At 38.8% G+C, this 65,672-nt stretch overlaps 1 protein-coding gene across 2 annotated transcripts; it reads left to right on the top strand.

Moving 5' to 3' along the window:
* The first annotated feature begins 12,158 nt into the window (after nt 1-12,158).
* On the top strand, nt 12,159-31,926 carry htr5ab (5-hydroxytryptamine (serotonin) receptor 5A, genome duplicate b). Of its 2 annotated transcripts, none has more exons than XM_035413144.1 (3): nt 12,159-12,276; nt 23,655-24,430; nt 30,099-31,926. In XM_035413144.1, the coding sequence occupies exons 2-3, from the start codon at nt 23,732-23,734 to the stop codon at nt 30,429-30,431; spliced, it is 1,032 nt and encodes a 343-aa protein (XP_035269035.1). In that variant the 5' UTR covers nt 12,159-12,276; nt 23,655-23,731; the 3' UTR covers nt 30,432-31,926. The 2 variants fall into 2 exon arrangements, with proteins under 2 accessions (XP_035269035.1, XP_035269036.1); XM_035413145.1 differs by lacking the exon at nt 12,159-12,276 and adding an exon at nt 23,079-23,317.
* The last annotated feature ends 33,746 nt before the right edge of the window (nt 31,927-65,672 follow it).

The following is a 65,672-nucleotide window of genomic DNA, read 5'->3' as shown; positions in this document are numbered from 1 at the left end:
TAAATTTGCCATAATCATTTGTTTCTAAAAGTTGTTTTAGCTGAGTTGTTTCCTCCATAGAAATAATTAAACTACCTACCTATGGAACCAACATCTGGGGTTTCCAAGGGAACTCCCACATAATCAACCTCTATGAGACCAGAGGGGAAGTGAATGCCCTGAAACCTCAAATAACCCTGTGAAATTTAAAATAAGCATGGCAGCCGATGCAATGTCAAGATGTGACTATGCAAAAAACATTTTACAGGTTTTCTTCCCTTTGCTCTCGTTTTCACATTTCAGTGAACATAAACAGCCAATAACCACATTCAGGAAATGCGGTCTTAGCTTGCACCAAGAGCACGACTGTGGATGTGCCACTAATGTACTGTGCTTGTGTAACAATTGGCTCTTTTCCAGGATGTCAATCTCAATTTGAAAATGAAATTAACATTTAAATAAGGCCGTCTGACAATCTGGTAGGTTGTTTACCATATGTGGGAGGCAGTTATGAGGGAGTGTGTGCTTTGTACTAGATAGGGTAGTTAGGGACACAAAGCCAGCAATTTTTTATTTGTCTGTTTGTTTGTTTGTTTGTTTTGTTTTTTGTTTTTTTGTTTTTTTTAAGGACGTGTTTAGGTGTTGCAGGTTCTCTTGTCTAGAATGACTTTATATATGAGTGAGTTTAAAAAGAGGTTATATACAGAAAAGAATAAGTGTGTAAGTGTCCATGCCTCTTGTTCAAAATGATGTTGGCTGTAACACAGTTACATTGTTCTAAAGCTGTATGTCAAAGAACCCTTAAGAAAAATAACTCCTTTTTACCAGTGCACAGAAAAAAAGAATGGCCTCTCATTTCACATGGAGTCTATGTGGCCTTTTTGAATTTGATCGCAAGCATTTTGATTACGGAGCTGGCGAAATGGTTATACATAGCAACTGCTGCACAAACAACGCTTCGTGCCGAAGGCTAGACGCAGTAAGCTTAGCTGAAGGCGCTGTTTGGCTGTGCTTCTCACATAGATGTTGGCTTTGATGTATAACTAGAGCACATAGATAAAAATACAATAGGCTACACAATAAAATTGTTCGTTCAACTCCAACAGCATACATATGAGTCCAGTTAGAGTTGATTTAACACTGATTGTGTTATTGTGTAATACTGCAACCCAATCCATATATAATCTGTTTCCCTTTTCACTTTCATGAACATACTTCATGTCTTAAAAGGGTAATAAACATTTTAATATTCTGATGTCAAGTATCTTGTCTCCATTTGATACATTTTCGTGTCACATAAAATGAAATGTATTCAGATGGAAGCAACAACTTAATGTGTCATAACTGTACTTAAGCCCGTCTAAGCACAATAGTAAAGTGAGATTGCTGGATGGCATAAGTATTTTTTGGGTTTTAATAAGAACTTTTAGGCAGCAGTGAACAACATTAAGTTCATTTTAATGGACTAATCATGAAATGTAATGAGGTCACAGAACAGGTCCGTCGTTGCCCTACATGATAATCTTAAATTGAGACCATCAGGCTTCCACCCGGATCTTAATGTGTTTTCCAGCTCAAAATTGAGTATGTTATTTAAGTCTTGGTAGCAGATTTTGACAGCCAGCTCAGCTTTAGCCACTGGTATCACTGCTGAAATCACACTAGGCAATAGCACCCCTAGCCACACTTAGGTGACAGCTGGGCCAGAGAAACTGTTGATTGTGGATGGATGCACTACGGAGATGTTTCCCCTGATACCACATGTTGAAGCTTAGCCGGCTGTATAAATAAACCTTTTAAGAGCTGAGCCAATCAGAGAGCTAGTGGGGAGCAGCAACATCTTAAACAGGAATAAAACATCATGGCAGAAGAGGTGACTGCATCTACTTTACCTCTCGCTATCCGAAAGCCAGCATTAACTATTTCAAAAGTTCATACTTGATTACATGCGCAAACAGAAATGCAAAAATATGGTTGGACAATTTTTATGAATATTTTTGTTATTTTTAACCATATATTTATCCCAAAAAAACTGGTCTGTTTCTCTCTGTTTGGAGAACAGTTGCGACAACATCTGTTAATTTAAGAGTGTGCTGATTAACACATGTAGCATGTGTGCTAATTTAGGAGTGCACCGATTAGCACATGTAGCATGTGTGCTAATTTAGGAGTGCACCGATTAGCACATGTAGCATGTGTGCTAATTTAGGCGTGTGCTGATCATGCAGTCAGTGTTGTTGGAGCTGTACACTTCACACGCAGCTGGTACAGGCAGGCTAGACTATTGCATTATCTGAAAAGGGAAACCATGCCAACTTACAACTTACTGCCTTACCTCTCTGAGCTATAGTATGGCCAGTGATCAACAATAGAATTGACAGCTAGTCTTTTTATATCATACTATAATAGACAATTGTAATGATTTTGTCACTTATTTTTTTCATCACAGTAATGCCGTTCTCTTAATCAGCCTGTTATGCAAGTAAGCCCCAGATCTTCTAATGAGTGGCATTATTTTACTATTTGGTGTAAATATTGACTTAAATTGATTACTAATAACCCTTGTGGACTGATAGATCAACCAAACAACAAAGACATATACTACTGCTATATGAGAACAGGGTATGAACCTAAAAGTGGCATTAGCAATTTCCAAGCTCCTTATTATGCAATACGTAAAATATCATTATTCCTATCACTGATGTAGAAAGTGAGCAATAAATATAAATATGGAATACTTTCCATTTATTAAAAATATATATACCTGTCCTTCTAGAGTGTGTGCGGGGTTGGGAGCAAGTTTCACAAGGCACAGCACAATGAAAGGAAAGCAATGGCAGCCTAGCCTGCCTTCCTGTGTACGGTTTTGTTTAGTTTTGGAGAAAGCAAGAGGGTTAGCATTTATTGCTAGAAGTTATCAATTAGTCAGTTAAATTAGATTATGTTGTCACTTTCAGCAAGCGATGTTTGAACAAATTATGTTCTGGCAATACCCAGCTTTTAGATTTTGCATTCTAGGTTATTCATTGTAGTTAATTATGTATAGCAACAAAATGAGTTTGTTTAAAAGATTAACACTATAATAACCAATAACCATTCCAAGATATTATTCCAATTAAAACTTTTGCATTTTGACAACTTTCAAAGCTACAAACATTTCAGACTTCCAAAATATCCCCATTCCAAAAAGTTTTTTTCTCTCTCTGAGGTTCTACTAAATTATAATTTTTTATCCTATTTGATAACAGTATTATGATAAGTAGTACAAGTTGAATTACATTGTACTTGAATTACTTGACTAGCACGTGTCACATGCATTTTAATACTGTAATTATGAAAAAAATGATAAAAGTGATTACCTGTTATTTGTCTGAGAAATATATATATATATATACACTCACCGGCCACTTCATTAGGTGACAGGAGTGGCACCCGGTGTGGTCTTCTGTTGCTGTAACCCATCTGCTTCAAGGTTTGACGTGGTGTGCGTTCAGAGATGCTCTTCTGCATACCTCGGTTGTAACAAGTAGTTATTTGAGTTACTGCTGCCTTTCTATCAGCTCGAACCAGTCTGGCCATTCTCCTCTGACCTCTGCCATCAACAAGGCATTTTCGCCCAGAGAACTGCTGCTCGTTGGATATTTTCTCTTTTTTGGACCATTCTCTGTAAACCCTAGAGCTGGTTGTGTGTGAAAATCCCAGTAGATCAGCAGTTTCTGAAATAGTCAAACCAGCCCATCTGGCACCAACAACCATGCCACATTCAAAGTCACTTAAATCACCTTTCTTCCCCATTCTGATGCTTGGTTTGAACTTCAGCAGATCGTCTTGACCATGTCTACATGCGTAAATGCATTGAGTTGCTGCCACGTGATTGGCTGATTAGATATTTGCGTTAGCGGGTGCAGTTTGCAGTTGAACAGGTAGACCTAATGAAGTGGCCGGTGAGTGTATATATAAATTGAACAATTGAACCAGTGCTCCATAGGAGAACTGATTGTGACCTTACTGTCTTATTTCTGGAAATAGACCCCTACCTGTGCAGACAGGAAGCACGAAGACTACGTACGATTAATACAGAACATTTTTCAACACAGCTCTATGGGTTTTTGTGGTGTTTGTCTGCCCCCTGGCAACTCTGTCACCATGAACAACATCAGCGGTCCTCATTGTCAGAGCCTTTTCCTTTAGGAGATGAGATTCAAATGCTTTTCAGATTTCACCATCCTTCGGAGCTTAGAATAACAAAAAAAAAAGAAAGCAGATTCACTGCATGTATTCTGCTGCTTGTCGTGATACAATAGTAACCTCTCACCATATGTATTTTAATCCCAGGCATCCATCACATATATTTGTGGCATTGCGAAGTCTTTCATTTACTCTTATACCAGTACTATAAGCCACAGCAAATACAGAGGTTTTCAGATAATGTAATATGGTTTGCTCCATTAAATGATAATTCGGCAGCTGTGTGAAGAATGTCCTATTGCTATTTAATGTGAGGAAGTCTCAGAGGCAAAGTAACCCCCCCCCCCCCCTTCAAAAATAGGGACATCTTTAGGCGGCACGGTTGTGCAGTAGTCCTTATGTTACTGTATGCTCAGCTTTGTTGACTCTGTAATTGTACTCAAATTCAAACTTATTTATTTATTTATGTATTTATTTATTGTTTTGTGTATTGCTTTGAACAGTGTTGACATTGCACCCCAGAATACTGGCATGCTTTGGTTGAGACTTTGTGAGGATATACACAGTTGGCGCATTTTGGTGGAAGGTAGTTTTTGATGAAACTGTGCACAGCAAGGTCTGATGTTCATGGGTAACTGATATTATATTTGGAAAGGTACGTTGCTGTTGAGTTTTTCAAATGCCACAATCATTGTCCCTGTTGAGGTCTGTTGCATCAGGGTGACCTGCAGTGGATATCTAGAAAACATGTAAAATCTTGGCAAAGCAATCTGAATGGACATATAGCGCTTCATGTGAGTGGAAAGAGAACTTTATTTAATTTGCAATTTAAACTGCACCCATATAAATATCAATTTGATGTTGCAATTTTGGGATGCCCTGGCAAATGCAAATGGGGATTATAAATTGTGAAAAAAGTGTTGCAAGTGACTGCAAGTGTTCAGTCAATATGCACTTATTGTACATCGCTTTGGACATGTCCAATTGGTTGTGCGCTTCAGGCAACCTTTTCAAAACTGAATTTTAAGGACATACTTCTAGAATAGTACCAGACTCTACCCTGTCATTATGCCTGAATTCTCAGAATAATAACTCATTTCTTCAGCTAAACAAAAAGAATCTAATTAGCTTGGGCAAAGTACGTGAGAGAAGAAAATCCGAATGCAATAAGTCAACATTTGTCAATAAATCTGCTCTTTCTTCTTGATAATCATAGATTGGCCTTCACCAATATTAATTTTCCTGACTGTGTTTGTGCAGAACAAAAACATTTGCATTTATTCTTAGTCAAATCTAAGGGCAAATTTTGATTGAATCCAGACATGGATAATTTTCCTTTTCTTTTTTTTTCTTTTTTTTTTTTTTTGCAAATTGATGACTTGTTATGCAAGCAAATGAGTGTCATTTGAAATTAAGAGATCAGGCTGATGAGTACAATGCTGCTGCAATACAACAATCCTGTTTGCCATGGCTTCTCTCCCAGAAATCACAGACTTTAAAGTCATAACAATCAAAGTCTAAATTTGTGCATGAAGTAGAAAATTACACTCAATACCCTTAAAATTGCACAGCAGCGTTCTAAGGTAAAAAGAAAATTTTGAGACTATTATTCAAATAACCAGCATTATCTTGGTCTTTTTCTCATAGAGTACATTTTTCTGCATTATGCTCTTATGCATTATGAATTGAAATCTACATTCCTTTCTCCAACACAAGAGAATAACAATCGATATTCAGCTTTGGGAATAGGCGTTACCACATAAATTTAGTTGAAAGAAGTGTGGTAATATAGCTATGATAACAGAAATGCAACTTATGCCCACTGCCCAGGGAATAAACTTTTGTTGTTTGCCAGAAATACATCTTGAAATTTCACAAAAGCACCTGTACTTTAAAGTGACACAACTGGTAATTTATATGTGAACAAATGGACTTGAGCACAAGAGACTGATAGTAGAAACTGAAAACTAATGGAAACTGTCACTAAAAAAATTCACATACTTTACCTTATGAAAAAACAATTTGCTTGTGAGTGTATTTGCTTTGGCAGACACAGTGTGACAAATGTGTTATGTTAAACATATTCTTTCATTGTTGGGCATTAATGTAGAAATGTATTCTTCTGTGTTTTTGTCAGGTTTGCCATCCAGGAAGTTCCAATTCATCATGGCTCCCTGTGCAAACCTTGACCAATGAGGTTATGTAGTGCTTACGCAGCAATCATCCAAATAAATGTTACTAGAATGGTCATGAGGGATTGTTTCATAAAATGAATGGCAAAACAATATCATTGAATAATAATTCAGAATCAAAATATTTTTATTGTTTTTTTTAAGTAAAAGTTTACAAATATGCATATACTTAAGTTTATATGTTCATATAACATACACAGTTTTGTGTATGTGTGCATGTGTAGGTGTATGTGTGTGTGTGTGCATGCACATGGTTTCTCCCTTAAACTTAATTGGTTGCACCTCCTTTAGTGAGAATAACTACAACCAAACGCTTCCAATAATTTGATATCAGTCTTTCACATCACTGTGGAGGAATTTTGACCCAATCTTTTTTGCAGAACTGTTTTAATCCAGAGAAATTGTTAAATTTTGAGTACAAACTGCTCATTTCACGTCCTTCCACAACATGTATTTGGTTTTAGTCAGGACTTTGACTAGGCCACTCCAAAACTTTAATTTGGATTATTTTCAGCCATTCAGATGTAGACATGCTTTTGTATATTGGATCATTGTCTTGTTGCATAATCCAATTACGTCAGCTTCAGCTCAGGGACAGATGACCAGACATTCTCCTGAAGAATTTTGGTACAGAGCAGAATTCATGGTTCCTTCAACAATGCCAAGTTGTCCAGATCCTGAGGCAGTAAAGCACTCCCGCACCATCACACTGCCACCACAATGTTTGACTGCTGATAGGATGCATATTGTCCACAAAGTACCACTTTTGACTCATCTGTCCATAGAACATTATCCCAGCAGGGTTGGGGATCATCCAAATGTGCAAATGTGAGTTGAGCATTGATGTTTCTCGTGGTTAGCAATAGTTTTCACCTTGCTATGCTCCCATGAATACCATTTTTTCCCTGTCTCTTTTTTGTTGTGGAGTCATGAACACTGACCTTAGCTGAGGATAGAGAGTCCTGCAGTTTTTTGGATGCTCTTCTGAGATTCTTTGTGACTTTCTGGATGAGTTGCCATTGCACCTTTGAAGATATTTTGGCAGAAGATTCACCAGTGTTCTCCATTTGGAGATAATGGCTATCACTGTGGTTTGGTGGAGCCCCAGAGCCTTGGATTGGGTTTGTAACCCTTTCCATACTGATATCGTTCGACAACTTTTTTCTCATCTGTTCTGGAACTTCCTTTGATCGTGACTGTGGCAAACAGGCCTGCCACAGGCCACCGAAGTGGCTTTCCACGGGGCCCTCCAGCACAGAGACACAGGGCGATGATGTTCAAGCAGTCCAGATTTATTTACAAGGGTGGCAAGATGGTACAGCCAAATGAGCACATGTAAAACAGTCATGACCGAGGCTCCCCTTGTGTGGGTGGGGATGGCAGATTTAACCTGTGCGCACTGATTGCCTCACTACGCACAGGTGCAGCCACCCCTGTTCCTGGGTCCAATCAGCCTGGCCAATTATCCAATTCCTAACCAATTAGATAACTAGCCAGGTCTAATTAGCTTGACCCAGGACAGGTGTGGCTGCTTAAACCAGCCATCCCCACACCACAGTGACATAGTGTGCTTTGTGGTGACTACTTTGCTCTGATGGTAAGGTTCAATATGAGTGAGGTTTGGATTTAAAAGGGCTGGCTGTAATCAAGCCTGGCTGTGTTCAATCGGCTGAATCTGATTATCCATTCAATCCAGTTAATTTGTTTGAGTAACTAAGGGAACAATTACTTTTTAAAATGGGTGATGTGGGTGTTTGATAACTTTTTCAATAAATAAATGAAATAATAATTTTAATTTTAAAATGTGTTTTATGTTTACTCAGTTTTTTCTTTGTCTAATATTACATTTTCCCTACAGATCTGAAACCATTCAGTGTGACAAATACGCAATAATAGGGGAAATAAGGAAGGACAATACTTATTCATAGCACTGTACATTGTTGTGAAAGTTAACTGCATGTACAAGTGGAAATTAACCCCCTTGGCTGTTTGAGTTTTGTGTTTGTCGGCGAACTCTCTGATGAAAAGCCAGGCTGCTGCTCCTAGCAGCACTGTGAATTATTTATGGCTGTTCCCTGTACTTTGCTTGTCATTTCTGTATCTAGTTTGTTAATGTCACAAGGAAAAATGATCCCTGCAGGCATAATATTCTGTTGTTCTTTATTGCAACCATTGAAGTTGATAATGAAACTAGAATTTGAACACATGTTAGTACCTGGTAGGGGCATGGAAATGTTTATGGTCGAGCATCAACACCCTGCTCAGAATATTACTGACTATGCTGGAGTCAGTTTGCTGGGTTTTCAAATGATATAAAACTCAAAATGTGGTGGCAGAGCTATATAATTCAGCATATTTGCTGCAATACCGCCTCCTACATCCAAATGATGGAATTACAGTTGCCATTGTCAGGGAGAATAAATACCTTGAGCATTCAAGCTGTTTTGTGAATCACTCAGGCTATTAGCTAAACCATATAGAGGTGGTACTTTGGCCTGGAGTTATAAGAAATATAGTACTGCACTCCTTGCCAGCAAATCATACTCACCCAACACAGCAAAATGTTAAATGTAAAATCAACTCTAGCAGAACACTTCAACAGAGTACATTTAGTCCAGATTAGACTTGTATAAACATTTTTAAAAGTTGATTAAATACTGAGAATTTTTGTGAAACTATGGATGAGATGAGATGAACTAGCCATTCCAAACGAGTTTCCTAATGAGTGCAAGCATTGTGATGACATTTTCTTTGCACTGACTTTGAATAACCTTTTATTTTATTTTACAATATTGATAGCAAAATCCATTCCAATACATAATTAGAATTGCTGTAATTTAAGTACTCTACTATAACATTTGAAATAATTATGCTTCATTTGTCAAAAATAATATTTCAGACAATTATATGTTTCTGCTTGTTGTTGTTACTCAAAGGAATTCATTTAGCTCTTTTTACAGGGATTTTATATCTGTGGTGAATTTTGTGCATTGGAATGGTGAAAAATGGGTCTAAACAATAAGAAGTGTACAAGTTTGGTACTTTTGGAAAAATGTGTCTGTTGTAAAAAAAAAAAAACGAGAGAACAGACAGTCTCAGGTGAGCCCTAGCTCTATGACATCATTGCTCAATATACTTTTATTCTTTCTTTTTTTTTATACAGTCATTTGATTTTGCATTACAATACCTGTATAGTGGCACAGTGCAGCATAATGGTTAAGAAACTGTGCTTGCAACTTCAAGGTTATAAGTTGGTTTCCTTTTGGGCAGTGCCATTGTACCCTTGAGCAAGGCACTTAACCTGAATTGCTTCACTAAATGTCAAGCTGTTTAAATGGATTGTATGAAAAGAATGTAAGTCACTGTGGATGAGAGGGTCTGCTAAATGACTATATATATATACATATATGAATGTGTAGCCTAAGAAATGAAGCAAAAACACAAATGCTATGGTTTATTGTTTCTAATTTCTGATAATTTTGTTTCTTCAGATCAAAGTGTGATTTCCTGTGTAGAGACCTCAGGGTAATCCTCCATGAGCCTCTGACAGGATCAATACACTCTACATTATTGATCTGTAGAATATACTGTATTATTCATAACTGTCTTTATTATTCATTTTTAATGAATGTAGTTTCAATTACGGGAGGCTAAATTAGCCCCAAAAGAAAATATCCTCCAAAATGCAGTGTTAGAGGAACCATTTTCCATGGTTGCCGATCAAGTGATTCTTCTCAGTGATTTTGAAGACTTATGTAGATGTGGAGAGTGGTGAGTGGCAGTAATGGTCTCGCCTTGTGTTAGACAAAGTGCCATTGATGTCAGTGTGAGCAATGTGAGAGGAGAAAAAATTAATGAGAGAAAGAGCCGTCAGTAGCCCCACTATGAATCAATACTACATCACCTATAAAATCCAGAGAACATGTCTGGCATCAAGGCCTTGCGCATGTACATTTTTAAGAAATTAGTCCAAACTCCAAATGCATTGGTTGCTTTCTTTTATTACAAAGCGCTGCGTTCACCCGCACTCAAAGTTCTGACATAGTGGGGAAGCTGTGAATCACTAAAGAGTCCACAGACACTAAAGAATGACTGACCTTGAGACAGCGGCAAGGGATGCCATTGCCCTTGCGCTCCTCTGCCCAGCATGCCTAGTACTGCTGACCAGACACATAAGATATGGCTCTGTTGATTCCCATTCGAGAAATGTATTCTCAGTGTGCATTAATCATGTCAAAGTGCATGAACTTTATCCATTTGGCAGTAATTACATGATGAAACATTGTAAATTATGCTCATCAAGCTGTCGCAAGCTGCATCATTCCTGGACCTGATCCACTTACTTTGTTCCATTCACTTTATATACTGAAAATGAATTATAGATTTGTAATTTTACACATTTTTGTTAATTTCATTCATACATAGGGGATAATTTTTTTAATTAAGGCCAATGCACATTGTCATTTGACTGAACCTGATTATGTTAAAATATTTTGTTTATATTACATTCCAATCATTTGGCAAACATGCTTATCCAGACATCACATCAGTGTTATTATCAGGGATATAAAAGTGGCATATCATAAGGAAGGTACAGAGGCCCATTTATAATCACTTGTTGTAATATTAACATAACAAACAAAAAATTGTAGTGTGGCTAAAGAAGGTACGATTAGATAGATAACCTTAGTTAATCATATGCAGCTAAATCCAAGCAATGGAATGGAAAAAAATGAAAAGATACCTAAAAAAGGGGGAGGGAATCCAGAGTTGAGTTCTCGGTCTACATTGGAAGATGGGCAGGGTTTCTGCTGTTCTGACTGCTGTAGGAAGCTCATCCCACTCCTGGGGGTCTAAAACCTCCAGGAGATGTGACCTGGAAGTGTACATTGGTGGGGGGGTTGGGATACAGAGATTTCTGGTAAGTGTGTAGATGTGTATTCTGAAGATATATCATAGCTGTTTCCAAAGGGCTAGCATCAACATTTTGCTTTTGATATAGATTTTTTCAAGTGATATAGGCAACCAGGGCCAGGAGATGAGAGGATGACAATGGTACATTAACCTAATGTAAAGCAACAGCTGTTTTTTTTGTTTTTTTTTTACAGTTTTGATATATCTATTTGACATGATAGATGAATTATGTGTCCACACCTTGAAGATCTTTCCATTAAAGTATGTTCCAGAACTAACCTATTTCCAGGAATTGTATGTGATACATTGAATTTCATTGAGATGAATTTAATAGGAGAGATGGGTAATTTCCTTGATGGTTGCTGGGTTTCCCATGGGGACCCATCCATAGCTGGAATTAACCATAAATTACAACTGGACCTGTGTGATGGAGAAACATTGTGATTTAAGGTTTAAGACAAACAAACAAACAAATAAATAAATACATTGTGGCTACAATAGAGCTGTCCATTGATGCAATGCCTGGATGTACACTTCTAGGCTACTCTTGACACAATTACAAAGGAAAACAATGTAAACCTTTATGCACAGTACCAAACACATTTATTGCTGTTGCAAATGTTCGTTTTGAAGAGAAAATGCCGAGCCGTATCGCAAAAAAAGAATACAGCTTAACTATATGGAAGCAGGCTATTCTCTCATTTTTCATTCATTGCAGAAGACTACATTTAACAGGAGAGAACTCTGTTGATTTTTTCTTCTTTTTTTCCCCAAAATGCGGCACAAGGAAGACAGTAAACAGTGAGCATTTCCCCCTTTTCCTCGTTTTGGTTTGTTCCAAAGTCAGTGTACCTACATTTGCGAATAGATTTTCATGCATTTTACAGTGCCGCCACAGCAGTGACGAATAACGGAAAGCGCACGAACGAAAAGCAAAATAATGGAACGGGATGGGGCGTCACTTTTTTGATTGTTGTGGTGTTTCTTCTATTAATTGTTGAGGGTAAGTTATTGCTAAGCAAACTACTACTGTCATGGTGTATATTGCAAGCAAAAACTACAAGAATTATCTTTCAAAATACGTCAGTACTACTTCTTAGGATTTATTAGATGGACGCTAAACTTGCCGGTACAATCTAAATTGATACAAAATAGAGTTGCTTCATCGCTGGACTCTTTTCGAGGATTCTTCGGTAGGTAAACTAACTGGATAGTGACAGAAGTAGGCAACAAGTCCATTAAAATGGAAAACAGACAGATCAGCTTTCTTATAGGTGGCTATTCCATCTGAAGAATACCGAGATAGATGGAGAACACGTATCTACAATAGTAGGCTCCGTGGGAATCATATACAAATCTTATATTAAGTCGTAATTAAATAAGTCGCGCATATTGCTTTTTTTCTTCTTCTTTTTCTTTTTTTATTTGGAAATGTAGAAATTGTGTTTATTATGGTGTCAATGTGGTGCGGTTCGGTGTGTTCACTTTTCTTCATGGGTAAGAGAATGGCATGTCAGAGCGTGCGTTTTGCTAGCGTTTCTAAGACTTGATGTGGATTCCAGTAAAATAGTTAATTTCGGTGGCACATTGTAGTTTTAATTCATGTTCTAATATTAGGCTACGGCAATTTCATATTGAAATAATATGGCAAAGTTGCCAGTGCAGCCCTCCAACAAATAACGAAGACTTCTCGGAGGCTCTCCCTCCATGCTGTGGACACCAAGATACTGTGTTTACATAATGTAGCCTGTACGCGTCTACTTTATCCTGGAACGGTTTCTTCGTATCCTAAGGCACTTTCTCTTTTCCATCGCTATGGCATTGATTAAATATGAAGCAGACAGAATACGTGTCGTTCGTGAAATGAATGGAAATGAACTGACATTCATGGAAAGCGCGGATGCGTGCAGTAGCCTACACTTGCAACCAGCTACTGTACGGTAAAATGTCCAGCGTTTAATTAAACTCTTACAGTGTTAATTCAGCTCTAACAGATTACATACGTAACATTTGTGTCGGTTTGTTTGGCTTCTGTAGTTTTCATAGATGGGTGATAACGAAACTCGTAGAGCGAAAAGGAATTCTGTTCAGATGCTTAATTCATCAACTTGAATACGCGCTTCGTTTTGATATCCTTGTGGTTGCGTGCAGGGGTAACAGTACCAGTCATATTTAATGTAAATACATGAAAGTTGACTACCTGTGCAAAAATTGTTAAACGAAAGAATGTAAATGTTAACTGTAGCCAGCCATTGTCTACATGGTGTTGGTGTATGCCGGTGTCATTGATTTTTAAACGGGTGTATGCCCGGTTTTGCGAGTTTTAATCACCTCATCATCGGTCTCTGACCTGTAATATCTTACATTTCCTTAGCTGGATACGTTTATTTTCATAGAGATCATTCAATGCATTATTTCATTCAAATACTAAATGAAAACACAAGAAAGCTAGCTGTAGGATTCCATGTACATTTATCCAATGGCCAGTTTATGCTCATGTGCAGTTTTGTTTCCTTTTTTGTATATTTTACAGAAAACCTTTTAAATGTAATGAGATGAGGGGAATAGATGTAGCAGGCTGTCAGAGTACACAAATAATGGTAACAACAGTGTTTCCCCGAAGAGGGTACACTGAGGATCTGTTTACACCTTTAGCACAAGTACTACAAGTTTAACTTCACTTGTTTAATTTAAACTGGGAGCTAAAAGCAAAGGTGATGGGCTTGCTGTCTAATTACAGTTCTTGAATTGAATATTACACTTTGTGTGTCAGGTGCCTCTTTAGTTAGATACCTGTCTTCTCGTTGAATGAAGAAAAAAAATTCCTGTCAGCTTACATTGGGCAGTCTCTTCAGATTTGTAAGTGATTTCGGCAAGGGAATTGGATGTTTTTTTAGTTCGTTGCTCTGATTACGTGTGCAGTCAATTTCATGGTGCTATACATGGTGTTATTACAAGGAAAGAGGAAATGAGGTCGCGTGCGCAGCAGGACTGACAGCAGGTGAGAGGTGCTTGTAGCGGAGAGATCATGAGGATACTTTAGCCTGTGCCAGCTGATGTTCTCTGATAACGCAGGCTAACAATATACTGATGAAGCCTGGGTGCATACGAGCTTCACCCGCTTTTTTTTATTTGTCCTAGCACCTTGGAGAAATGGCCTGGGGGTGGGGGGGGGGGGGGGGGGGGTGAGGGATGACCTCTCTCTTGTGAGAAACAGTGGAGTCTAATGCAATTGCTCTAGTCCAAAGCATGAGGTACTGCAGGTACGTGAGTACACAAAACATGCTGTACAATGCTGCTTGACAAGCAGTCTGACATCTGGCAAAACCACATCTCTGGTCTCTCTACGCTTCAAGCTACTAATTCTCTCCACTTTGAGTTGTTTGTGTGTAAAGCCCAGGCCTAGCAGGCTAGCAGCATGCATTGTGTCATACATCCTGCAGGTCACATTTGTGAGTGACATTATGTGCCTGGCCTTGGTCAATTTGTGGTTTGTTTTCATGTGAACAAGTTGTGTACACTCTTCTGCATCCCTTGATTCCTCGCACAGCGGCCTCTTGTTTTTTTATTAGATGCAGCTGATGAAAAGCTGCTTTATCAACAGTGGAACAAGTGGAGCGTGTGTATACAGCATACACGCTTATTTGTGCTTTTATTTTTTTATAACACTTAATATGGAGCAGAGCTGACCCCCTGGTGTGTAGTGGCATGGGTTTGGGTGAGTCTCGAAATGTGAATGAAAGAAAACATAATGCACTTTCCACTGCACCTGTTTATATGCTGTGTGCTGGCTAGAGTGTACACGCAGTTGCCTTGTCATATATGTTTAAAAAAACATGTTATTCACACATTTGAACATATCAGGTCATGTTTTAAAAGGGGGCTGGTGATAGCAAAGGTACTGACTCATTGAATAGGCCTGGGGCTCAAAAGGGAGCCACTGCTGCGGGGGACCCTGTGTCAGAATGCCCAGTATAGTAGCTGCCATTACCTGTAGTCTTTGACAGGACTTAGGACAGCAGGATCGTGCAGTTGTTCTTTTGAATTAACGCAGCTAATTAACTCAGCTGCGCTGAAGCATCCTCATCACCTTGCCCCCCTGCTGCCATTCACACTGTGAATTGTTTCTGGAAAGACGATTCTCCGCTGGTGTCAGGAAGAGGAGAAGGGAAAATGCCAACACAGAGCTTGGATCTTTTTTGGCTGCTGTCAGACTAGTGAGACCCTATACATCTCTGATGGAATCAGAAAAAAGGAGAAAAAACAGGTGCATACAATCAGTAGAGCATCTACCACAGAATATAGCCAACCTGAAAACAAACCTTCAAAACATCACCATCAGTGTGTAGTGGCAATGGTCAAATGCAGAGATAAAAGAGCATTATCAAAGTTTACTTTCACTGTGAGTCAGTAGAATATATAACTCAGATTAATTTAGGTGTGCAAATCCACTCAATGGATCTTCAGAAGATGTGGTTATTTTTGGCCAGTGGTTCTAGTATATTGTCTTCTTTATATACAGGGGCATTACCAACATCCCTGTCTTACAAAAGCATTCACTGCATTTGGCACGGATGGATGTAAAATAAATACCCAGAATAACTTTCTATCAATGAGACACAAAAATGAAACCTGCTTTAAAAGTACAGAAATTCGATTACATATTGTTCATGGTCCCCATATGTCATTAATTTAATATTATATTCTTTGTGTCATTTTATTTAATTTTTGGTGAATTATAAATTCTAAGCCTTTCTATACTAGCTGCAGGACTGTGTTGTCTGTCATATCCCAGCCACATATCACTGTGTCCAGCAAGTTAAAGCCATTTAAGCAGCATTTTGAAATCCAAAATATGTCCCAGGATCAGTATTTTTAGTGAAAACAGTGGTCTGTCCTTCATCATTTTCACACAGAGTAGTAGATTTTCACAATCTGCTTTATTTATTAAACAATTGTAATGCCAGTTAGCCATATTAAGGCCAATGAAATAGCCATGCACGTTAAAGAACATTCACATCCCAGGATATTCAGTCAGATTTAATAATGCTTTCATTTCCGTATGACCTGCTATATTAGTAAGGATTCCTGAAGAATGAAGTTACAGTTTTAAATGATTCTGTTACACATTGAAATCATTTTGGTGCAAACTGGTGAAAAAGTGGACACCTAGTGACGTAAATTAAACTATTTGTGGAAAGTGAAGGGTTCCGAGACAAAGTAAATGACAAAAACCAGCACAGTGGATCCCCAGGACTGATTTTGGGAGCTACTGATACAACAGATCTCACTTCTGAGTTTTGAAACAAAGAAATCCAACTTATGGTAGTTATATCTACTTTCACATAGTGTAAGCTGTTTATTTTATAGTGCGCTTCATAATGTTTGGGACAAAAATTGTGATACCTTGATTTTTTGTTATTTGTTCTTAAGGATTAAAGGCAGGTGTGTACTACACATTAATTGCCCTTTATATTGCAACATTTCCATCACTGCATATGAGTGTTTTACAAAATGCTTCTTTAAAATATTTCAGCAGCTGATAAAATAGTTCTGCATGTCTTGCATCTCAGTAGGAAAAACTATAAAAAGTAGAACATAAAATCAATTTGGGGAACTTTTGTGTTTATTATTCTTCTGTCGTGTTTGTGCACTTTTCTCAATTGTTGCAATATTACTTTTTAAAATAGAAATAAGAATGCACACAATGAATGTAGACCATACATTTTTCCTGGATCTGTAGAAAGATTTAAATCAGAATCTAATGAAAACAGCAGTAATACTGCAGTATAGAGTGCACTTTGGATCATTTGAGAGGAACAGCAACATTACAATGGTTTAAATTATTTATGTATGATACAATATAATACTATGGGAGCAGTTCAGTGCCCTTGTGATTGGAATGTCCGATTTAACGCATGTGCTCAGTCTCCAGACCATCGCATCACACAATATGAAGTTGGCCCATTATCTGTTTAGCTCTCAGTATGCTAAAAATGCACGTTCCCCACTTCTGAACTAGTGCTAAATGTAAAAGGGTATTTCCCATGTACAGTGAGCTCCATAATAATTGGAACAGCAGCATTTTTTTCCTTAACTTGGCTCAGTACTTCACAATTTGACATTTGTAACCAAACAATGCACATGGGGTTAAAGTGCAGATTCTCAGCTTATTAAACCAAATACACTTTGGTTTTACAAATTATAAATTACTGCACTTTTTATACATAGTCCCCAATTTCAAGGCACCGCAAAGTTTTGGACAAATGGCTTCATAGGTGTTTCTGTTTAGCCAGGTGTGTTCAAGTTGCTTCCTAAGTGCAGGTATAAGAGAGCTTTCGTTATCTGTTCTTGATTCTAGGCTTTTGATTGCCTTTGGAGTCTGTTGAGGACATGAGGACAATGAAAGTCAAGGAAGCCATTATGAGGCTGAGAAATAAGAAAAAAACAGTCAGAGGCATAGTTCAAACCTAAAAGGCTAGTCAACATCAACTGTTTGGAACATCATTAAGAAACATAGTACTGGTGAGCTCAGTAATCACAAAGGTCCTGGTAGAAGACCTCTACAGTTGACGATCAAAGAATTCTCACCATAATGAGGAAAAACCCCAAAATACCTGTCCAACAGATCAGAAACGTTCTTTAGGAGGCACGTGGATGTGGCAGTGACTACTGTCTACAGAAGGCTTCTTGAACAGAACTGTAGATCTTGTATATCACTTGTATCAGAGTGATGGCAAGAGCAAAGTATGGAGGCTAAAGAGAACTGCCCCCCTCATCTGTGAAACATGACTGTGGGGGTGTTATTGTTTGGGCATGTATGGCTGATACAGGTGCTGGCTCACTTGTCTCCATTGATTATATAACTGCTGATAGCAGCAGCAGAATTAATTCTGATCTGAATTAATTCTAAGCATCTTATCTGATCAAGTAGGATGCCTCATTGAACTGAAACCTACAGTAGGGCAGTGATCCCAAACATAGTGCTAAAGTAATAAAGGAGTTTTTTCAAAGCTAAAATCTGGAAAATTATTGACTCGCCAAGTCATTCACCTGATCTGCTGACATAGTGCTAATATGTCCCAAACATTATGGTGTCCTGAAATTGGGGGAAAATTATAAAAGCACAGTAATTTCTACATTGTGAAACAAAAGTGTATGAAATTACCCTTAAATAAAAGATGAGAATGGGCATTTTACAGGTGGTTTTACTATAACTACATGTGAATTGTTTGATTACAAAACAAAAATTGTGGAGCGTTGAGACAAATCATGAAAACGTATGTCTTTGTCCCAAGCATTATAGAGCTCACCGTATATGGGAAAATGCTGTTTTACATTTTGCACTAGTTCAGAAATGGGGAACATGCATGTTTTGCATTATTTAGGTTTTATGGTAAATACAATGGAAACATTCGTTTGATGATTTAGAAAATACTACATGCATTAATCTGCACTTTATGTTGCTTTAGTACATTTGAACAGTATGTCTTGTGTATTATCTTAAAACTAAATTGTTCTTCAAGAATGTTGACCTGGAATCGATACACATTTGTCCCTAACATGAAAGCATGTTTAAATGCAAATATTCATTATTTTTCTTGACAAACACAGACTGGCCTATAGTTTACCATAATTTGCGCATGTGAACACACAGATTCTTGCCAAAGGTTGTGGTAGCAGTCAATTTGATGTGATATTGCAGGCTACTTGATTACATTTTAATGTATTTATAGATATAGGGATGTACCTTTGAGTTTTATGTGACAGAAGACTACTGTAGGTCACAAATGTCCTTATTGCTGGCTGATGAAGCAATATCAAGCTTAGAAAATAATAATTTGTTTATAAGCTCTCCTCCATGATTTATTAGTTTACCTATGTGAATTCAATCTGCAATGATATGTACACTGAATTATGGTTTTATTTTGTAAATGCATGTGAAACAAAACTAAAATGCTTGGATTTGGAAAGTTAAAATGTGTTTAAAAATGTGTATGTGTGTATGTATATGGGAATGGTACTTTAGACATATTAAATGTAGATAAATGTCACTGTACTATATTTCTGTATGGTGGAGTGCCATCAAAGAGTTTTGTATCAGTTTTATTACTGGTTTTGCTTAACTGAGCAAAATGAATGTAATTTGGTTTTTGCCTGATGTTAACAACATATGGTGACAGATATAAATATCTGGGCCTTGTGATTACAGTACTGCCAACTGTTGTTGGAGAAACAGACTCGTTCAGGCTTCAGCAACAACAGAATAAGGATCTGCCATAGAACCGCCTTATTTTGGCATAATGTAATGAATGGATTGTAACCAATTAAGAATCAATAACTGCCCCATGTTTATTCATGCAACTGACTAACCACTAAACTGTTTGTAGCGGATTGAACAAGCCCCCTAGTTCTGTCCATTCATTCATTTCTGTCTGTGATCATTTCTGTACATCTGGGTACTCTCCAGTGGCGAGTGCTCCTTTATTTGTTCAGGAGGCAGGGGGGAGGGTGTCAGTGCTAGTGATAAATGGTCCTCATTAACTCCACGTTTTTTTTTTTTTTTTTGGGAGGCGGGGGGGAGGGGCGGGGTTGGCTGCAATGCCGTTTCGTAATTGTGGGAGGACACATGGAATGTGTTGGACACCACTTACTGTCACTGTCATCCACCGGCTAAAATGCTAAATGCTCTAGGACTACTTACAGTAAGCCATGCAGGGCATGCGAGCAGATTGTGGGCACCCCATTGGTCAGAGAACCTGCTGATTTTAATTAGCTGCAATTTTATTTGCACCCTGCTGCCCAAAATCGTCCTTCCCTGACAAAGGCTTTGTCCAGTTGTGGGAGAGTTTGTCCTGTGAGGCATGCAGTGGCATTGGCCTTGATTGGCTTCAGATGCATGCTCCTCTATGTATCAGTGCTCAAAATTCAAATGTTTCACTTAGAAGAAAAAACATATTCTAGTCCAGGAGGATAATGTTAAGAGAGGTTATCCCCTTAGCACAGATGCCAAATCTGGCCAATTTTCACCCATTTAGACCATGTTCTATTTAAGGCTTTATATTGTAACACCAGATATGAGCATCACAGATACATGGAAAATGGCTTAAATTAAGACACGTGCACCATTTGTAATACTAACCATATACTACAATGCTAACAAATTTATGTTCAAATTAAGTGTCACAAATACAAATAAATCTAGGCAAAAATGCAAAAAAATAAATAAATTTGCGATGAAATACTGAGAGTGTTACATAATACTCAAGTGTAAAACAGGGAAAACTATACATTCCCTGGATCATAAAACCATGACCACAAAAAACTGGGAGCTACTAAAGATCTACAAAGCAAAAGCGGTGTGCCTTAGTGTCTTCAAATCTATCCAAAATGTCTGAATTGTATCACTCAAGTGGGATTTACTGTCTTTTCATCAGTATATGAGTTGGATATCTAGAGGTCTAAAAATCAATCCACAACCTGTCTGAAAATGAATAAAATGTTTTTTGTCCATAGGAAAGCATTTAAATAATTTTTCACCAGAGCGTCGTTATAAATTTTATAATGGGATCAAATGACATAATGCAAAAGCATTATAGCACACTTTGGTACACACAACTAAATATGTAATCATACACTCCTGTACTTCAATAAAACACCACTTTTTTCTGTATTCAACAGTATGTAATCTTTCATTGCATGCCCAGGGATGACATTTCTCTGTCGTGTGTTTCAAAATGTTGCTATTTGTAAACAGTCAACAGGAAATTTTATATTCATCTAGCACATATCTGTCACGGTTGAGGAGGGTGGGACGCAATTGCGGACCAAGGGGATCTAAAAGTTAACCCTGAGGGGTAACCACAAAATCGCCGAGCGATAGAAAGGGAAGGGGAAATACCAAATAATAAAGAGCTAAGTAATCGCTCCCTCCACTCACTGAAACTTCTGTCAGCGGGCTCAGAAAACTAAAAGAAATGAAACACTGCCGTAGCGTAGCTACCCAGAAAGAAAAACCCCACTAGAAAAACAGAGTGGAGTCACTTACAAAAGAAAAAGGATACTCGCAGCCTGGCGGGTAGAAAACAAAAGGAAAACTAAAGAGACGAGGGCAAAATGTCCTCCACAGCGCGAAGAGATAATCAGCTCGAGAAGAAACTAAATGGTGATCAAATCTGGCAGATAGGATCAATACGGTAACTTCTGCCGATTCTTACACCCCTACACACCAAGAGCTTGACAAACAATGAGTCTGCGCTGAACCCCAGAAATCAGGGGCTAGATATAGGCCTCCCACACCTGACCCTCATCAGGGACAAATAGCTCAGAGCAAATGCCTGTGAGGTGCCATCACCTCACCATAGCACTCACACACCTGCCCCTCGTCAGGGTCAATTAACCCACAGAAATTAGAGTGAGAGGTGCCACCACCTCACAATATCAGCATGCAGTAAATTTGAATAAGTACTTTCCATGCTCTTTCAGACACTAATGCTCCATAGTCTGTGCTGTTATTTCACAATCGGATTGTCCAAGACAATAAATGACCACTGGATCTTAAAAAGGACATCTCTATGCATAAAACCAATTGTAGGATTGTGTATTTATTCAATATTTAGTAGCTGATATTGAGAGTAGAATGATGTGGCATAATTTCAACTAGAATTTCACTACTTTATTTTGCTATTTGATGAGCAGTGTTTTTCACCATTGTATTGACATACCTTCAGGGCTATTGTTGGTTTTGACTTGTTGCTTGACAGAATGAAAGTTTTTGGTGGTGAAAGAATATTTCTATGAACTCCCAGATAGACGCTTTTGTTTAGTGTGCCATGCTTGGGGGGTATAGTTGCAGATGAGATAGATGCAGATGAGAGTTGCAGGGAAGGGGTGCTTGTTAGATGGACTACCCAGGCAACAGTGGTGGCACTTAGAAACTTGTGCCACACTTAGAAAACGTATTCGGCATAGTTGTAGTTGTCATCTTCCGTTAAAGCTAGAACACAGAATTTGTTTATTCCACTCATGGTTTGTTTGCAGGAGCACTGAATATCTGAGTTGAAAAATCTCAGGACACTGGTATCCTGGTCACTAGGGGCTTGTGCGAAAGGGTTATCATGAAATAATTATCCCATATTTTCAATTCCTCACACCCAAGGTCACCGTCATGGCTCCCAGGTAAGGTCCTCTGTGTGAAATCCGGGCTGGGGATTGTGTGGTGTTTGCATATCCTCCTTGTGTCTGTGAGAACTTCGGTCCCACAGTCCAAAGGCATGCAGGTTAGATTCATTCGAGGATCTAAGTTGCCCCTAGGTATGTGTGTGAGTGAATGCTGTGTGTGTCCTGCGATGAACTGGCGACCTATCCGGGTTGTATTCCTGCCTCTCGCCCAATGCATGGTGGGATAGGCTCCAGCACCTCCTGTGACCATGACCAGGAAAAAGTGGGTTAGGTAATGGATGGGTTTAAATTTGTATACCTTCATGCAGTATATAAAGGGCCAAATCCAAAATTTTCCATTCCAGCTATTTTGGTTTTTGGCTACAGTGACACAATCTAATCGATTAACCTGGAATTTGGGCCTTCATATATGTCTTTCTGATACAAACATACAGTTGATGGAAATCCTTAAGACTGAATCAGGAATATGAACACTGTGCAAAGTGTAAGTCACTTTCTAAATTGACTCATCGAGGACCTTTATTAGAACGAGGCTTCAGAATGAATGAAATGTCATACCGGATAATGTACTAAAGTGCAATACTGTTTTTAAAGGAAGTAGTTAGTAAACTGTTATCACTCAAGTTAAGCACTGCTACATGAAATTAAACTAAACAATGCCTTTAAGCATTAGAACTCCCCCTACAGCGGACATGCTGAGTTCACCGCCACAGTTTAAAGTAAAAATCTTACATATCCTTTTTTTGCTGCTTTTTCAGTTGGAACATCCAAAAGGTTAGGGACGATTCAGTCAGGAGTAATCCAACTTTTGCAGAAACATGTCTGTTCTTGACAGCACGTAGGAGAAAATTGCATTCACTCAGGTATAATTTCCTACCAGAATTTATTTCACTTTGCTATCCTTTTACTTTGAGGCTCCAGTGATATATTTAAGCCGTTTTCTATTTAAATCAGATGCATTGATACATTTCAAATTGTGTGGAGACTTTAAAAAGATGGACTGATTTCCATGGTGGCATACAGTTACTCCACTGTAATAAGCCAGTCTGTACAATGTTTTTGAGTGGAAGGCTGTTTTTTTCTCTTTTTGGAAGTGGATTTGTCAATTAAATGTATTTGCTACAATTTGCTAAATTGCTATATTCACTGCCATTAGGTGAAACATTTAGCCAAAGTTGACTATTTTATTTTGCATTTTAGGGTACATCCAGCAGACGACGGTTACCTGTGTCATTACCTAGCTCTCTGTGCTTGATAACCAAAGACAGATCGCCAGAATGGCGTATCCAAACTTGACTGTCTCGGCCAATCACAGCTCAGGTTCTGGCAACTTCTACAGGCCCTTCTCGGTGTTCAGTGTGCTGACATTGACTCTGCTTGCCATGCTGGTCATCGCCACATTTGTGTGGAACGTGCTGGTGCTGGTGACTATTCTCAGAGTGAGAACATTCCACCGCGTGCCTCACAACCTGGTGGCATCCATGGCCATCTCAGACGTGATGGTGGCAGCGTTGGTGATGCCCCTCAGCCTGGTGCACGAGCTGAACGGCAGGCGGTGGAAGCTGGGCCGCGTGCTCTGCCAGGTGTGGATCTCCTTCGATGTTCTCTGCTGCACCGCCAGCATCTGGAACGTCACCGCCATTGCCCTGGACCGCTACTGGTCCATCACCAGGCACCTGGAGTACACGCTCAAGACACGAAAGAGGATCTCTAACGTGATGATCGTCCTGACCTGGCTCCTGTCCTCGGTCATCTCCCTGTCCCCGCTCTTCGGCTGGGGTGAGACGTACTCAGAGGAGCACATGGAGTGCCAGGTCAGCCAGGAGCCCTCCTACACCATCTTCTCCACGTTTGGCGCCTTCTATCTGCCTCTGTGCGTCGTGCTGTTTGTCTACTGGAAGATCTACAAGGCTGCCAAGTTCCGTATCGGATCCCGGAAGACAAACACCATCACACCCATGGCTGAAGTTATTGAGGTACTGCATTGTGAATGTTTTGTGAGTGTAACTGATGTTCATAGGAGAACCTTCACATTATGAAATATGTCAAAGGAAAAGGCAACATATTGCAATGTAAGTATACCAGTTTACTGACACAAGTATGTGCAATTGTTTGCCTATATTACTGAATGTAAGTCTGAATGTTACGCATATATGGAACCCCACTCAGTGGCATCATTTTTATGATTAATATTTACATTTCCAGTGTAAGTTTTTTTCAGTAGCATATTTTACCTCATCTTTACTCTTTCTTGAACTAAATTCACCTGCATTTTCTGAGCACCAGGCCATTCTTCTTAGCTAGCATCAGCATCATACAAGTAGATATATTTAATTGTTAATTTTAACATTATATGGATTTTGACTATTTGTGAAGACAAGTATGTTCAGAATTGTACTAATTAATTTCACACATTAGCAGGAATGATGTGGTTATAAATTATACAAGTATTTGTAAAGTTTTCTAAACGGTTTCTAAAGCGGAAGTCATTTTCACCCACCAACAGTAATTGGGTAATTATAATAGCTACTCACATTGATATTTAGTAGTTATTCTCAGGGAAGCTTTGCTGTACACATGCAACAGAAGTTTTCCCTTTCAGGACACTTTCCTCTTGATCTGTGAATCCACTCTAAAATGAAACCCAGCGTGGTGAACCATAGATTGAGTTTCATGCAGAAAAGATTGGAAGATGCAAAACTGAATCTCAGCTTGAGAGGGCAGTAGTTAGTCTGTAAGAAGGTGCTTTAGTGAGTTTGACCTCCCCTAAGCCATTGTAAGACTTGCACACTGATTGGTACAAATGCTACCACATTCTCAATTCATTTTTTGAAGGCCACCAAAGTTAATAACATCATTGAGTCTTGCATCTTGACAGAAAAATTGAAAGGTGCAGAAACATATTGGATCCTTGTCCCATGTGTAGGTTAATCATATGGCCATACCTTGGCTCAATTTCTCTGGAGGGGAACCTGACAACTGGTGCATTACAATTCTAAGCATTATTCTGAATTTCTGCTTTTAGGTTAGCATTGAATTTCTACAGGTCCTTCACTTGAAGAGCTGAATATAAAATACAAGTTTAATTCATACTGAAGATAGCATCTCTCCTGCTTTACAATTAGATCCTTAGCTGTATACCAGCTAAGACCTGGAGTGACACAGTTCTGTGCAGTGGATGCACAAAATGCATTTCTACAGTTTTTCCTCAACTTATGAGGTAAATCATATGCACAGCCATTCACTCCTGGCTTAAAATAATGTTTAAAATGTGTCTTCACAGTTGCTACTATTCTAGTTACATTTTATTTTGTGTATGTGTATATATTCAGCATCAATTTGAACTTACTACAAATCAATCAATCAATCACTCAATCAAATTTTACAAAGGATTTTCAATCACAACAGATTAAATTTCACCCTGAAGCTTGGGTGAAATAATTTGCCTTGTATCGTCTGTGTATTTACACCTGTGTTAGGACTATAGTTACTTGTATGTATATGTATAGAAATCTTAAGTGGCAGTCCTCTACAATGTACAGTATCATGTCTGTGTGTGTGCGTGTGTGTGTGTGTGTGTATTATACACTCATGTATAAGCTTAACCATGATCATTGTCCTTGATATGCATCATTCTTCTGTATTGCGTGTCTTCTGTATCACAGGTTCTGTCATGGAAACAACAAAAGCATCCATGCCATTGGCCATGACTGATTTAGTAAATGTCATCTCCTCGCAGCCCCTCCCCCTGCCCCCTATTGGTAATGAAAAGGTCTAGCTAAATTCATTTTACACATTCCACAGTATTTATGTTTTTCAAACGGTCAGTGGTTTCATATTTCTTGTTTTAGAATTGATACAGAAAAATACCTTCTTTGAGAAAGCACAAAAAAGTATAAATAATAAATGTAACTGTCAAATATAAGATGCATTTAAATAGTGTAGTGTATGATTTTATATTTGGCCAGAGTCTACGCTGGAGTTGCAGCTTATCTGGTATGTCTGAATTGCAGGATGTTCAGGCTTGGGTAGCCTAATTAGGACAGGGGCTGCGGAGCCAGTTTTGGGGCCCCAATGACCCAATTATTTTATAAAACTTGTGACTGGATGATGCGTATCTGTATCTAGATGATGCACTTTGTCACGGAGACCAAGCTCGTATGGCGAGCAAGTACAAGCGCAGCGCAAACAGATAGGCTATCACACAAAAACGGTATACCACATAGTCCTTTAATAGTTGAACGTCCTGTAATACGGAGAACAAAATATAAACAGCTCAGAAGTGGCTCAGAATGGTATTAGTCACGAGACTTAATCAAGTCTCAGACTCCACTGACATAGCAGCCTCAGTGAATGATTAGTCTGTTATTGAATGGATAGTTTTTTATCATCAAATTGTTTGTGAAATCAGTCATTATAGCAATAAAGGTGGCCTTCTATGCGTAGCCTATTTCCTAGCTGGTTAGCTAAGAACCACCATAGGTAGTAATCGTGAGCAAATCCTTTCATTGCTTGCTTTTAAAGGTTACTGGTTGTACAATCTTGCTTCATGTAGCGCCTACCTGTCAACTTGGTCATATCACATCATACATTCGCATTACATTACAGGGGTCGACATTAACGGTAGCCCAGGCTACCAATCCATCGCAAATGGGCATTTTTGGTAAAAGGTCGGGCCAAACGTTGCCATTACAATGTTGCAATCAGACATTGTATGACTTTTCAGTATGGTCATGTTAGCTCACCAACAACCTTGGTTCCCAGCAGTATAGCCAGTCGTTGAGATTATTAGTGAACGCAATATGTTAAAACTAAGCTGAAATGTAGCTAACCTAAATGTAGGCATTACATATAATAATGCACCAAAAGTGAGAAAGTGACAATCCAATAGTTATTAATACAACATGGTGGGGTTTATTTCATTGTATTACCCAGTTACAGTAGCTAATGCAACGTCATCCTTCCTTGTTCAGTGAACGATAATGTATTTCCTCATAAGAGAGTTGATTCCCTACATACATCTATATGGATACATTTCAGTAAACTGATAAAAAATATAAACTGTATCTCTGCTTCATTTAATGCCATTTTTGTTGCCTTTCTAAAGGACACATCAGCAACAAAACATGACCTGCCTGACTTGCCTTTTTAGTGAAATAAAAATATAAGTATGCGGATCTGAGAAAACACTTTAGAGTATTACCAGTTCTACTGCCAGTTAAAAATGAAATGTTTTCAATGTAGCTGGCCTTTGTCAACAAGACACAGAAACTGAGGCGAGGGAATTGCTATAATACGACACTGACCAGGGAAGAAGAGTGCTGATCTCCAACTCTAACAGATGTACTCATTGTTTTCGATGTGTTTTGTGATGAGTATCTGTAAAAATCAATCTTAAAATATTTGAAATTTGACTTTGCTGGCAGTCAGTTCACTGTATGATGAAGCTCACTGACTTTGGTCAGTGCATCTATGCTGAAATTCAAGATTCCACAGAATGTTCTATCTATTCTTAAATGTCTGTAAGTATGCTTGAACGCTTCAGGCTTATATTCCCTGGTTTAACAGCCTCATCCCTCCTTTATTGTGTGGCCTTCAACCTGATTGATTTTATGTGTTTGCTTAATATCTTTCTCTGTCTTCCAAGCAGCTGGTACAGGGATCATTGGTATTTGTTAGTCACACCGCTGGATGCTTTTTTGTTCTTGAAATGGCCACTGGTTAATTGGCATCTTAAACCATGAACGGGTAATTTAAAAAAACATTTGTGTTGATATTAGTATTGGGCATATTATTTAATTTAAAATTAATTAAATTATTGTCCACTGTAACTTGATAGCACCTCATAATTGAATGGTAGATTACTTTGAATGATAATTATTATATCCAATAAATATCCAGTCTGTCTGCTGTAATAATGACATGGATCCATAGCCTGCAGTCACTACAATGCAGTTGGCCAACTGATCCATGGGCAGTAAAGATCTGAAGGACCTGGTCATCAATAATATAATTGACTCAGGATTAAATAGGTATTAGTGGGTTCAGTTCAGTACACTGAACCCAGCTCATACTTCAAATGTGCAGAATGCAGAATTGGCAAGTTGCTGGATATGGACCGAACGTCACTTTCTTGATGTACACACTAATCCAGGATCCCTACCAGTAAAGGATCCTTGAAGGACATTGTGAAGTTGACATTGTTCACATTAGCATTAGATGAGCGGATCGATAGAGTACGAGGTCTGTGGTGTAGAAAATGAAGTTACTCGTGCTTCAATGAGGAGTAATTACATTATGGTTGCAGACAGCAGATTCTGCATTTAGAGTTTGCTGGGATGATGTATTAGGGCAAAGTCCCAGAAGTCCTTGACAGTTGACTTTAATCAATTGACTCTAACTGGCTTGGACGCAATATATGTGGTCTTATTTACTGCTTATGCTGAAATGATTTAAGCTGTTAGGAAATACAGCGCAGGAAATGTGATGGGCCCGAGAATGCTGCATTTCATACGCCCCGTTACTACAGTGGCTGAGCCAGGCGTGCGGGACACACATCAATGACACGGTGAAAACACTCTGCTTCACCTTTACTGCCTGCTGCCGTCCCACTGCGAGCAAGCCAGAGAAAATAGTCTCCCATAAATCCAACACATCGGACGCCGTGGAGATGGAAAATATTCCCCCGGGATGCAAAACAATGGGCCAGGCAGATAGGACGGCTGTGCAATCAGAATTTAACTGGGGGTCTGCCTCTCGTGCCTTAGAGAGCAGACCCTTCAGCGCGGCTTGCATAAATTCGGAGGCGGGGGAATGTCGCGGCGCTCCGGAGATTAGACTTATTCTGAGCACACCCTCGTGTGATTTGCTTTTGCGACTAGGCCGTGCGGGGCGGCAGTGTACATGTCCAAGCAGACTGAAGCCATTATCCTCTACCCTCCCGGTCCTGCGCTTTGAGTGTGACATTTCATTTTCAAAGTTTTAAATCTGACTCGTGATATTGATCTATTTGTAGTCCTGCGATCGCTCTCATTGTGATTTTATAGGCCGTGTTTGACAGCCGTCTCTTTTAAATGAGGTCCCTGTCATTTGAAATGGTGGTTTAAATGTGTGATCAGCTCTGTCTAATTCTGCGTGCTCTTGAGTTTGCCGTGGCACTGATGCAGTTTCCGTTCCGTAGCAGAGGTGCCATGCATTATTATACTTCTGTTATATCAGCAGGCACACTTAAAATATGGATCACCCCCAGACTGATGGCAAATTCCTAGGAAGGTAGAGGATGTCCCTCCTACTCGCTACCTGAAAAGCAGCTGCTGGTGATTGGCTGAAGGGAGGCATATGCTGGATATAAACTCCTGTGACCTACTGCCTGCAGCAAAGTTATAAAAAGGAATCAACTATAGGACCACGATAGTAAAATAAAAAAAAGAAAGTGCATTTTTTACAAATATGTGCGGTTGTGTTTGCACTTGTGAGTGTATATTATGTATGTGTGAATGTGTGTGTATGTGTGTGCATTTGTGTGCGTGTGTGTATTTGTGTGGTTACGTGTTTTTGTTCACAAGTCAGTACATCCAGGTTTCCGGGATTTGCCATTGCTCTTAATGGACTTTAATGGCGGCCCTCTCTTCCTCATCCCGGCAGGTGAAGGAGGCGGCTCACCAGCCCCAGATCGTGTTCACGGTGCGCCACGCCACCGTCACGTTCCAGACGGACGGAGACACGTGGAGGGAGCAGAAGGAGAAGAAGGCGGCGCTGATGGTGGGGATCCTCATCGGGGTCTTCGTCCTGTGCTGGATCCCCTTCTTCATCACCGAGCTCATCAATCCCCTCTGCTCCTGCGACATCCCCCCCATATGGAAGAGCATCTTCCTGTGGCTGGGCTACTCCAACTCCTTCTTCAACCCGCTTATATACACCGCCTTCAACAAGAACTACAACAATGCCTTCAGGAACTTGTTCTCTCGTCAGCGCTGAGGTGCTGGAGATGAGCGACGGACATTTCAGGGACACTGTAGATACGGCATCCTGCATGGGTCAAAAGGGACCTGTAGCCCTCTTCTTTTCTCACACCACCTTTGTAAATGTGGTCCTTATAAACTGGGAAACCGATACAGACAGGCCTGAAGAATTGTATGTAGATTGTAAATGAAAAATTAACTGATTTCAGCAATGGACTGTCTGCACTGTAAATAATGGTGTACAGTATAGTTTGTTTCTAATTTACACTTAGTTTGTTTCTATGGATTGTATGGGAAAAATATACAGTAGTGATTGTCGCAAAACCCAAAGGATAAATTGTAAGGTGCTGATATGTTTTCAAAGAGGGAAAGGGAGGAGTTCTGCTGCTGTGGTGGGAAAGAGCTTTTTCAGCTTTTTGATCATTGTGTGATTGCATGTTGAACTTTTCACTGAGTGAATGTTGCGCTCAATACGAAGCATGCTGTTTGTTAAATGAACCATCAAACCTGTTTTTAAAAATAGATTCTAAAATAGAATAGATTAAAAACACAAATGCCTGTGATAATCTCTCTCTCTCTCTCTCTCTCTGTCTGCCTTAGGGCAATCATTATTCACTTACAGTACATGTCCTCCACAAAAACCTGCACTTCTCAGTCAGTTACCACACTAAGTCTAGAAAGAAAGGAGCAGTGCTGTCTCTTCAGAATAGCATCTCCCAGACAGAGGTAGAATTTCTAATATCAGTGCAGTTCTGGTTCTACTGAGTGCTATCAAATATGAATATCAAAGTTCTCTCTCCCTCCCTCTACCTCTCTCACTCTCTCTCTCAAATGAGGACTACCTTTCCATTTAAGATGTCACTCTCCTCTCCCATAGTAAGGTAAGCAATCCATCTGTCTTTGTGAGCGGCTGCATCCCGTTGATGACGGGCTGCAGACTGACAAGCCATTCCATATGTAATGCTGGCTACTCACAGGCATTAGAATTTCCATATTTCAACCAAAGGAAAGCTTCACAACTATTATTGGCTACTAGTTGTACAGAATCTAATGAAATCATGTTTATTCAAGACTTTTATTTATTTTTATTTTAGTTTTTTACATACATAGTATCTTTTAAATAAATGACATTCCTAAACATCATTAATATGCCCAAGTTTTTGATGTTAGTGATGTTCTTTTTTTCAAATTGGGGAATTAAATTGATTTCTCAGACACACTTCCCACCTCTGTCTTGACATTGTAAATGCACAAGCCAAACCCTTGCTTTTAAATGCACAAGCCGAACCACTTAAAATATAAGTGGTTCTGTCACTTATATAAAAATATAAGTGACAGAAGGACACGTCTGGAAATCTTTTGGCTCAGTTGTAGTGTTTTGGGACACTCATCGACTTAGTACCTCAGAAAACGTTGCCATCTGGTCTGTTCTTGGCGGTTGATTGATGACTATGAGTGAATGTTTAAGCTAGAGACAGAAAGCATGCATGCAGAAGAGGAAAGAAGCATCCAGAGGAATTAAATAAAAAATAAAAGCAAATCTGATTTTTTCAAAATTTCCAGTGTTCTATGTCCTTTTTCCCCTGCGTTTGATTCAGAAAAGGTTTTTTTTTTTTTCAGGGAGGGCATAGGAAAGATCTTTAAAAATCATAGAAAAGCTGGACTTTTCACTGAACACCTGCTAACAGTGCTGTTTGCACATACACAGAATGTGTACAGCTACACATTGATTAACTGCAAAGTTATTCATCGCACATGCACATGCTGGCAAAATAATCCGAGAGCCTGATTAAGGAAAATCGCGGTACATAGCATATGGTTCCTTCGCAGTGGTTTTCTCCCCGGCTACGTAAAGAAAGAAAGAAAAACATGAAATTGCTTTGAGGAAGTAACTTCTTTCCCTCATTTTAGAGCAAACCTATTTACGCCTGACTTATCTGAGCTTTCCAAAAAAAAAAAATATTTCTCTCTTGCTGTTAATTTTCAGGTCGTTTCAATTACCATTTCTGCACAGAGTGTTTTCCATATCTACAAGTCCTGCTGAGAACTCCTCAAGGGCCTTTTTGAAGTAATCATGATGGTGTCAGCTTTTTCCCGAGCGGATATTAATATTCAGCCGTGAAGCTGTTAAATCTCCACCCGCAAGGGGATTGTTCACCTCAGCTTCCGCCACCGTCACCTGTGCCCCCCCGTTTCGCCCAGCTGGCCCAGGACCCGGCTGAGCGGGACTGGCGCTTTGAGAGGGCCGCCTCTCGTGCGGTTTTGGCGACCGGCCTCCTCAGCTCCCGCTCGACCGCGCGTACAGCGCGGTCTCGGTGCTGTCTCCGGACCTGCCCGCTCTGCCGACGGTGTGCCGTTCAGCCCTTTCTCCTCCGGCTCAGCTTCCAGCGGACGAGCTCACACCAGACGATGTCCGTGGTTTAAATGTCCGTTGTTTGTTGTGTGGCGGTGTATGCAAATCTTCAGCCTTATGGCAAGGCTATGAATCTAATTCATCTGGTATAGGGAGCTGCCATGAAGCCACTGCGCGGTGATAACCTTGAGGACAGGATGACAGGCTCCGTTAGGCCATTACACACACAAAGAGCATGCACAGATCATTGGGTTCTCTGGGGATATAGCCTCAGTTGGGTTTTTCACATAGTGCTGTTTGAATGCTCAAAGACATCACCAAAGCCTTATTTACTTGCCAGACAGCCTACTACTCACATACTGTATGCACTATGAATGACGTCCCATTTGCTTTGGATTGGGGGAAGACTAATGTATTGCCTAACTGTATTATATATTGACATATAATGTAATCTATAAACAAAATAATCATATTTTTAGGAGGAAATATACCTCTGTCTCAATTCTACTGTGAACAGCACAGGCTCTCCGCTGCTGCCAGACATGACTTTTAATAACAACCTTTACTATAAAATGGCCTGGCTCTGGTCAATAAGGATGTGTACAACAGTAATGTCTTGCATTTCTGATACAAGGGATATTCAGCCCATGTGTAGTCACATTTCAGGACATGATAGCAGTCAAGTTTGATTTGTTTAGGGCTGTCTAAAATTCATATGTGCTTTATTTGCATGACATCTGAACTTAATAAAATAAATGACAGAGAAAGGAAAAAAAGAATATAAATAATCCTCTTCCCTTTTCTCTCTCTTTTTTTCTTTCTCTCTCTCTCTCTCTCTCTCTCTCTCTCTCTCTCTTTCTCTCTCACTCTCTCCTTACTTCTTTATCCTCTCTCATTTTTGGGTCCTTTTACTTTTGCATACACACTGCTTTTCATTACTTCAGGCACAAATGCACTTGAGCCCAACCACCGTTCATGCTGCACCTACAATATATGTCCCTAACTCACAGAGCTGCGCTTGAAAACTGCCAGGAGGGTGCATCGTATATTTCGCACGCTCAACAGCTCATAAATACACTTTATGGGCGCATAAACCAAGGCACGGTAAACCTCAGCAAATCAGAGCTAAATCATAAATACATTAGGTCTGCAGGCCAGGCAAACTGATGTTGCCCATTTGCTGTCAATCTCTGCCTTTATGCTGGTCAAGATCTGAGGCTCGATCCCCGTAGCATTTAAAATGGCATGCAGCGTGCCTGCTGTGCCATAAAATACCAAGTGGCATGGCGCAGTTCTCGTTACGCGTCCCCTCCTGCCGAGCCAGCAGCAAGCTGAAAAACCAGAGCAGTCACTCATCGCAATTTCTTCCAAACGAATAACCCCTGAATGTTTTAAATACTGGCAAGTTTAAAGCTAAATGATTAAAAGCAGCAACTTTTTTTTACCATATTTTTTTTTTTTTTTTTTTTTTTTGTGAGTAGGTCTGACCTGAGATACCTTTCACATAAATTGCACGTCTATTTCCCTGCCCTGCATGTTGAACATCCAGTAAAATCTGAGACTGCATCTAAAATAATGCACTGATTTATTTAGCAAGGATATATGCAGATTTTGCCACCACAGTAACTATGGATACCCTGACTCTCAGATTTTCAGGCGGGAGTTCTTTTATGAATGATAAATATTTCATTCAGCTTTCCTCCACATGAACCAGTCCTGTGTTTTCAATGCAGAGGGAGACCAGTTAATCCAAGGCCATCACACACCCTTCCACTACAATTGGTGACCTCGTGGAGCCTCACAGACAGGCTGTACAGTCATGTACATTTTGAAGTCATATTTCAACAGTTTCTGTAATAGTGTGGTAAAACTTTCATTTTAGCTTTCAAAAAGCGTTTCATTTTTTGTTCTTTCTCAGCTGTCTGCTGCACACGCTTTGTAATTTTAAAGTGATACTATGTCGTTTACCACGGTCATGGTTCTGCAGCCAAATTTGTATGATTTTATTTTCTCAGGGATAATGCTATGGCCTCTCTGAAGTTGCTACACTGATAGCTTTTTCCACACCATCACAGTAGGTTAAGCTAGGAGTGCACAGAAAACACAACTGACAACTGCGTAAAACACAAGCAGCATACAAGATCTGGATAGAACCAATACACTTACAGTACACTGATCCAGCCAGTACGTTAAGATGGAGAACCTGATGCATGGTCTTGAGTTCCTAACTTTGACTGGCTGAAGCTCAGTGCTTTTGACAGTTTCTTTTTATTTCATTTTAATTTTTTAGCAGTAACAATGTATTTGTTCCAGATAAGCTTTCTCAGTGTCATTACCACATGCAGCTTCCACAGCTGCTGTTTGATAACTTGCAGTCGGCCAAAAGACATTTCTACCGTGGCCTTTGATGTCTGATGCGCTCCTTTTGGTTTTAATTGTTGAATTAATTATTCCAGTTATAGAGAAGCTTTTTAGTTTGAATTCCCTTGAAGCATGAAAGCATGAGAAGATAAATGGGGACATTTAATGCTGGCAATTCATCTGATCACATTGCTTATATACAGCAAAACATGGAGAGACATTTAAAGAGCATAGAGCCTGGAGGACCGAACATAAAACATCACCGCAATAGGATGAGCTTTCGACCTACACTTACACAAAGCACTGAATAAAAACAGATAGGGGGAAAAGCATGAAGCATTTTATTATATCATGTTATATTTTATTATTTGATCAGTGTTTGGATTGCATTGCATTGCACATAGAACAAAAACACTGTAAATTATGACAGATTCTTATGCCTTTATTTCGTAATAAAAACAAACACGTTCAAAGATGTGTAGGTGATTGTAAAGATATTTTATCACAGTGTCCCTCTTTGAGTTTAAGCTCTGTTTAAACATACGCCTGCTCGAGCTCAGGTAACCTATTAATAAAAACTGCAGTTTCTGATTAATTCATTAAAAATGAAACTTCACCAAATATGGCAGTCCCGCCACTGCAATATTGCATCCAAAAGATGAGGTCAGACAACCTGTTGGGCTGGGCAGCTGGCTCAGATGTTTGATTCTCCAGAGGAGGTTGCTGTGGAGAAATTAGACTGGGGCTACCCTGTAGAGTGGCACACTACTTCCCTGGGAAATCCTAATGCCAATTATATGCTACCACTACCATCCCCAGATGCACTCACAATTCTGAGTCATTGTACAAACTCAAGGAGAGAACTAGTTATTGTTATGCTGTTTGTTTCCCATTTTTCTGAATGCATATACCCGAATGAGCATGTGCAGGTATCCATGCATGTGTGCATGGGTTCTTCAAAGGGGGGAGAAAAGATGGCATCAAATCTAATAGGCTGATGTACTTTCAGGTGAGAAATTGGTCGCGGCAAGGAAGTTTTTGATTGCTAATGAATAATTCATATGAATTAATCTGTTTCATGAAATGAAATAATTCCAGTACACTGCATAAATTGGGAGGAAGGTCACAATCCTCCAACGCGAATGCTCTCAGAACAGTAGTGTCACCTTCCTCTTTGACTAGAATTGCAATAATTTGCTTAAAGAAAGAAAGAAAGAAAATTCTGCCCTCATGAAATTGTAATTCCCACGCCACTGCCCCACAGAAAATGCAATCAGTTCTGGATCAGTTAAAATGCAGTTTGTTAGCTACTACAAGACAGTACGGCACTGACATGTGAGAGAGCGCTTTTTGTGTGGAAATACACCAGGGAACTTGTTCATTTTCGACTCTAGGTTAGACATTTTGATATGTCTATGGCGTCCAAATCTTATAAGCCAGGTGAAAGGGTTATGTAGTTCCTGGGTTTGGAGCAGCGTTGTTCATACAATGAACACAGACAGAAACTATACTATCATGTGTACATTTAAATAATTGTAACACAGCATACAATTTTTTTGTTGTTTTTTGACTACTTCAGGCTACTGTTACAATAAGTAATTTCAATGTACTTCATTGGTATCATGCACACTAGTTAGCATTAAAAATAAACTACAATGATGAACTGGTATTATATAAAGTTCAGTGTATTGCTCTATTTTTATTTTTAGATGTCTGGGAGAAGCTCAACTATTGAAAGCATGATTAATGAATGAGAAAGAAATGTTCAGCAGGGAGAAAATAAACACATCTAAAAAGGGTGCATACAGCTCATCTTGGTAAGAACACCTGTCGTTCTTCTGGCAGGCTTAGCAACCAGACAGAGCGTGAAGCAGAGTTTAAGTTCAGCACAAAAAAATAACACGCAAATGGTTGTGTACAGCTTCTCTGGTGATCTGTAAAAATGAGTGTGTATATGTGTGTGTGTGTGTGTGCGTGCGCGCACGCGTGCCTGTGTGTGCATATCTGTATGTGAGAGAGAGAGATCAAGTGTGTGTGTGTGTGTGTGTGCATGAGAGATAGAGAGAGAGAGTGAGTGTGTGTGTACGTGTGTGTGTGTGTGTGTGTGCACATGTGTGTGTGTGGGTGTGTATATGTGTGCACATGTGCCTGTGTGTGTGAGGCTGTGTGTGCTTGTGTGTGTGTATGAAAGAGAGAAAGAGAGAGTGAGAGAGAGCGAGAGAGAGAGTGTGTGTGTGTGTGTGTGTGTGTGCGTGAGTGTGTGCGTGTGTGTGTGCGCATGTGTGTGTGGGTGTGTATATGTGCGCACATGTGCCTGTGAGTGTGAGGCTGTGTATGCTTGTGTGTGTGTGTATGAAAGAGAGAAAGAGAGAGAGAGAGAGAGTGTGTGTGTGTGTGTGTGTGCATGCATATGTATGAGGAACCACAAGTACTATTCTCTAAAAAGTAACACAAACAACAACAAAAAACAACATCATAAACCAGCATTGTAAATCTTTGCCCACAAATGCAGATCTCATTTTCAGATTCACATGCAATGAACTATCTGGCAGTATTTTATAATAAATGCTCAAAGACATGCTGTAGCCTGCCTTCTCTAACTTATATTTATGCCGGGCAGCATTTATACTGGAAGACTATAATGAGCTTGTTTATTAGAGAGACTAACACAACTTGAAACTCTTGAAACTCTCATGGGAGAAACATTTAATTACCAAATTTGCACAGTTTCATGAACTATGCAGATCTAAGCAATACCAACCACAATTTCATATTCCACAGCCCTCTGCTTTAGCTATTTGCTCAACAAACTGACGCATGCACACGCCCACACACAAACACAATCAGAAATGTACATGCTGAAACAGAAGGAGCTTTGCTGAGTTTCTGGTCGTCGTTCCCCCCCCCCCCCCCCCCCCCCACCCCCCAACCAGATTCAGTTCTGTAAGGCACATTACCATCACGGCGGACCAGTCTCATGCATGCATTTCAGGACAGTCAGGCACAGGTTCTGTCAGCAGTTCCCAGCTGGGGTGCATGTCAGGTGCTCTTACGAAAGAGTGAGTCAGTCTGCGGGAAAGCCAGAGCATTAAAAAAAAACATTTGGCATGTTCAGATACAATATCTATGATGAGAGTATAATGAGTCTGAATCTAATTTGCTTTTTTGGGGAATCATGTTATGCCCTTTATAAATCACTGAACTCTGATTGGGGGGTTAGTTTAAAAAATGAATAAATAAAATTGCGCAGAGGAATTGTACACACTGGAACCTGAATGTCATAAAAGACTCTGATTTCAGCTAAATAAAGTGAACTTCTTGACTGTCTATTACTACAAGAAGCAATAAGGGAATTTTTGGTACTATAGTAATGTGAGCTAGACCAAAGCACAATACATCACTGATTTAGCTCCAACAAGAATAATGGAAGAATAAAAAAAATGAGCAGAAATCACAAACCTTTTTGGCTTTTTGAATATATAAAATGTCACAAGGTTACAGAAAAGTACAAGGATCCAAACTACGGAAACAGGGCCGGCCCGTGGCATAAATGATCTATGCGGTTGTTTAGGGCCACAACCGCCGGGGGGGTAGGGGGGCACACGATCCTAGTTTATCTAAGGTAAATAACTTTGTTTTCGTAATTATGTTATTCATCCCTTATTGCGGAACTAGCGGTATAAATTTTAAATGCTTCCTTTAATAGGAATGTAGACAAGGGAAAGTATAGGAGAAGAGAGAACAGGTAGCCTTCTCTTTGTTGACAGGGGTTGACTCTTACGAAATAAATCACATTTGAGTTCAAACATCAATTGTGTTTAAAAATCACATCTGAGCATCCAACATCTGAAGAGTACACACATGAAATAATCTAATTTATGAGATGAGATTAGGAAAAGGTACCATACTCTATTTAGAGTCACATGTTTTGTTTTCACTTTTGAAAAAGTGAGCGAGATGTGAAAATGTGTAATAGCCAAGCGAAGATGCTAAAATTTCCAGTTCACATGTGACATTTTTTTACATGTGTTTTCTTTTATATAATTGGTTGGTCAGTTCAATTCAGTAGCACCATCTGACCTCTGAATTCATTTAATTCTATTAAAAAAGCTTTAATGGCATGAATGAACTGCCATATTGTCAAAGTATTTAACGGTTGTACAGTAAGTCAACCAGAAACTTTACCCTTGCACTGGTAGTCTCTGTTAGCTCTGCAGGAAGCACACAGACAATTATGCTAGCTTGCTAGGGTAAATATATAGAGAAAAACACTAAAGCCATCTCTGCAGCTATATTATTATCACTGAGAACACTGCAGAAACCGAGAGTAACCCATGTCCTGACAGGATACAAACATCTCAAAGGGATTAAACATTAAAATGCAAAATATCACGCACAAAACAAACGTGCTTGGTGGACTGGATAGACCACACGTGCTGATAGATTTACTAATAATGAGGTAGTAAAGTGCAATAGATCAGGTAAACAGGCAACAATAAACTTTCCTCTCAATTACAAACCACTCTATAGTCTAAACAACACATGACCATTAATCTCAATACCAACCGCCCCAGCCTCCATTTATCTCATTTAATAGTACCAGCATTGTATGGATGTGTGTGGATTACTCACCAGCTCCATCATTCACCTGTCCATCTGGTCAATGATAGAGGCATCTGGAAAAAAATCAGCGATCAGTCTGTGATGGCCACTTTCATCATTCTGAAGCAACGATGTGCCAGTAAATGCTCACATATTTGCTTCTGTGATTCTTCCAATTTTAGACTTCCAGATTCTCGTTTTCATTTTAAATGGCAGCAGGGGAGAAAAGAAAAAACAAGTGCAAATGTCATAAAGAAATTCAGACATTAATGTCACAGCTACTAGGAAATGAGCAGAGTTATGAACTTCCTATTTCCTGGCATTTATTCTGGAACAGTCCTGCAGCACAAGCTGTCTGTGTTTGCTCTGACTGTGATACTAAATGTTACATATGACATTTTAACAAAATTGTAACAATTATTTAATGTTACATCAGCCATTACCAATTACATTTAATATGTCTACAGTTATTAGCTAATTCACTCCAAGTTCCACTCCTAGCAGCAGCAAAGTGAAATGTCAGTCAAAAAAAAAAAACCCTCTCACTCATTGGTTTAAACAAGGAATGAGGGGTTTAGATCAGAATTTTCCAGTTTCCAAGAAACAAGGCTGCAGGTAAAATCCAAGCCATTTCAAAGACATTAATCTTGGAGAGATTAGTCTTGAGAGTTTGAAAGTGACCAAAGTCCACCAAGTTGGCACAGGACTCCCCACTGACGACTGCTAAGCTGTTGCAAGTGCCACTAGTCAAATCTGCCCGTTGTGCTGAAATAGCTCTGCCTCGGGTACTTCTGACTGGGAAAAGCACCCACTGGAGTTCCAGCTCACAGCTGGAACTAACTTCTGGGAAAAAGCGAGGCAGATCTGGGCCAGGGGGTAGGAGGAAATTCAGGACTCAAATACAGCAAAGCTCATGAAAACCCTTGTGCTTCAGGCTTAGGGTCTGGTTTTTACACAGTTCCCATTTACTTTTACCAAGGGACTGGTGTTTGGGGTCTTCTGAGGATGAGTTAATTGAAAGCCAACAGCGAGCGCAGCACACTCCTGCATAAGGGAATTGGGGGGAAGCTGAAACATGCAGGCTTTTACAAAGAACAATTAAGCTGAGAGAAAACAAAAGGGAAACAAAACAATCTTTGCATCGTAAGTAACTGAGTGGTTCACAAAGGTAACAGTATGACAGAAATGGACAGAAAGCACTATAAAGAAAGGAAACAAAAATGAAGATAGCAATGACGCGCATAGGTGAAAATAAACAAACTCATCAGCAAAGAATATACCTTTCCTTTCCTCCCCTGTGGAATTGACCACAACAAAATTTAGCATGGATTTATATTTAAGTACAAGGTTAATAGTTGTTTCATGAGTTCTTTCTCACAAATATGGGCATTTGAGAAGCTAATGGAAATCCTTTTCCACTGTCATTCAGAACTACACTCTATATATTTCAATGTTATTTTAATGTAATATTTGTAATTCTAGTGTTCTGTTAAAAAGTTGTCACCAGATGTGAAACACAAAGTGAGTAGAAAATATTTTTGTATCTTTTGTTGAGAACTATAGTATAATGCTCATGGAAAATGGAACGGATTACATTTTAAATTGTACATTCCATTTTGTGACCACAAAGCACTTCGCAGTGAAGGGGAAAAACTGACCTCAGCCGCAACTGATTTGGAGGAGCCACCTTGTTAATGCATAGCTGCCATTTTGCATCATCAACATGGAAAGGAAGGCGATTTGCATTGCAATTTAAAACTGTAATTTACATCTAAAGAGAAAGCATCTCAAGTATTTCAAGCCCTTATTCATATACCACATATTTTATTTAGGTAAATTACTCCTGGTAGGCAGTCTTCTCGGAGTCATAGCTATCTATCAGTCACATTAACCTAAAGGTTATGGTAAAGGTTAATGAAATATACAACAATTGGCTAGAAACAGAATTAGCGTTAATGACACTCAACCGGTTTTTCAGATCCCTTTTCATAGGATTATGAGTGGTAAGGTCTCAGCACATAGAAATGAGATGTGTTTCTGTTCACTGGGTTTTGGGGGTGGGGGCATATCCTACAGGAAAACTGCTTGTTGGTTTCTCTTCTGAGTTTCGCTGGACTTTTTTCCTCACAGCTTAAGCCCAGTTGAGCTCGCTGCCTGTCTTCCAATCAGGTGCTCCAGGTGAAAATGCAGCAGTTGTAACCGGATGGCCTCTGCAGTGTTCATGTGGATTAAAAGACTTTGTGGGCCAGCAAAGAGAGACAGAGACAGACACAGCCTTGTAAATCCTGACAGACAATTTTGGAAGGAGTAGGCCTAGAAGGGGGATTAGTTTTGTTCTGTTTTGGACCAGAGTGGCAACAGGCTGTAAGTCAACTCGGTCATATCACCAGCACGCTACAAATTGCAGACTGGAGGGGAAACGTATTGTTTATCCTATCAACAACCTTAACACCTCTTGCCTAACATTGGGCCTCATTCATCAACGGTTCTTAAGACGAATTTTCTTCTTAAAACCCACTTACGCAGTTTTCACGAAGATTCTGACATTCACCAATGTTTTCTTATTTGGGATTTGTTCTCAGGTATCAGAATCTACGCACACTCAAGAGCACACTTACGCACATTTGAGTGCTGACATGTTTGTGCAAAATAATTGGTAATTGCATTTTCTTCAATTCTACAGGCATATAATATTATAGAATTTGAATTACAATAATATTTTTATCATTTATAATATTTTTAAATTATTACTTTCATTATTTTAAGGTGCATTAGCAATAAGGTGCCAGGTTCCGCCTCAGAGGATAGTTGCCTCAGCGGGAGTTCATCTGTAAATAAATTATAAAAATCAAACCATTGTAGTGACCTTTTATTTTTGGGGGTTTCAATTATGCAATGTTTGGTCTATACTGCAAAAGCTGACGTTTAAATTTTGAATACAAACTAAGCACTTAGGTAACACTTTTTAAACACATGGACATGTTAAGAGGACACTTATTCAGAGGCGTCACTAGGGGGGGTGCGGACCGCACCGGGTGACACCATCAGAGGGGGGTGACACCGAAATGACTGGCAATAAATTTTTGGTGCAGTGTTTTGTGTAGCGACGGGTTGAAACAGCTAATTTCTCCAATGCAGTTTACTGTCAGTTGATTTCATTAGAGGTATTAATGTGAGGAGAAGCGCTTTGTCGTTTGAATGCATAACACGTAATTCCTTGCGCCCACTCCCACAAGCTTTTTAAAAAGATTTTGTTTTCAGATTTGACATCAACCCTTTTTTTTTTTTTGCTTAATCAGTTGTGCGCCCTTCTCCAGATACAGCATTCACTGAACAAGTAATAGCATCCCATGCATCTTATTTGTGTGTACAGGTCGTTTGTTGTCCACTTCCTGTAGCAGTACCTCCACTTCAGAACTACTTCAGAAGTTTTTCTTATGTTTTGAGTCCATTGCTCCACCGTCTTCAGATTTTTGTTTGGGCATTCTTGACTTCTCTCTCAACTTTTCTTTTCAATTTCTGTGCGCCCTGTAGTCTCATGCCCTTTTATGGCGATTGGCATGGCGTTTACCTATGCTAATTAGGAACAACTGGCACGTGCTTTCAACTAAGGAAGAGAATTGGATTCAGCATTATAAGAACACAAGTGCGAACAATTCTGCGGTTTAAGAACACGTCATGAATCTGGCGTAGACTTTTCTTAGGACCTTTCTCAAGAACAAATTTAAGAAAAAACTTAGGAAGATATTGGTGAATGAGGCCCATTGTCTTCCCAAACATGCATGGCACACCTCCCCTCATCTCCCTCCAGCCATGGCCCGCATAAAATACTAATTTCTAGTCTTAGTCCTGATGAAAGGAATGGCACACCAGCAATGTTATCAAATCGTATACTCCTGCCAGAGCTCCTGCATTAAGAACTCCAGGAACTCCAGTCCCTGTGTTGTTTCAATCATTCCCTATCAAGTAACATTCTGACTTTACCCTGTTATGTCCCAGATATCTTTCTGCAATATATGACTTTGCCTTTTTCACGCCTGAAGACTTGCGCTATTATGACTTTTTGTGATAAGACACAAAGTTCAGCAGTTCAGCAGTACAATATACAGCACTTATAGCGTCAAAGTATTCCTGCCCTCCTTGGTTTGGAATGCCTATTTAAATGCAGGATTGTGCGATCAGTTGGGATATGAATCAGACAAATTGGAGTGCATTTGTACACATCTGAGGAAACCTCATTCACATGAGTGCAAAGGTGTAATGAGGACCAAACCAGTTCAAGTTATAGCCCCAACAGGTTAAAGTGTTTCCAACCAGATGAGGGAAGTGATGGTGATGAAAAGGATAGTCATTAATGTTTACACACCGCACAGTAGTTCTTTTAAATTGAGATTTTAAACATGCACGTGCACACGCATCCATACACACACGCACACAACTTCTAAAAACACATTTGCCACAAAACTAAAAATTGCAGCAAAAAATTGTTTAGAGGATGATCAAAGATTGGATTTAATCCTTGTTAAGTCTGTTTTTTGTTCTTATGTCTGTTATGATGGTGTTACCGAAATTCCATGTTTAAAATGTAAATTTATGAGTAACTATGGAATAGCTTATAAGAATTTGGAAAAAAGACTTACGGTTTCGCTAATCTAAGGATGATTTAAATCAATCAAAAGTTGAATAAATATGAAAAAAACAACCCAGGTTAACTCCACCTGCATGACATACACCAGTGTCCCCGCTGTGTAGTTGAGGACCCACTGATTGGTCAAAAGCCGGGAAGAGGCGGGCTGTAAAATGTGTGTGAAAAGGACACATCATGTCCCTTTCTTAGACATTTACAATAATCTAAGCAAACACTGTACTACATGGTGGAAGTGGACCTGAGTACCTGAGTAGATTGCATGAGCAAGGGCTGAGTCACAGAGAATGTAGTCACACACTAAAGGTGTTCTGCGCATAGAAAGTTTCTGAAACCTTACTGTATCTCAATAACACGCACTCAGGTGATTCATCATGCTTGACTTTATGGACTAGATTTCAGTACACTGAAATTAAACATTCATCAGCTGAAAATGAACGTTAGGAAGCAGAGCCTAATAAGGTCTCTTAGCTGGTGGTTTGAAATTTAATTAGTGTTGTACAAATGGATAATACCACCAGTTCATGACCAGTGAGTAAAAACTGAAGTTTTCCAGTTTTTTTCCCATTTATATTTTTCTGTTTGAATAAAAAAGTAAATCATGGCCTAGAGTAAAATGATGCTGAGAGGGTAATGATTTTCATATGTAGGTTTGATTTTCAAATTGATTCATATTTTAGATTAAAATACATTCATGCACAAGACTTAATGCTGTGCAAAACAGCAATCAAAAAGTAATGAATTGCATGGCTACTGAAAATTGTAGTTAGCAGCCTTATGCAACCAGCTAGTTTAGGTATTTATTATAAATATTGTTTAGCTCTCCACAATTTCAAACTCAGCGCAGGTAGTAAACTTTACTGTAGCATCAAACTGAAGTAATGAATATTTTCAAGGTGTCTGTCTTTATCAGAACAGAATTATTCTGTTCAATTTTAAATAAAAAGCCTTCAGTACATACAGAACATAACTGTTCACAAATTCTGTTCTTGGCTCCAGATCAGAAATTGCCGTTAGAAATAAAAGCCATTTTGAATTTAAATGGATGTTTTCACTACTTCAGTAGCCCTTGGGGTGTGAAATTTCACTTTGGTCGCACTGTTGCTGTGGATACAAGATAATACCTTTACGATTAATGTCATAATGACATTTCAAATTCAGATCCTTTGAGCTTCAAATCTCTGCCTTCCCCCAGTTAACATTTAAACACCTTGTCCATCAACAAGTGAGACAAATTATGCCATAATTTATGAATTTACAAATATTTTGGTTTACAGTGGACTGTTCAAGATTGAGTCATTATCTCAACATACTGGTGTGTGCGTGTGTGTGTGTGTGTGTTTATTTTCATCCCAGAATCAGGAGAAAAATACAGTTAGAGATACAAAAATTGGATTTCATCCACCGCATCATTAGACAGATGTGTTCTCGATAAACACATCTGCCTCCCCAGCTGAATCAGGCCATTCAAAAGAACAAAAGCAGAGCATTCATGTTTAATAATCCATTCTCTCAAGCAAATCGCATATAAATTCATAATACGATTTTCAAGTTTTCTGGTTTCTCTACCGCTTTTCCTATTCTCACCATCGCAGCCCAGTGAATTTCAAATTCAAACGGTGTTCAAAATAATTTCCTGTTTATTTAGGCTAATAATGTTTCCAGCATGAGTATGAGACATCCTATGTACCGTAGTTCATGTATAAATAGTATCATAATTGTACGGTATGGGGCAAATTACGAATCAGTAATCATAATCGGAAATAATGGAAAATGAACTTTTTTGCCATTGTAATCCTCGATTTAAAAAAAAAAAGATGTAAATGAGTTCTCTCTTGCAGCTGTAAGCATTAATTTGTGAGCCCAGGAAGTGGGATGCAGGAAGTCAGTGCTTCCTTCCTCTGTGCACTTCACAAGCTGATCTGCACAGTCACTGTGCTGGAGGGCTGCACATTTTGAACAGCTGGCACAGGAAGGCCACAGGTCCCCAACTGGCCAATGGAGCCTCGTTTGCAGGAATGAGGTAGGGGATCCCCTCCCGCATAAAACTCTCCCTCCCTGGGTGTTGCCATGACGTATCCTCCTGCAGGACCCCCCAGCCACAGGTAGACAACATCATTGGACACAATAAGAGCTTAAATCACTTTTTACAGTAATTGTTCATTTCTGATAATTGTTCAAGATACAGAGATGAAAAGTACTAAACAACTGGTGTACATTGTTATTATCAAGTCTGGTGTACAACATTTGCCAGCTATGACTGATTCCACAGCAATGTAACACAATTGGCGTCTTATACCCTGCTAGAGTGAAGTGCACTATTTGGCTCAAGGTCCTCAGTTTACACAATATAGTGCCCCCTAGCTGCACATCAGGCATCTACATGTTAACAGCATCTCTGTCATCCAATAATCATGAACTCTAATAAGCACATTCTTAGAAAAAAGGTATGAACAATTGCCTAAAAGGTTATAAATGCTTGTCTCTGGGGTGGTATCCTATATGCACATTAACTGTACCCCTAGCCAGTAATGCACAATTAGTTAGTACTGTTTTTGCTTGTAAAAGGTACTAATTTGTTTCCAAATAGGACATTATCGTACCTTCTGGGTACATGTACTCCACTCTACCCTTATATCTGAGAGTGCGCTGTGCTTAGTGACGGGTAGAGCCAACAAAGTAATGCCTTGCTCATGCTTTGAAGGAGCAGGCATACTTTAGCTCCTGTGTTCCCTGCATGGTTGCAAGTGTCATTGCAAGATTATATAAAAATAGCCAATTGCCAAAATGGTAGAAAAGAGAATTTGAGTGGCAGTGTGTCTGGTTTAAACATTTATGGCCTTATTTATGGTTATTGATATGAGTGTCATAGCACTCTCTGTAACTCTGGCAGTGCAAGCATTACCGTCCAAGAGCACCTGTGTTCTAAAACAGAAGGCATCAGAAGTCTCACAGCCATGTTCTATATGCTATGCAGGCCCTCCAAACCCTTTTAAGAGACACACATACGCACGCACTCTCACACACAAACACAGACGAGTTAAGAAAAACCAGTCCAGGCAGAGTCCTTTGTAAGGACTGCAAAAGCAGTGTGCTTTGATGACCCTGCACCACGCCGGAAGTACGCAGCTGGAAAATAAAATTCTTCTGCTGTCTCCGTACATGCCTGACACGGCAACAGACAAAGGAGAATGAGCTGGGTAACCACAGAAACGAGAGGCGGAGACACAGAAAACAGTCTCCGCCGTTCCACTGTTCCCCAGCCACAGAAGCACAAACTTAATGCTTTGCATCATCATTTACAAATGTTTTGGCACCAGCCTGAAGTCTTATTAACACAGTTTGCATAATGGGAAAACAATAAATCTTTCCATTTCCTTCAGGGGCTCACTGGTTAAAGATTAAATCCATGGAGACCCGTTAAGCGAGGCCAGTGTCCAGTTGAGCGCTAGAGGAAAAGAAAAAGTGGGGAAAGCAAAAAGGAAAAGAACAGTTTTTAGAATGTCTCATGCTGCAGTGCAGTGGGGTTGGAGATTAAGTAATGTTTCATTCCTTCAGAGGCATCTCCCTCAGATAAGATAACCCTAACCTAACCCTAACCCTAACCTAACCCTAACCCTATGTTACAGCTGGCTCGAGGGGCCGCAACAAGTCCCAATGCACCAAAAACAATCCAGAAAGTGATTTTAAAACCAGAACCCAAACATGTATTAGTACAAAATCACAAACTAACACGCAAACGACAACAAACGAAAACCCAAAGTTCACAAAACAAAAGATCTCCACACAAACACACAAAGCACAAACCACATACAAGAAGGCCCAAAGAAGATCTCTCTTCACAAAAACCACAAACTATCCACAAACCACGCAAAAGGAGCCCCAAAGAAGATCTCCCCAGCCTCATACTGCAGGGTTTATATTGGGCCACAGGCAGGTGGAGGCAATCAAGCAATTAGGTATTACCTCCACCTGCACTACCCGGGCAAGCAGAGGCTGGGGACGTAACACCCTAACCTAACCCTAACCCATTCAAAATGAACACTAAGTAACAATCAAGGAGCCGATCACCAATGCTTCCGATTTCAGTCTGTTTAAGTCAATAGAAAACTTATTAGAACAATAAAAAATAAAAAAAACAGCACAACCTGTAAGCAGTTTAATGCACAGGTCTGGAATTTTAACCCCTTAGCGCACATGCCAAATCTGGCCAATCCTTGCCAATTTAGGGGGTACCCTATTTAAAATGGAGCTTTATAACTCCAGATGTGAACACCACAGAGACTTGAAAAATGGCTTAAATTAAGCAAGACATTTGTACCATTTACAATACTAACTTAGATAAGTTTATATTCATAATTTTGGAAGAAATAAAGTGCCACAAATCCAATTGTCAAAAAATGAATTTCTCTTTTTTAGTTCTCCAAATCTACCCAAAATATCTAAATTATGCATTGCTGTAAATCACAACATATTCACGTATTTCATAACAAATCAACTGTTTTGATTCAAGAAACTCACTGCTGCATAATTTTCAAGTGGGAATTACAAGCTTTCCGTCAGTACAGTGGTATAAATTATCTAGGGGTCCAGAAACATATCCGCAATCTCTCCAAATAAATGAATGAATAAAATGCCTTTTGTCCATTATAAAGCATATAAATGAGCCCCTTATGAAAATTTAAGATGAAACATTGATATCAGATTTAAAAATATTGTAACATAATGTAGTACAGTACCTAAATGTATAATAATGAACTCTTGTATGTATTTCTATACTCTGTAGGCTACTCTCGTAATTTTTCTTGTATAGGGATGGGACGACATGAAACACTTTTCAACCGTCCACCACGTTTTGGCAATGTTCCAACGCTCAAGTCATCACTGTTGCATGCATCACAAAAACTACTAAACTACAAACGAACGCTTTCATTACATTGTGAAATATCCTCATTATAAAATACCACTAACCTATTTGAAGACACTCAATTTCAAAAATAACGTATATAACCGAAATAGTTTGAGCAGTAATATTTACATAGCAAATCTGAATTGTCAGGAGGGATCAACGGTTTGATGTTTTCTCTGTCTAACTGATGAGAGCATGCTTTTACTAATTACCCCAAACAGCTCCCTCCTGTCCTCACATTTGATTGAACATTGTAGTTTGTTCTACATCACAGACTTGAATTTATATTTAAATGCATGGATTCTATCACATACATTTTGGCTATTGTATTGTACCCAGGGTGTCTGACCTCGGAATCCTATCTATGTTCAGTAGATAGAGACAGAGACAGTAAATCAATGATACAATTCTATTTGCTTCTGGCTTCGGCTACGAAATTACTAAAAATCGTTCACAACGTTTCGTCAGGTGCAGCGTCGTCTGTGGTAGCAGTAGGTGCATCGTCGCGTTATTGCTACCACAGAGTGAATGCGTACGTGAATGCGATGATTAGAAAACTTTGGTTACGCTGAGATATAAAACGCTATTCCAAAAGCAAAAATAGACGTGTTATACATAGAAAGTTTATACTCTCACCTACTGAATAAATGAATTGTTAATCAAGCCAGACTGTACTAAAAAGGGTGACAACGCCGTAAACAACACCTGTTGTATGGGGTGACATAGCTCAGGAGGTAAGACTCTGGCGAATGAGAGGCATCAATTGTAAAGCGCTTTGGATAAAAGCGCTATATAAATGCAGTCCATTTACCATTTACGTGTGGTATTACACACAGCTATTTTGGAAGATACCCAGGCGTCACGAATGTGCGGATATTTCACAAACGGGTTGTCCAAGACAATATATGACCACTCAGACTCAAAAGGGATATCTCTACGCGTAAAACCAAAGGTAAGGTTGTATATTAGTCCCAGATATTGACTGTAGAATGACATAGTATCATTTGTGAAAAATTTGTCTTGTTTATTTTGTTATTCAGTGAGCAGCGTTTTCACTGCTGTATTGGCATATCTTAGGGCTATTGTCGGGTTTATCTTGTTGCTATGATGGAATACGATTTTTGAGTGGTGAAAAAAATATTTATTATGAATGCCCAGATAGACAATATTGTCAATGGGTGGGGGGTGTAGTTGCAGAAGATGAGACTGCAGGGAGGGGGGGCTTGTTAAATGAACGACCAGAGCGACAATGGTGGCGCTGCGAAACTCCGTATTCGGCATAGTTGTCCTGTATCGTCTAAGTACAAAGCGTTTCTGTTTTTAACTCATACTTTGGCTGCAGTAGCACTGAATGTCTGAGTTCAGTAATCTCGGCACGCTGGCGTGCCGACCACTAAGGGCTTTGCACTAGTGTTAACTGGAATTATGAATTCTTCATAATATTTGACATATTTCTATTTCCTATTTTTCTATATTTTCATTACTAACTAGTCATTAAATATACTGTTAATCTCAATGATAATTTGTAAGTAATACACATGTTCACATGTTTTCATTACTGTTCATTTTAGTTCATTTCAGTGGCTTATCATACAGATTCACAGTAGACAGTATCAAAATGTTAAAGGGTGTAGTACTCTAAGTTCTCCTATTTTATCCAGGCGATTGCTTAGTCCCCTGTTGCTGGTACACTGCTGGGGTTCTATTTTTTCTCAGTGTGAAGCCATGGGGCCACTGCATTTGTTGACTCAGGCTTGATAACGAGGGAACTCAAAGAATCACTAGCAGTCATTTATTTTTTGCGCTTTCAAATCTTGTTCATTTATGTTTTTCTTCGGAATGGATACCTGAGGCCTCATTTATAAAACATGAGTCCTACGATAAAATTGTATCTCAAATAATGGCGTATGCTGAAAATAATAAATATGTAGTTATTTATAAAATCCCCCTTTGACATGGATATGATGTTTTTTCTTTGTAAGGTTGACACTAGACAGAAGTTCATTGCCTGGTTCTACTGCACATTTGAGGGCTGTACACAGATCTCTTAAGTGGCCTGTGCTCACTTTAATAACATATAATTGATCAATTTTGCGCATGAAGAGCACATGAATCATGATCAATCCTAGGTGTGTTCTATTAAAGACATGCCAAGATGCTTTATAGATAGTGTGTCACACGAGAATACTTTCAATCATGGCTGCACTCACACCACTGGAGGCCAAATTGAAGTTAAGTTAGATTTCTATATCATAGGTGCTGAAGAAAGACATATGCCACTTTAAACCAACATAAGCAACGTACGTTTTTTTCTGTCTCAGTTGTTCTTAGAAATCCAACATAAGCACAACTTGGGAAATGATTTTAAGATTATGTCTACATTTAAATCCAAGAACGTTTTTTATAAATGAGGCCTCAGGTCATGGATAGCGGTGCTTAATAGTATTTACATGAGTGCATGAGACAGGTAAAGTCAGCAAGAAATTAACACTGAACTTACTCTGATTTGCTGCAAATTGGTTAACTCAATAACTAGTCTGTTGTTTTGAATTTAGCCTAGTGCTGATTTAAAAAGGCCCCTTCGGGTAAAGAACCTGGCTTTTACAGATGCCCAATAGCAGACTTACATGCATACATGTGTGTGAGAGATGTACTACCTGCAAAAAATCACACTGCCAAAGCACCAAGGAACCCGCACCTTCTCTGTTTGAGTAGACCTCTTTAAGTGAGATCAGTATTCAGTGCTAACCTCTGAACACCATACTTTGAACTCAGAGAGCTGTCCACACCCCCTCTCCTCATGTTGATGCGTGGAGTAGCCTTAATCATGTGGACATGGGGAGCTGAGGACCAGGGTTGAGACCATACTGGACGCTCTCTAGGGCCTGGTTTTCACACTCTGGTTTTGATTCTCCTGCCATCTGAGCACAGGAGCACTCTAGTGTGTTTCTTTTGCACCTCTGCACCTTGAACTAATGCACTTGTTGTACGTCCCTCTGGATAAGAGCGTCTGCTAAATGCCTGTAATGTAATGTAATGTAATGTAATATGAGAGTAGATTGATGAAAGTTATCCTGATCAGAGTTTTATCAGTAGATATGAAGCCAAAGACTTTGGTGTTTTGGCATGCCATCTTCATCAGTGAAATGGTGTTAAATGTAAAATGAAGGCTGCCGGCCATTTGAAAGCAGTAAATGTGAAAGTCCTCAAAAGATCCCACGGGCATTTATCTGAAAAAGTAAGAGGGCTCCCAGGTGTCCTGGCCCAATTCCCAGTCTGGTCTCCTAATCATCTCCCTGCTTAATTAGTTTAATTTAATCACCCCCCAGTGGTGTGCCTTCCTGCGTGAGACTCCATCTGTGTGGCACCCTGGCAGGCATCATATAGACTGGTAGCGTTTGAGCTCTGACCATCTTGGTCATTGGCATTGCTTTCAGCTTCCTCTGGCTCCCCTGCAGGTCAGACACCCCGGGTACAATACAATAGCCGAAATGTATATGATAGAATCCATGCATTTAAATATAAATTCAAGTCTGTGATGTAGAACAAACTACAATGTTCAATCAAATGTGAGGACAGGAGGGAGCTGTTGGGGGTAATTAGTAAAAGCATGCTCTTATCAGTTAGACAGAGAAAACATTAAAGCATTGATCATGATCTCTCCTGTCAATTCAGAATTTAAAAAATATTAAAAGCTGACAGAACAAGCCCCCTAATTATTATCGGCTTGAGTTATAATAATAGCATCACTGAACTAAAAAAAAAAAAATTAATCTTCTGTAATCTATTGCTCCGAGCAAATACATACATTGATTGACGTATCAGGACTTCACTTTGTCGACCACATGAATGGCGTGTGTGCTTAAAAAATGGTACAAGAGGAGGACAGAGCCACAGGAATAGGAAGACAAAAGAATCAAAGCACTGGACATACATGATAGCACAGCCAGCGAAACCGGGCCTGTGGGAAGATCAAAAGTGGCAAATCGCTGCACCTGCTGCCTAAGAGCTGGCATTCAATTACTGCAAGTCCGTGGTCCGGGAGACCGTCATCCATGACCGTTCTGTCCGACTGTGTTATGAAAACAGGTTCGTATTGGAAAAAATGATGAGTCTCTCAAAACAGGAATATGCCTTAGAACATAACAATGGCATCCCCTCCTTCGTTCTGGAGAGCAACCTGATAATTTACACACTGCAGGTTGAATATTGTAGGTAATGGAAACCAATGCCTGAATGTGGCTATATCATGACCACTCAATGCTGAAAGCTGCTTACACATTTTTACGTTGAGAAATATTGTGAAAGTGAAACATAGGGAAAGTCATATATTTGATATGATGTGTATGATGAAGGCTGAAAGAAACAGAAATCTTGTTGCCAGCAAATTACCCATGACTATGTCAATCATAAAGGACCACACTTTCAATACAATTGTAAGTATATCTTAAATTATTTGTAGGCCTTAATTTGTTGTGCTAAAAATAATGTTGCATAGCTTGCCGACTAACATTAATGAGGTGTGTAGTATCATAGTGGCAATTTTATATAGTGAGAAAAAAAAACATAATATTGCAAATTTAATTGGAAAGGTCTAATGCTTTCAAGATGTTTAAAATGTCATTACATGCTGTTAGATCTAGCATTTTCATGAATTTTTTATTAAAGTCCCATGGTCAATTCAGCAAATTGATCTTGATTAATGAGTTGCTTAAACTCAAGAAATGTCTACAATTAAGACTCAATAAGCAATTGTAAAATTGGTTTGGAAAAATGTCCCCTCAGATCTATATCTATTAATTTTCCAATTATGTTTTAACATTTAGCTTGCAGGATTATTATTAACATTCATGTTGATTAAAAAGAACAATCAGTTTTTAAGAAGATTTAGTCTTTATTCTAGTTTTCTATTATAGTACGGAAATTGATTTAATCACTTTTTTCTTATTTTCTGGAGGGTGTGTATGTGTGTAGGGGGTTGTTACACTGTCCCATGGTTGAACCTTTAAGTACCACCAGGATAATTATTTCAAAAATCAATTTATTGGAGATAAAGCCTAAAATATGTCTGTGTGTCAATTTAACTCGGAAAGTGCCAAACTTGCTAATTGACTAAACACTGACCTTACAGTTGAGGCCAAAAGTTTACATACACTTAGGCTGAAGACATTCAAACTCAATTTTTCACAACTCCACACATTTCATGTTACCATACATTTCCTGTGTTAAGCCAATTAGGGTATCTTTATTTACATGAGAGGTTATTGCAAAATAATAGCTAAGGGAAGGATTTATTTAAGCTTTTATGTACTATATCAGATTTTCAGTGGGTAAAAAGTTGACATACACTTTGTTAGTATTTAGTGGCATTGCATTTTAATTGCTTAACTTGAATCAAACGATTGGGATAGCCTTCCACAAGCTTCTCACATTACTTTGCCGGAATTTTTGTCCATTCCTCCTGACAGAACTGGTGTAACTCAGTCAGGTTTGTGGACCTCCTTGCTCGGACACACTTTCTCAGTCCACAGACTTTCTATGGGATTCAGGTCACGACTTTGTGATGGCCACTCCAATACTTTCACTTTGTTGTCTTTAAGCCATTTTGGAGGTATGCTTAGGGTATTTTCCTGCTAGAAGACCCAGTTGTGACCACGTTTTAACTGTCTAGCTGATGTCTTGAGGTGTTGCTTCAGTATTTCTAGATAATCCTCCTTCTTTATGATGCCATCTATTTTCTGAAGTGCTCCTTTTACAGTAAAAATCCCCCACAACATGATGCTGCCACTCCCATGTTTCACAGTTGGAATGGCATTCTTCTGATTGAAAGCCTTACCCTTTTTCCTTCAGCGCTGGTCATTATGGCCAAACAGTTCCATTTTTGTTTCATCTGACCAGTGAACACTCCTCCAAAAGGCTAGGTCTTCGTCTTGGTGATCACCTAATGTCTTTAGCCTAGGTGTATGTAAACTTTTGGCCTTAATGAGGCCAGAAAGACCTGCAATTCTTTGGATGATCTGGGATTTTTTTGTGACTTCCTGGATGAGCTGTCACTGCACCTTTGGAGAAATTTTGGTAGACCGGCCACTCCTGGGAAGTTTCGCCACTGTTTTGAGGGTTCTCCAATTGGAGATGATGGCTCTCATTGTGGTTTGATGGAGTCCCAGAGCCTTAGAAATAATTTTGCAGCCCTTTCCACTATGTTCCATTATCGGTAATATTTCAACCACGTTTTTCTAATTTCTTCCGGAATTTCCTTTGATTGTGACATGGTGTGCTTGCAGAAAATTTGCTCTGTGCTACCGTAAGTAGCACAGAGCACTACTTTGCTCTGTGACAGTAAGGTTAAATATTCGTGAGGTTTAGATTCAGCAGGGCTAGCTGCAATCAAGCCTGGCTGCATTTCAATCAGCAGGATTTATTTATCAATTAATTTTGGTTAACCGGTTGATTGAGTAACTAAGTGGGCAATTACTTTGTCCATGTGTGTGATATGGGTGTTTGACAACTTTTTTAATTAAATAAATGAAATAATGATTTTTAAAAATGTGTGTTGTGTTTTGCATTTTGTCTAAAGATCAGGAAGGAAACCAGGAAATACTTTTATATTGCTCTGTATTTAGTACAGATATATTTAATACAGATTTTTTTCTCAGTTTGCCTCGATCAGTTAACACACTTTTGGCACCATTTGCTTATGAATTAGTTTTTTTGTTTGTTTTTTCCTTAACTTTGCCTGCATTACAATTTTGTCAAGACAGGTTTGAAAACCTTGTATACTACATTCAGAAAACAAATCAAACTATTGCCCTGTCATAACGGCCTCAGTGCCCCTTTTCACATTCCGGTACTCTTTAATCTTTTAAATTTAAGAGGCTGAGGATACAGAGCCGAGCGTTTGACCTTGTGAAAGCAAAGGGCCCCGTTATTTGTTAGAGGGCAAAAGCAAAAACAATGATGAGACATAACCTGCATAAGAAGGGAAAATGGAGCCTTGTGAAAAGAGTGGAAGGGAAAAACACCTTTCCACTTTCTGTAAAACACACATTCCCATTCGCTGGATTGTCTGTCATTTTAGAAAATCTCACTGATTTTGTTGACTGTCGGGCAGTGCATCAAATATCAGAAATGCTCATAAAAAATTGTTCGGAATTTACGACTTTGAAGCTCCCAAAAGCAGACTCCTTTCAGGTTAATAAACAGTATCAGATGTCGGATCAGTTAAAGCCCCCTGCCGCACTTCACCTGGTCTGTAAGCCTACTGCCTGGTACTCCTGTGTCTGACACTAAACCATCTCATTCGCTCAGCACAGAGAACAAGGATCCTTCTGATATTTTTGAAGATGTTTTTGAAATTGAGAAGTAATGAAACAATGTTTTTATTTTTTTGGTTGGTGGGGGTTTGATTGTTTCTTCAACAGCTCACCATGCATTTTCAATACAAGAGTTTTCATTTATAAATGTACGGAATTCATCCATACACACAACTCTAAAATAGGACGGTTGAAATATTACTATCATTTCTGAAAATATGCCTTAAACAACTAACTGTTTGTTTTAATGCTGTGCAGTACCTTTTTATTCCATTAAATTTCTTTTAATTTCATGTTTTTCTCAGTATTATTCTTTTTTTTTTTTTTCTTGCATCAGCCCTCCTACAAATATCTGGGCCCTTTGCTCTCACAAGGCCAAATGCTAGGATGCATTTTGTGACCTAGGATGTATTTATGTAACAACATCCAAATCCTTATTGAAAGAATACCAGACTGTGCAAAGGGTCACCAGGATCAATTTGACAGGGTAAGAGTTTGATTTGTTTCCTGAACAATATTGTTAAATATGCTTATATTGCAAACAAAAATGTGCCAAATGTAATGGCAATGAAAAACCGATTTGCTAAATGTCTACCATGTTTAACATGAGTGGAGTTACATTTGTGCATTTTTTATTTATTAGTTTTCTGGGTTCCAGGTGTTTGTGCTCAAAAGAATCCCACTCAGTTCGCTGCTGAGGAGAGGGACTCATATTCCTCACAACACAACTTGCTTATGAGAAAAGCAACCTATTAAGCACAAGGGCATAGTGACGTCTTATAGCTTCGTCACCGTGTTGTTAATGATATGAATACATTTACAAAATTGCTCCCTCTTCTGCCATTGTTTTCCCAAGACATAATTTGCAGCAAGCAGCAATTATGAGAGAAAGGAAGTTCTGAAAATAATTGCCCGTAATTATTACATGGATGAATCAATTAGCATTTCTGTTGTTGGATACTGCTTAAGTGTGTTGTGAACTGTTGCACATTAATTCATGTTGGCTGTGGTGTATCAATCCATTGAACTTGAGCATAATCATTCTTTTCTCTGAGGCAGGCAAATAGAGCAGACACCAAAGGTAACCCCATAGTAGACTGAGTCACTGCCCTTGGGTTTGACACTAGCACACATCTGATTCAGTGAGGGAAATCAAACAACCTAGTTTTGAGCCAGCTCAAAGTTTTTGGCAGTGTTCTGCAAAATATCACTTTATTAATTTTCTTCAGCAGTAAATTCTTTGTAGATTTCTGAAATATTGACCTAAATTAAAGCAACGTTTGTCCTTAAATGTGACTCATAATTGGTAGCAGGTGTTATTTTTTACTTTTTATCACAGGTTTGTGACATAGTTTTGTTGATTGGTGAAATTATCACACTTTTCTTAAACAAGTACTTTAAATCTGTATTTTCACAGCATTATATATTTTTTTTTAAACTGACAAAACAACTTTTGATGAAATAAGAAAAACGTTAAACATTTTCTTGCTGCATCATATTTAGGTATTACATTTAATTGCATGGAGGTTTGAATTATGCATTCCAAACTTTTTTCTCATACAGTACACACTGATTCAGGCATTCCATTTATGTATCAAACTAGCTTTTACAGTGACTGGCTTTTACAAAGCTGAAAGTTCATTTGTAAGGACAAGTACTGAATGAATTCAGACCATCATGTTTACAGAGCTCAGTCAGAGCTTTGCCTTCAGTGTCAGAGTGTAGGAAGTTATTCCGCAGTGAATGGAAACAAGGATTGTTGCTGAGGGCCAAGTTTTGTTCTAATGCCATGGCAACAGGGCGTCTGCACACCGAGTTCTTTCAGCAGTTTCACGAGAAAAATGTTGTGATTTAAGGGGAATATGTTTTTTGAATCCCAGGTGAAACTTTTGTTTGTTTATTAATCATGTTCATGTGAGCATTTGTCTGTGAATGTTGTGTGTATTTGTGTGTGTTTGTGCATGTGTGTGTGTGTGTGTGCGTGTGAGTAGTTGTATCTTTGTGTGTATACATGTGTGTGTGCAGATGTCTGTGGTTTTGTTTTTTGCCTGTTTTTGTGTCCAAGACAGTTTGTGTCCAACATTCGTGGATAAACTGAACATTTTTAAAAATGTTTTTCACTTTAATCAAAGTGGCACGTGATACATAGTGCATGGCTAATTTTTCATATTCAGAACATGTCAAACAATTGAAAAGTTAAAGGTAAAAGGTCAAATGTTAAAACAGCACCAGATAGAAACGTTCAAACCGAAATTAGCACTGTTCTCTGAGAACCTCCAGACGATCTCTCCTGTGCCGAAAAGCATAAAAGTCATTTTTCATGATTTTAACTTCTCGCCATTGTTTTTCGCACATAATTATTATTCCATTTGAGCCACTGTTTGTATAGCCAGGCACACCTGTTGGCATAGCCGTGCTGTGCTTTTTTTCTTGTACGCAGCTGCCCCCTGGTGTTCATACGGCTGACTGCAGTATACCGGCTTCATGGCTTGACATGGCTACAACAGAGGGCCAGGGGAATTCTGAGTGCAATTTTAAATTTAACCTCATAAATACCATACATGTACCCAGTGCAGTGAATATGTTTATTCATTATGTTCCCAAGTAATTTATTATAATCATTTAGGAGTGCAATAGCATTTTGATTTTGCTTCCTTAAGCTTTTACAGAAATATTTATTTTCCAAGTACTTGAATTATGGATCTCTTTATACCTCTGTGCAACTGCTAAATATTTCCCCATAAAATATAGCAAACAAAAAAATAATGTGAAAAATTGGAATGGTTAGCTCAGAAACAGTGTAGTAGTGATTACCCCGTGCAATATATTGGCAGTGCAACCCTAAGGTTCTGTTCTAGCATGGTTAGCAGGAAAAGAGCAGCCACACCAGGGCATTTCCTGTTCAGCCCTCTCTCTCTGCTGCTCTTTCCATGGATAATTTTCTGGCGACTGTAATTGCACTGTTTGTTCTTTGTGGTTGAATTGTGTAAATTGGTAAAATATGATGGCAAATAATCTTATTTGTTTCCAAAACCACAATGCTAAGACTGTATGCAAATAATTTCTTAATTATGCAGTTCATCATTATTTCTATTTGATGTCACTATTTTTAACTAGGAGAACATTCTGGGAGCTTATTTTCTGGTTAAAAAGAAAAACAATATGATGTTTATTCTTGGACTTGTAAACCAGAGGGTGGACAGTGTCTCATTGTAAGATGTAGCAGGGCTGAGATCAATTCCATTTCACATTAGTTTATCCAGGAAATTCACTAAAATTCTATTTATCAACTGAAAGATCTCCATGGAACATTATGGAGCATTTATTGAATTTATGAATTGAAATGATATTGAATTGACCAAAACCCTGAAACATAGTGCTCAAATGTTCAAATGCACAGCTAACACACCTCACCTTGTTTTCTGAATTTGAAACTGATTTTAAGGTGAGAACAACAACCAGCACATCCTGCGAATTGGGCAAAAATAAATATCACAGTCCTCCTTAGACTGGAACTTCAAGAAGCAGGACAATATTTTGCCTTGGGTGAAATTAGATTTTTGTATGAAATGCAGATCTTTTTTATCTCAAAATAATTCCTCTGCAAAATTCTTAATCCTGCTTTGTGAAATGTCCCTCTTGGACAATATTTAACCAAAAATGAATAGCTCAATTAGAAATAATGGGCTATATGTCAAGAATTCGTCAAATTAAGCCTGAGCCAGGCTCATTTCTGTTATTTCATTTTATTTAACAGGAGACAAAATCAAAATTCAAGACATAAGATATTTTTCACAAACCATTAAAAGAAAAATTTATGTGTTACCTTTTTTGCGTCTGTTATTCCAACATGTACATGTGTGTCATTATATTAATATTAAAATGGTTACAGCAGAATTTCTGGGGATATTGAATGATAATTTTTCACAAAAGCTTATTAAATTAGCCACAACACTCAACTGGCAAGAAATAGGCCAATGGGATTCTGCCTGCGGCATAATCTTTTAATAAGAGAAGTGATTTCCTCCTTTTGAGAAGCACCTTGATGAAGACACGGATGACAGCCGTGTTATTGTAGAATGTAAATGTTGAAAATTAAACCGAAATTCAATCTAACCCCAATGTGCTTCATCTTTTATGTCCCGGAACAGATAAAAAAATTTTTAGACATTTTGTGCTAATTTGAATGTAAAATCCAATGTTTTGTAAGTAAATAAATACGCTGTCATGGAGGGAAAAACACAACACTCACAAACACTAACATTTGTTAATCTAGTTATTCACATATCCAAACAGAGAACCATTGAGTTTTTTTATTTTTTTTATTTTTTAGCAGACGTTTCATCCAGAGTGACTTACAATTGGTGCAAATGAAAAAGGGCCTCGATTTTAAATCACCAACATCCCATCCCATAGTGATTCATGAGAAATGGTTGGGTCCTTATACCCTGATAGTGATAAGTATTCCTTTGTCACTAGAATTAACATGTGTAACAGAAAGTTGACAAAGATTTTTACATTTTTAATTTTTTTTTTTTTTTTTTTGGGTAGGGGGTACAGGGAATTTAGTGTGGGGGAAGATGGGGGAAAAGGGAATGGGAATCAGGGTGGAGAAGGGAATTTATACAAGTTTCCAAGTGTCTGTGATTTATCAGGGAAGAGAGAAATTATATGAGACATTCATCGACTAATTTCGGTCATTCTCTGTTACCTTAAAAAAGGTTGTGTTCGAAACAAATAAAGATTATCAATCAAACAAAGAACAGATTGTATCTTTTACACTGTTTTCAAGTGAAATGCCTTTACATTACAGTGTGGTAAGGTGTAGATAGGGACATATTCTGGTTGCTTGAACATTCCAATTTGTTTACGAGTCTCTGGCATACCCTTGAACAATGTATTTAACCTCAATTTCTTTAGCAAAGATCCGGCTATGTATGCAACTGTGTAATGAGTCATCTGGATGCACATGCGCATGTTTTCCTGGAACGCAGTGATTGCTGAGTACATTTAAGCTGCGTTATTGTCTGGCAGAAAACATGACCTTAAAGCACATTGCAGTCTACAAAGGTGTGATACATGTACAAGTGCAGAATGTCAACAATTTGTTGTTCCAGGCATTGCCAGACGAGGGCGCACTCCTCTGTGTTTTCATTAGGATACTTATTTGTCAAGAAAGTGAGCTGAGACTCTAGACAAGATCTGAAACTGGGAACTTCACATCAACAAATAACCGTTGCTTAGTATTTACGCGAAAATATGCTCTCTCTCACTCTTTTTCTGTGTGTGTGTGTGTGTGTGTGTGTGTGTGCGTGTGTGGATGCATGTGTTTGTATGTGTGTGTGTGCATGTGTTTGTGTGTGTGCATATTTGTGTGTGTGTGTATTGTGTGCATGTGTTTGTGTGTGTGCGTATTTGTGTGTATTGTGTGTGTGTGTGTATTGTGTGCATGTGTGTGTGTGTTGTGTGTTTGCATGTGTTTACAGATGTATTTGTTTGCATGTGTCTGTGTGTTGTGTGTACGTGTGTATGCGTGTGTGCCTGCACGCACATGTGTGTGCCTTTGCGTAAAACACTGTTCTGAAATCTGCTGCTCTGTCCCAGTTTGGTTAATCATCACCTTTGTTATGGGGAGTGTGGTCGCTCCATGAATGAACGTTCTCTCAGCAGTCAGGCCACAGCACACAAAGGGCGCGTCCCCTCCTCCACGGCAGCCCATTGGATGATAACCAAACAGGATGTTTACTAAGCTCGTCTGGGGAAAGCCAGCGTAAACCAATCTATTCAGATGTCACGGCTGGTGTCATCCTTGTTCAGAGTCCTATTTTTTTTTTTTTTGCTTTATGCTATGGACCCGTTTTTTCTCTTGCAGTAAAAAATTGTCTGTTTTCATTAAGATCAATTTCAGTTCAAAATATTTTACTGTGTTTTGTGGAATTATCTACAGTATGTGTGTCATTCCTTCATTAAATGAAGATATGATTTTTTATGTAAAATGGCCAAGGTACAGTAATTCTAATGTCTCTTCAGTAATATCTACAAAATTGTAATATTGAGTCCTCTAAAATGACAAAGTTGATTAAAAGTAAACAAAGTTGATTAGGTACAAAATGATTTTGTTGCTAAAATGGAAGGAACTAACTTTTTCCTTTTCTACATTGATATCAGATCAACCAGAATATGTTGTATTCCAAAATAAAATAAAGAATGAATATGGAACCATATAGAGAATGTTTTTGCAATAGCAGAGAAAACTTTTTCATGTGTTTAAGACTTCAGTAATACTAGTAACACGATAAAACGTTTAAATTGTCAACAAAAAACTTAAATGATTACAGCAATTGTAGTGCTTAGGTTTCTGTTTCTTACTAAAGGAAGTTGTAGAACAAAGCTGAGGGTGAGTCACTCCAGGTTAAGATTCAAATGAAAGGAACAGTTAGTCAAAATGAAACTTAAAGGTTTTACCAAAGCACTGAGTCATGAACTTCTAATGTTCAGATTTCATTTATTCAAATTCAAAAATGTATTCAAAAAAAAAATCCTCTCCCGCCCACTGCAGGTTTGGACATCATATTGCTTCTTACATACAAAAGTTGTTCTTGTTTAATATGCAATAGATCTATCACGAGCTTCATATGGTCAAGACATGACACGCAGTTGGACCATGGCAAGGAATTTAACCTAATGTTCTGCAAATTCATCAAAACCGGTTTACAGTACAAAAAATATATTTCAGTTGAGATATGAGATATTAACGGACAATGTAACTTTGAACTGAGGCGTTTCCTTCCCGTTCCATTATCATGAGTGTCTGTTTGGTCATAACCACTCTGTGTGATAGTGAAAATGTAAACAGGCCATAAATCGCATCTTACCAGCAGTGGTGTGATTCTGTCCATCACTAATAGAAAGGGATTGCAAACTTACTGTTTCACCTGACATATGATTCATTTTCAATAATTTAAATTGAAGTTATATACCAGGACTACCCAAGACTGTTCCTGAAGATCTACAGTCATATAGGTTTTCATTCCAGTTCTTAATAAAGTACACCTCATTCAACAGCTAGTGATCTCATTGAGCTGCTAATTATTCGAATCTGATATGCTATATTAGAGTTGATATGAATCCCTATATGATGGTAGATCTCCAGGAACAGGGTTGGGCAGCCCTGTTAACAAGTGACAATGAAGCACAGTTCCTTTCTGTAAATATGCAAGTTGTGTGCCACTCTTCTGTTCATCGCTATAGCGATGTAAGACACCACTTTTCATTTGACGCTCAAATGGCATGTCATTTTTCCCAGAATTCTTTCGTTCTGGACATGCAAAATCTACCAAAGAGGCTCCCCGCTCTTTGTTAATTAGACTAATCGTTCAATTAATTCAACGATGTCAACACATTCAAAAGGCTCGCGGTGGGTCCCCATGTAAAGGCACCTTAAATGATGAGCATCAGTGCTAAAAGACCTTGACATACTCTGAAGTGTATCTGATTGGGTGCATGATTGGATCGTTTCACCGGGCAATTTGAGTTGGTGCCAAAATAAAACCTTGTTAACCCAAAGAATGAGATATAGGCAGCCCTTCACTCAACTGTTGGATGAAGGGGAAGACCGATGAAATTTGTATACTGGTGTACATTCATTGTTTTATGTGTTTTTATATTTTATTTATGAAATATGTATAACGTGTATCAGTCTAACAAAAATCCCTCATGAAAAGCTTTTCATTTGTCTATTTCAATGCTTATGAACAGGGGTGTAGCACAAAACTCTGGGCCCTATACATAAGCAGTCTCTGTGGGCCCCCTTCATCTCTTGATCCATGTCTCTCACGCATCATTCCAGGCTTTTCGAGGGCCCTCCCCCCATTCGGGCACTGGGTAGTCAGTCCCACTTTTCCTCCCACTACGACGCCCCTGCTTATGAAGGTGCGTAACATGTCGATACATTTCTTAACCTGTGCTAGCCTAGCTTTTCACTTGATATTTGTATTGTCTTTTATTAACAGCAGTCCTAACTCTAAGGGGTTCCTGTATGTTGTGCTAAAGAACTGCATTGTGTAAATCTGATGGTAATTGTCTGAGATCCATGTTTTAATATACCTCAATGCTCGTACTTTGGTGACCAGGAAGAGCCCTGTTGAGACCGGAAAAACCAGGTCTCAAAACCAGGTCAGGTTTATTTTGAAAAGTTTGTTTTCCATCGGTTCCGTTACGCAACAGGACAGATTAGTAGAACGGAATCTAGCAATAAATGTTAAATATTAACTCGAAATGTACAGACATGCTACTGTAGAATGGGTGGTCTGATTTACAGACTGTAAACCACTGAAGTGCTAGTCAAACTGCTATCAGAAAACAACGGCTTTATCAGATCATTTAGAGCAAGCTCAGGTAAATGACCTTACTGGTTATCTGTACGGAGTTATTCTATGCTAAACAACACACTGAACCAGAATTATCCTAAGATATCCACTCCCTAATGCTGGACAGAAGTGTAATCACATAGTGATGACATTAGTCATTTGCTTTTTTTAGGGACCTAAAGCTTAAGGCTTATTTCTAAATATTGCCCAGTCATGCAGTGTGATAATAAGATAATCACCTCTGTTTAAGAGCTGAACTCTAAAAGCACAAGAGCACCAAGCCTAGGATTCAAATCTGCCATCTCGCAAGTCTGGTTCCTCTCCCACCACACAGTATTGCTGTAATATGACCTAATAAATGCTAGGGGGCAAAGGAGAGCTCAGACTAGACCTGAACCACTTCACTCATGAACCTGGATGACATTATTTCAAAATAAGAGGGTCAGAGCCTTTTCCCCTACCTACAATTGTCACAATCGAAGACTGCATGTTGACTGTAGATTTTTTTTAAAGAAAACTAGGAGTGAATAAATCATAGATATGACACACGAAAACTATACTGAATGCCAGTTTAATCTCCACTAATTTATGCTTGTCAGTAAACTACATGTTTCATGTCAAAGCAAATTCTACCGACTGGTAAAAACTTTTACATTTGTTTTGAGTGAAATTAATCAGTTTTTATATGTAAGTGTAAAAGAATCC

This window comes from Anguilla anguilla, chromosome 4, assembly GCF_013347855.1.
Source record: "Anguilla anguilla isolate fAngAng1 chromosome 4, fAngAng1.pri, whole genome shotgun sequence".
Lineage (NCBI taxonomy): Eukaryota > Metazoa > Chordata > Actinopteri > Anguilliformes > Anguillidae > Anguilla > Anguilla anguilla.
This window is presented reverse-complemented; position numbering and strand designations above follow the sequence as displayed.

What these genes read in the sequence shown, in the direction of transcription:
- htr5ab (XM_035413144.1), top strand. Translation starts at nt 23,732, where the DNA reads ATGGCGTATCCAAACTTGACTGTCTCGGCCAATCACAGCTCAGGTTCT. An exon ending in CCATGGCTGAAGTTATTGAG is followed by an intron (nt 24,431 to 30,098) that starts GTACTGCATTGT and finishes TCATCCCGGCAG; the next exon opens with GTGAAGGAGGCGGCTCACCA.